The sequence below is a fragment of the Falco punctatus genome (genome assembly GCF_963210335.1).
Source record: "Falco punctatus genome assembly, chromosome: 17".
Taxonomy (NCBI): domain Eukaryota; kingdom Metazoa; phylum Chordata; class Aves; order Falconiformes; family Falconidae; genus Falco; species Falco punctatus.
This window is the reverse complement of record NC_137597.1, coordinates 2,852,572-2,921,630: the sequence shown is the minus strand read 5'-3', so window position 1 is coordinate 2,921,630 and position 69,059 is coordinate 2,852,572. Positions and strand designations below refer to the sequence as shown.

Genomic DNA, 69,059 nt, shown 5'->3' with positions numbered 1-69,059 from the left:
TGATGGCTGGAGAGGCCAAGGGAAAACGTGACAATTTGGGGTGAAACAGCATTGCAAAGGCTGTACCAGGGTGCTGGGACCATCCTCTGTTTTCTTATTTTCATAGGATGGGTTGGGTTGGAAGGGACCTTTCAAGGCCATCTAGTCCAACCCCCTCCATGGGCAGGGACACCTTCAACCAGCCCAGGTTGCTCCAAGCCCCGTCTAACCCAACCCTGAATGGTTCCAGGGATGGGGCATCCACAGCTGCTCTGGGCACCCTGTGCCAGCACCTCGCCACCCTCATTGTAAATATCTTCTTTATATCTAGTCTGAATCTCCCCTTTTTCAGTTTAAGACCGTTACCCCTTGTCCTACTCGTCCAGGCCCTGCTAAAAGTCTGTCCCCATCTTTCCTATAAGCCCCTCTAAGTCCTGGAAGGCAGCAGGATCCCCCTGGAACCTTCTCGCGCCCCGTCCTGGCCAGGCTGCTCCACCAACATGGAACGAGACCCCCAGTCTGCACCCCACTGTAACACACGCACCTGGGTGATGTGTATGTACACACCCTCGGAGGTAACGTACGTCACCTTCACTATATAGTGTGCACACTGTATGTATTTGGACAACATAAGCGGCAGAGTATTTAGTAATATTTAATAAATCCATCTGTTTGAAATGGCAATTTTTATTCTGTGTGTTGGCAGCAGAATTAGGTTATCGAGGCTAAAAAAGGCTCTAATCAATGGAATTTCTCCCTATTTTTAAACTATCATCCAGCCAATGCAGGCAGCCCAAAGGCAGTTTGATTTTGGCTCGGTAACTCCGGATTTGGGGAAGGCAGTGCCGCTGTGGGCATCCTTCTGGGGGCTTATAGAGCACCGTGCTGGGGGAAAAGAGGGAAGCACACCCAGCTCCTTGTTCCCTCCCCCAGCAAAGGATATCCAAGAGTCAGGCATGGACAAACCCCTTCCAATAGGAAGGAAATACAAACAGTATTCCCAAACCAAGCCCAATGTAACGCCCTGCATCCACCCCTTGTGTAACACCCTCTGGCTTTAAGTGTCTTTACAAGCCTTCACTCGCTCACTGCTGAGCTGTGCCTAAGCTGGGATTGACGGAGAATCCTATTTAGGAAAACACCCTTGATGAAGAAAGCACGAAGCAAAGAGGAAATTTTGCATGGATCTTTCCAAGTGTGACGGGCACTGTAACGCGGGGACCATCTCCGGGAGGGCTCCTGGGGCGCTTGGGATCACTTGGTACAAAAGGAGAGCCTTCATTCAGCCCCGAGCATCTGAGCTGGCTGTGGTTGAGGATTACAAGAGCTGTTTTGATCAGGGGAGAAATTCTGTTTTTAGCACAGGCAGCAATTAAAATAGCTCGTGAATCTAAACGCCTTGGGGAGCTGTCATAAAAGGAGGTAGAAAATCCATCTTCTGCACTCCTCTGCAGCCAGACATGTGCCTGGAGAAAGAAGAGGAGAAGAGAGCTTGAGGGTCACCTGGTGAAAAAGGACAAGCCGAGCCATCGAGCCAGACACGCCAATTTGATCTCCAGATGGCTGAGGAGGGTCTCCGGGGTTCAAGCACCCCCTTCTCGCTCTCCTTCTCGGGAAGTGGCTTCCTTGCCCTGTACCAGGTCGGGGTGGTGCAGTCCCTGCTGGAACTGGCTCCCGAACTCCTCAAGTCCGCCTGCAAGGTCTACGGGTCGTCCGCCGGCTCGCTCATCGCCGCCGCCGTCGTGTGCGGCATCGACATCGGTAAGACAAGTCATGGATTTCCTTACTGTAGGTTTTTGATTTCAAAATAGAAATGGAGGGGCTCATGCTTTACAGCACTGGTGCGGCCGCGATACTGGTGTCACCTCACAAGGCACAGACTTGCAGATGGTGCCACTGGTGGCAGCCACCCCGGAGCAATTTGGGGTGGTGTAAGTTGAAAAAGCCGGTTGTTGCTGCCCGAATGTTATCTCAGATCGTGGGGTAGATACCGCCTGGGTAAATCTGGATGTACCTGTATTTTGTTGGCTCATTTTCCTGCTCTTGCTGAAGGAGCAGATCTCCTTCTCTTCCTGCTATGAGCTCTAAGGGGAGCTGAGATGTGTTTTCACGTTGCTTTGGGTGATCCCACTCAACCTTCCCAGCACAAGGGGAGATGTGGCAGGATTCCTGTTTCCCCATAGCAGAGCATCTTTCCCTTCGGCAAAAGCCCGAGGGCTCATCAGTGGGATGTGCCCAGGGAACAGCAGCCCCCGCCCCAGCCCAGGGCTGGGGTTTCTCTTATTGCCACAAAAGAGGTTTTACTCTGAACATCTTTAGACAAGGCGCCCCCAGCAATAAGATCATCTATGTGTAGAATTAATTCAGAGCAGTTAATCCACTTTTAATAATCACATCCTCACATATTTCCAATTAGTGTCTGTGGGTAAACAAGTGTACACAAGACTTAAGTCTTCAAAGGCTGATCCAAGCCTCGCTTCGAGCGATGGGACATTGAGGGGGGCGGGGGTTTTAGGGTCCAAATAATGATGGAGGCAGTTCCTGAAACCTCTGGTGGTTGCTAGAACCATTCTCCTAGAGCTAAAAATAATTCAATACTTTGGCAAATATATTTAGACCAAAGAAAAAGGAACCTTTCTGCCCCAAAGGGGATGAATTCCCCTACAAATCAGCAAGGCCCCCTAAATTTTCCCCTCGGATTTCTCAGGCCGATGTAACTGGATGGAGCTGGGGCTGTCCAGCAGGTATAAATCCCTCTGGTAACTGGTCTTGCTGTGGGAAGCAGGGCTGAAATGGGGGTCTCCTTCACTGGGGGTGGTAGGCACCATCCACTTAGAGGTGCTGACATGAGCTTGTGCCCAAAAGCATCTTCTCCAGGGGAAGAAAAGACCTTTTGGGTAGTGATGACTCTGGTGGGTTTCTAATGAGGAAAACAAATGTGGCACAAACTGTCCAATTCACATCGGGGAGGACTGGGGCAAAAAGAGAGTTAAAGGTGCGCTTGGCTCCTGATGGGGGGGGTCCCATGGGGGGGCTGTGGTCGTGTACCCGGCCCCTGCCCTGACCCAGGCTGTGTGTGGAGCTCTGAGCTCCTCCACAAGTCACCCGGGCACACTGTGTGACCAGCAAGCTGGTGCAGCTGGGGACGGTCATGGCACTGCGTGCCAGGGTCACCCCTCCTCGTCCTGAGCCAAAGTCCCATCCAGAGCCAAAGCCCCAGAGCTGGGCTCGGCTCTCACCTCCTGCCTGGCAGGTTACCGGCAGTTTTTCCATGTTTTTCCCCCACTGCCAGGACACCGAGCAGCCAGGCAGGACCCAGCGGGTGCATCACCTCCCTGGGGCACCTCTGGCTTTTTCAGCATCCCTGAGGACTCTGTGTAAACCTGCTGAGCATTAATCATCACGCCACATGGCCTGAACATCAGCCTAAACTTTTATAACCCCTCTTAATACCTACGTTGCTGCAGTTGCCTTCGGGACACTCCATCTAATCCATGTCTGTCCCTGCTTTTAAAGCAACCTCACGAGACAGCCTGGAAACCTTTGCCCCTACGAATCTACGGTGCTAAGGCAAACCTGGGGCTTTGTGCCAGCACAGGGTCGCAGGGAGCCCACCTGGGTGCAAGGATGGCTCTTTGCAGCGCTGAGGAGCTGGACAAGCCTTCTGCTGTGAGAGTTTAACCCCCCAAGGTGCGGTTTTCCCCCAAGCGTGCTCCCCATTTCAGCAAAGGGACCAAGCTCGCTCCTCGGGATCAGGCTGACCGTGGGTTTGCTGCACCCCTATTCCCCCCATCCTGCACAGCCTGGCGTCTCCTGAGCCTCGGCTGGGGCTCAGCAGCTCTGCCCCTTTAATCCAGCTTTTGGGATGTGCAAGACACATGTAATGACTATTAACACCAGCTGGGAGGTCACTTGGGGAGCTTGGATGAGTGGGGAATCCCAGCACGATGGAGCCAGGGTGCCTGGCTTGCAGGAAAGCCCAAAGGAGAGGAGGTGGGGATCTGCTCCTTATCCTCACCTTTGAGCTGTTCCAGCTCCCCTGGGACGCTGGGGCTGCCCACGTGCAAAATCAGAGGTGGAAAGCAGGAACGTGTTGTGCAAGTCACATTGGCACCGATAACTCAGTGTCTGCACCTGCGTCCCCATTCCCGGGGCTCTTCGGAGCCTTTCCCTAATCCCCGGCCATGCATGTCTCGAGCACCCGTCTCCGGCGGCGCAGGCGAGGATTTCACCCGTGGAGCTGTGCTCAGCCATACGTTGTCCTTTAAGGATGTCACAGGGGTGATCTCCTGCTTTCGTCCTGCCACAATGTCCCCTGCCGTAGCAGCATCATCATCCTGGGGTCAGGCATGGGGGCAGCAAGAGGCTTTATTTGTAAAGGAGCATTAAAAACAGGATAAAAAATATAACTGTTAGGGCAGCGGCGATACTGACTTTCTGTCTTTCCCCTTCCCTCTCTGTCAGATGACCTAAAGGAATTCTTCTTTGCCATGGCAAAGGAAGCCAGGAGAACCATCCTGGGTCCTCTCTCTCCCAAGTGCAGCTTGATGGCAAATATCAAGACTGTTCTGGAGCGGATGCTGCCGGAGGACTCGTACCAGCTGGCTTCGGGGCGGCTGCACATCTCACTCACGCGGGTGGCAGATGGCCAAAACGTCATAGCCTCGGAGTTCAGCTCGAAAGAGGAGCTCATTCAGGTAGGATGCCGTAGGAAGAACCCTGCCTACCGCTTGGGATGGAGGTACCTAAGCGCTGACGACTTTAACTGCACGGTTTTCCTGCCCATGGTGGGGAGAGTGTCGGGAAGCTCTGCCAGAGCCATGGTCCCACACCAGGGAGCTCCATGAGGCTTGGCGGGAGGGAAGAAAACTTTGTTGGGTCCAGAATCAGGCAGGAATAAATCATGCTAAAAAAGCAAGAAGTTTTCCAGCCTCAAAAAGCTGATGCTGACAGGTTGGCCAGCTCTAATAAGTGCTAATGACCCTCTACAAAGAGCTGTGTTAATGCTAACATGACCTTTCAGCCTGGACAAGTCTCTCCTCGGCCAAGTCCCATTGGCAGTGACTCTCCTCATTGCCTCAGCACTTTCCTGGGGGGAAAGAGCTGGACAAAGCCCCTGTGCTGCCCAACAAGCAGCTGACGGACCAGTACATTAGAGAGAATCCCAGGGTAACTGGCCATGGGACCCTGTGGGCTTGCTTGTCCCGGGGAGGGAGCAGAGGATGGCAGCTCCACAAAGACATTGGTGTTCCCCCCGCGGTGCTGGCCAGGTCCCCCCAGGAGCCTGGGATGCTCCTTCCCAGCTGATGAGGTTGGTGGCAAATAGTTGCAAACGGCCCAGCAGTGGCTTTGTCATTGACAAATCCCAGCAGAATGAAAACGCCTTGTGAGGATGTCTTGGTTTTGTCCCAAAACCCACAAATAAAGAAAATAACCCCAAAGCTTCACCTTGTTACTGTCAAAGGGCAGCGTTCGGACAGTGATATACAGCTATACAACTGTAATACTGCTGGCAGCTATAAAAATGAGAAATGAGGTGCTGTGGCCTTCTCAAGAGAAGTGTTTCAACTGTATTGAAATGAGATGTTTTCCTCTTCTTGAAACCTTTCTTCCTGACACAGCCAAGTGCCAAGCACAGGTGGTGCTGCCAGCCTGGCTCCAGGTGATTTCTCCAGCTTGGATTTGCAGGCAACCAGTCAACGGCTTTTGTCCAGGAGAACTTGGACAGGAACATTGACTTCTGCAATCCCTCTCCTCCCCCAGGCTCTCCTCTGCAGCTGCTTTCTTCCTATCTACTGTGGATTCATCCCTCCATCCTACCGGGGTGTGGTGAGTGATATTTCCAATAAAACATACGTTCCCAGCAGCATGTTCTGGGGTTGGAACTTTACGTTCCCTTGAGCGGAGAGGGCTATACATGTCGAGGCTTCTTTAGTTCACGGAGGATGATGAAGTCTGTGAGTTTGTTCTTCCTCCCATCCTAACATGATAGTTGGGCGGAGCTGCCTACGGACAGAGCTTGGATGAGTGATTCTCGCCTCGCAGATCTCCAAAGCGAGAGGAGAGGACGCCCACACCGGACTTTGTCACCCAAGCCAGTTATCCCAGGCAGGATCTGTCTCGGTGCAGATGGCTCCATTAGCTCAGGTGCAGACTTGCATGGCTGAAATAGCCCGAGTCCGTGGGAGGATGGATCCTCCCCCAACCACGTGCATATTCCTACTCTGAGAAACACCCCAGCGAAGCCAATGGATTTGGGCTGGCTTCTTGCTAACCCTCAGTGAAGGAGGAGCGCAGCAGCGTGGCGGCGAGGCGTGGGGACCTGCCTGTGTGTCGCAGCCCACAAAGCCACGATTCCAAGTTTGCAGCTGGGATCGAGCTGGGATCTTTCATTGGATTGTCCGTCTGCACTGATTGAGCCTATTTAGTCCCGGGCTGTCAGGTCAGATCTCCAGCCTACCCGGGGCTGCAGGGTTTGCCCACCAAGTGCCTAAAATTTGCAGGACCCAGAGCTCAGTGGCGTTGCTGCTTGAGGCTCCTCTGCACTGTAATTTCAAGAGCATTTAATGGGACCAGCTGCAGTCCTTGCAACCTCAGATCCCACCGAGGTGGGTGGCAAATTCAGATTCCTTTTGGAATACAGCAAATGACATTTTCCTTGCCCAGTGAGTAATCCTCCAGGGCTTTGCAGGCAGTTATTAAATGCGGGAGCCCTACTGCTGGAGCTCAGGACTTGAAATTTATGCGACACTGTAAATTCAGCGATGTTTGAATTGGCTAATGACTGCCAAAACAACTTGACAAAGCTTTGCGAATTAAAATAATTACATTTCTAGTTTAATAACTGCGGTGGATTACAGCACCTTATCGAGGAGCCGGCTGGGTGCCGTAGGCAGGGCAGCAGGAGTTGGCAAAAGGCAGGAGAAAGAGCGAGGGGGGGGGAAGAGTGGCTGTCGCAAGTGGGAAGAGAGGACGTGCTGGGACTGGTTCACGGCAGGAGATGTCGCCTTTGCAGCTGCTTGCTTTCCTCTCGGTGACGCTGACCTTGCACACAGGCTGTAGCAATCCTCAGAGCCAACCCTCCCTCTGCTCTTCACCCGCAGCGATACGTTGATGGAGGATTCACCGGCCTGCAGCCCGTCTCCAGCTTGGAGGAAGCCGTGATCACCGTGTCCCCCTTCACGGGAGAGCTCGACATCTGTCCGCGGGATTGCCCCGCTATCTTCTTCTGTTTCCAGATCTTCAATGGCAGCATTCAGATCTCGATAGAAAACCTCTGCAGGATTAGCTACGCCCTCTTCCCACCTAGCACCATGGTAAGCCCACCAGATCTTCCCAGCTTTTGTTTTGGTTTAACCAAATTAATGCTGGTCCTGCCTTCCCAAGCTTTAAGGTTCAGCTCAACCTCCGTTATTAATTAATCAGATTTCAAAGGGAGGGAGCAGTACCCACTGTTTCTGCAGTGCATTTTTTTGGTGGACACTGCTGATGGGTACCTGTGACGGGGTCCGCCCTGGTTTGACAACCTGCAAAGGACCAGTGCTTTGGTGGCTGGAAACCAACCCATGCTAGCTGCCTTCCCAAATGGACCATCCCAACCCTCCACGGTCAAAAAGCCTTGGTTAGGTCCTGCCACTGCCTGGTTGGGGGGCTCTTTAGTGACCTCAGGTGTTTCTCCTTGCAGGTCTTGAACGACATTTTCTCGCAGGGGTACCAGGACACTGCCCTTTTCCTGTACAGGAACAGTAAGTGTCACCCTAAGACCTGAAGGGCAGCGAAGAAATGCGACGCACGCGCAAGCATCAGCCCTTTTTCTTTCCATGTCTCACAGATGCCTTTGGCTTTAACTACTTCAATAGCAATTTCTGCTTCGCCAGCATGTGTGGGAAGAACGACTTCGCGCAATCCAACAGGACACGCACTGGCCTCCGCAAAAGGGTACTGCAGTACCCGCTCCCTTGCTTCCTGCCAGGTAGAGGATTTGGGGTACTGACCTGGGGGTTTGGGGGTGGCTGGGGCCACTGAGGGCTGCTGCAGTCTTTGAGAGGAGCAGTATTAAATTTAAGATATCATTATCTGTTCTAGTAAATATTTCTAGATCTGCGGTAGCTGTTCACGGAGGGGCTTTGTAAGAGAGGCTCCAGATGGATTTCTGGCCTGGGCTTCAGGACCTGCAGGCTGAGCTGCAGCAAGAGTTGCTGGACAAGAGGAATTATTGCATTTAGGGGATTATTTCTAACTACTGATCTTGATTTATTTCTGTGTTGTCATTCACGAGCACAGGCTTGGCTCTGTGGAAGAAAGAGCAGATAACCGGACTGCAGGATCCACTGTCAAAAGTCCTGTTGCAGCCATACAGGCTGCCAGCTTTTTTCAGGAAGGGGTAAGAGCATCCTGGCAGAGCCGTTGAAGCTGAGAGGGATACAGAAATCAGTGGTTGTGCCTTCAGCAGTGGTGAGACAGCTGAAGGGACATGGTGCAAGCTTAGCATGAGGCGTGCAGGCATCCCTGCGAGCCCAGCAGTGGGGGCTGCAGTGTCCCTCAGATGGCAGCTCTGTGGGGAATGCACGGGACACTCTCCGGGGCGGTGGAGGCTGGTGGCAAGTCCCTCCTTTTCTATGGACCAGAGGAAGCTGATGCACATTGACTGCATAAGCAGGCTTAGCGGCATCCCTCCTCTGCAGGGGAGCTGGGTATTCTCTGAAGGCAAGCCCCAGAAGAGTGGGCATGGCTAGCAGGAAAACCATAGGATAGCTTGGTTATGAAAGAATATTACAGCATGCATTCTTCATTCACACCCTCTCCCTTTTGCTGCATTTACTGGTCACTTAATATGTGACATTAATATGTGACAATGACAATAAAGTCAGCCTGTTTATTTTGGTTTTGCAGGTTGCAGAAGATGTGGCGCCTGCTGGGAGGTATCAGCTCCATGGTAAACTGGTTCCAGAAGCTCCTCCAAACCGCGGTACCTGGTTTGCCTAAGAGAGCCATGGCCAGGACGTGAGGTGCTTGGAGAATGCAAACCCTCAGCGGAGGAAGAGCAGGGTACAGAGCAGGGAAACCCTGAAGGACCTCACCCATGGGCTGAGCATGGCTAAAACCTCCAAACCTGGGGTACCCCACATTAAAAGTAGCTGGTTTTTTTCCCTGTGATATTATTTATTTAGTGACATCTGAAAGGAGCTATGAACCAGCCTAGTGCTGCTTCCCCACAGCAACATGTTCCTGTTCCAGAGCATTATCTGCTGGGCTCTGTCCTAGCAGGACATCAGACGCATCCAACAAGATCCTGAGAGATGTTTTGGCACTAAAATCTCAAGGGTTCAAGGCATTTAACTTGTCACACAGACAGCTTTTAAGCCGTAACTCCCCAAAACCTACTGGCAAGTTACTTCACATGCAGCTGGTGAAGAGACCTGCACGGAACGGTTTCACACTGCAGGCAGCTACACAGCTCCTCAGCTGTGAACAAGCCCTTCAGTATCAAACCTCCCTGGGGCTTCTTGTCCCTGTTGATTCATCCACCCTGGCTCAACTAACTGCCAGCTTGTTCTCTCCTGTAACCACCCTGGATGGGCCCTGGGGGTCTCCGCCACCACATGGTTCTGCTGCCCTGGGAAGTGGTGGGCAACATCAGAGCTCATTTCACACACCAGCACGGCTGCTGGGTTTTGATGGAGTGTTTTGGGGGTGGTTTTGGTTTTTTTTTCCACTTGAGGAAACTAGCTGGTTTTGTTCCCGGTAGTGCTGCCGCAGTCTCCCTGCACAGGCCTGAGCTGCTTCCAGATGCCAGCCAAGGCGTTTAACTGCGGTGCTGCACCTGCGATCAAACAGCAGCCTGCACAGGGGAGACAGGGCAGCTGTACTTGCGTGCATGCACAGCCCAGCCACTCCACTTGCTGATCGCCAGCAGCATCCCTCCCCCTGCTTTAACGCAGATTACAGGGCATGCATTTGCCAGCAAATGTCACATTTCAGCTGTTTTCCTCCCACTCAGAAACTTTCAGAGAGATTCATCAAACAGAGAGAGAGGGAGAAGCCTTAGGGAGCATCACACTGGGCAGGAACTAATTATTGTTCAGTTCCCTGAAGTTATTTTACCAATTACATATTCTTGAGCTTCACACACTCTCGGAGGCCTGCTTCTCCTGCCAGCAGAGCTAGGTGCACATTTGGACCCCTCTGAATTTGCAGCTGTGGAGAAAGATGAAAGATGAAGAAACCTAAAGATTTACCTTCCCCTACTTCGAAATACCACTTCTTGCAGACTGCATCTCTTATTGCAGCAGGAGAGCTGACATGTCACAAATACATTCGTTTTTTTCATGCAGTTTTCTGTAACTCGCTGCTACAAACAGCTGTATGGTCCAGGCAAACATGCCTCACGTAGCTGGCCTGCATGCAGAATGAATTAGCAGCACACTTAATCATCCCAAACACATTTTAACATCAGAAGCTGACGGACTGGCTTTACCCTAACTGAGTCTCCCCTGTTTTTTGGTTCCCAACGGGCAACAGACTGATCACAACGTTAGCCCAAGCTATTTATTTGAATGAACAGCTCATTCAATCGCACAAAGGGAAATGGTAAAGAAGGAGGTTTCATCCAAAGTGCCCTGGAGACTGCAGACACAAACTGGGGGACAGTGGAAGGCTGCATCAATGTAAACAGATCCAAAATTAACTATGAATGCTCAGTGAAAGATGAATACGTTCTGCTGCTTCTGGTTGAAATCGATGACCTGGAGATATTTTCTCTGCAATGAGCTTGCTAAAAGCAACTTGGATACTTATTTGCTTTGGATCCATCAAAACCTACTCCTGTCTTCCTTCCATCCTGGACAGATTCACATCTCTCAACCCCTGCAGCCAAAGCTGGGCTGCTCAAAACCAGCTTGCAAACTGTGACTATGTTCCTGCCACAGATCAAAGTGGAGAGGGCACAGAGACACCCACTACTCCCCAGGCAGGAGCGGGGCCAGCCAGCCCATCATCTGCTTTTGCTCATATTACACTTCTGCTTTCTCCCCCCAGGCAGACAGCCCCACTTCTGCAACAGCCCTTGTGCCAGGCTCCTGGTCTTCCGAGCAAGCACCACCACCTCCAGGCAGGATATAACTATTTCAGTCAGCCTCAGGCAGTTCCACTAGCCCTATTCAAATGGGAATTAAAATCCCCAAAAGAAAATTCTCCTATAGGAATTGGACCTCCAAATCCACTACACTTGCCTGCAAATCTTAGCCACAAACAGGAGCACAGTTTGAACTACCCGGTGCATCCTACCTGTCCCTACACAACATAGTGCTTGATCATAAAAAGTTAGCAAAACTTTGAGAACTTCAACAAAAAACAGCCTACAAAGAACACCCAAAAAAAACCCAGTCATAGCACAGAGCCCCCCTGCTCCAAACCTGCAGCAATGTGCCAAGATATTAGTCTTTAATGACTTGCCATTTAAATCAGCTGCCTTTTGTTTTATTAATCCCCCATCTTTTCAAGCAAGCACACCTGGTGCTGTCTCCTCTGCATCAGCCTGGAGCTAACAGTAAAAGGAGGCTTTGCCAGAGGCAAGGGATAGAGGCAAAATTTGTCATCTCTGAATCACTGTCGTGGTTTAACCCCAGCTGGCAACCAAGTACCACGTAGCTGTGCACTCACCCCCCCTGCAGCAGGATGGGAAGGAGAATCAGGGGGAAAAAAGCTACAACTCAAAGGCTGAGATAAGAAAAATTTAATAATTGAAATAAAATATAATAATAATGAAGGGGAGAGGAATAAAATCCAAAGAGATGGGGAAAAAACCCCAAGTGATGCTCAATACAATTGCTCACCACCCACTGATGGACACCCAGCCAGTCCCTGAGCAGCAATCAGCTGGCCCCAGCCAACTCGCCCCAGTTTATGTACTGGACATGACATTCTATGGTATAGATTTCTCTTTGGCTAGTTCGGGGCAGCTGTCCTGGCCGCATCTCCTCCCAATTTCTTGTGCCCCTCCAGCCTTCCTGCTGGCAGGGTGTAAAAACCGAAAAGTCCTTGACAGTATAAACATCACTTAGCAACAAATCAAAGCATCACTGTGTTATCAACATTGTTCTCACACCAAATCCAAAACATAGCACTGCACCAGCTACTGAGAAAATTAATTCTATCCCAGCCCAAACTAAGACAATCATCTTGTGCAGGAGTTTGTTTCACCCCTAGGGAAGCAAGCTGGGAAACCCAGCTGAACCCAGTTCAAACCAGCTGCAACAGATCCTGTCTTCAGCCTAAAATGCCTCCTTTAAAGGTGGGTCACGGGAGGCACCTGGGGTGGGATGGAAGTGGGGTTGTGGCTTTTCAGTGCAGCTTGGTGTCTGTCTGCAGGCTGGGCTGCCAGATGCTCTTTTTCTCTTTAAAAAAGGAACTGGGGTCAAAGGGAGCAGCAGGGTCAGAAATGCTCTTCTGCAGCTGGCATGGCCCTGAAGGGAATAAAACCACGTTGGTCAATCTGATGGATGCTTCTGGCAGTTCTTATGAGACAAACTGGATCCAAATACCTGACCAGGGCTGCTGCTCTCCTTCCTGTGGTCTAGAGGGTAGTAGGTTTTAATGTCCTTAAAATATTGCTCTTGTACCACTATGCTGTTGCTTGCCCTGGTCTGCATTGAACTCAGCAGAGATGTGAAGCCTGAGGTAGGTGAGATGAGAGTTTGGAGACAACCCAAGTCAGGAGCACTCTCTAAAGCCGGATCGCTCTGCGGATCCAGAGGGGAGTCTGGGGGCCTGATCCATGCAACTGAGCAAATGGAAACAAACATGTGTCTAGTCCTGCTTGTGGCTCTGGCTGCAGGTGCTTTATGCCAAGCTCTACTTCTAGTCTAGATCCAAAAGAGGGTGCAGCTTGTGTCCTGGTGGGCACATGGTTACAGGGGCAAATCCTTGTGGCTAACCTGCTAATCCAGCCTGAGCCTGGCCCATGTGCAGGCTCTACCGCAGCAGTAGTCCTTTGGGGATATTCTCACTTATTCAGGAAAATGGGTGCGAGTTGTTCACAGGTTTATACCCTTGCTTGTTTGGTAACATCAATGATATTATAGTATGGTGCAGATAAACAGCAAAATAGCCTTTTCCTGGCTTAGGTCATCAGGGCTTTTCCTTCCCAGAACTGAAAAACCTGATGCACTTCTCTGGAGACCGAGTCCTGACTGCCTTCTTGGCTGCTTTCTGGCCTAACAAATGGGTCTTAACTCTTTCCACAGGTGACTATTGTTGCCTAGCTGCAAACCAGAGACTGAGACCCCCAATAGACCAGAGCCTGCCCAACCTCCAAAGGAACCTGGTTCCTACTGTGCTGTTTTCAAAAAACTCCATGTAGTTCAGACTGATGAAGCCTTTAGAAAAGCAAGCATGGAAGTAAACTGTACAGCCTAACTGTGTCCTGAATTTCTACAGTGAGTCTCTTTCCATAGGTAGAGTTGTCTTGTTCTCAATAGAAATGTCACCTTTGCTTTCATTTTATGTTTTTCAAGCTTTTATTTTTAGAGCCGGAATGGTTACAGCCCTGTTCTTTCCCCTTTATGTTCCTCATTTGGCATGGTCCTCCTAGATACAGCAGAAAAAGTGAAAAAAACCCGAAATATTGTTATTTATGTGGCAACGTTTTAAACCATCACCATGTTGGAAAAGCTGTGTAGTTTTCCCTAAGCTGACAATCTCTGAAATGTCAAAAGACCGGGAAAGAAAAAGAAAATAAATAATAAAAATGAAAGAAATGTTGCACTCCGGCATGTGGTTCTTCATATTCTGCTAGTAACAATAAGACAAACTGGAATCTGAAACACTGAGGGTTCTCCAGCTTCCCATGTCAAAAGTGAAATGGGAGAGGGCATTGTTTTGCATAGCATTGCAGAAAACTATAATTTTTAGATGTAAACCTGCCTTACGTTGCTTAGAAATGATACTGCTAGAGGTTTACCTGCAGCTCTAATAAGCTTTTCTCAGCTCAAGTATTTACACGTCTGCACACCAGAGTTACTTAGTAGAAATTTTGATTTGTCTGGCACAGCAAAGTTGAGACACAAACCATTGAGACACAGCTCCTTCCCCCACCTTTAATGAAATGATGTGTGAACAGAACCCGTTATTACCTGGCAAGGTGAGGAAATGGCTTGCTTCACAGAAAGAGCTCCTTCTCTAAAGAGTCCTTCTGACCTGGCCACAGCCTAAGTCCTCATCCCTCACCCACAAGTTCAGCATGAGGCCTCGCTAATAACCACTGACCCAAGAGGGGACTTTCTCCCAGTCCTGATGTTCTACTGGAGCCTGCAAAAAACCCACACAGCCTCTTTTGGCAGCGAGAGCCCTGAGCAAGCGTCACTTAGCTCATGAAAAGTGATGGGGTAAAGGAAGTGCTGGTCCTCTACCTTTCTGATGGTGGAGAAGGTGGTGTGGGACTTCCTCTTCCACTTCATCTGCTGCCCGGATGGTCCCTGGATTCTCTTCAGTGACATCCTCAAGGTCTGTGGCTCTGGAGCAAAGTAGTCTTGTTTCTGGCTTCCAGTGCAGGGTCCTTTCACCTTTCTGACATGATTCATTGCCCAACGAAAGCATAAAGTCCTCATCAAGGTAATTTACGCCAAAGTCACCTGGTGGGAAGAGAATCCAGTTCTCACTTCTTGTTGCTCAACTACCAGGTCTCCAGCAGTGTGAGGCGTGACCAGGGTTAACTGGAAAATAGGGATGCTGATAACCACAGTGCATGGCTAATCCGAGTTGGGTTTCTGGGTCGGCGATCACCAAACATCATTGCTTTGTGCATCAGTGGGTTATCAGTCTAACACCACACATGGCACCCAAGCCTACGCTTCTCCTGTCCAGGTCCTGGGGACCTGTGTTCCATGGGAAGCTCTACCATGCCCAGTGTGGCAGAGAAGAGGGGAGCTGACATCATTGGGGGGAAGGGGTGACCAGGGAGCTCTAGGAGAGGCCACAGAGAAGGTGGGACTCAAGTAATCCTGGCAATGCCAGGGATGCAGGGATCTCTCTGCCCTGGTCACTCTAGGTGCACTGGCAGCATCTCTTACCTTCTATCAGCAAATCAGCATTGTAAGAGAAGCACCTGACCTACCTGCTCCTCACTCCCAATCACTTACTCAGTCTTTTTAAGAAGGAGACTGTGTCCTGGTAGCCGTGGATATAAAACTGGTCCAGAACCTGCAGGGGGGAGGTGGTGGTCAGGGCAGATGGGCCAGCTATAGGGAGGGGTCTCATGGCTCTGGGTACCTGTAGAAGCAGCTCACCTGATATGTGGGAAGCTGAAAAATATACTGCAAGCGGCAGATGTTTCTTTTTGATATCTGTAAAATACAGTCAGAGAGTTGGAAATTGAAGAAGGCAGCTGGGCTATCTTTGGGACAGATGTCGTATTCGCCGGCAAAAGCAGACACAGTGATTGTGGTCCGGGACGTGAAGTTGGCTCGCCACATGCCGAGTTCCCCATCAACATAACGCTAGGAGGGAAAACAAGGAACGCTGAGCCTTCCTCTTTTCAGAGAGGAGAGTGCTGCACCACATATGCATGCATTAGGGGTTTCTTCCCCACCCAGGCCCAAACCAGACTGAGTTACTGCGGCTACACAGATCTCCTGCTGGGGAACAGCCCTGCCTGCTGTCCCATGTGCTCCAGGTCTACACCCACCGCCTCCTCCCTTCCAGCCAAAAAATTACTCTTGAATGAAACCGGAGGAAAATGCAACAGAAAGGAGTTGAACTAATCCCACGGCCAGGGTGAGGATGGACACTTTTGTAAGAAGGTCAGTTCTGTCTGCAGTGAGGTCAAATTGCGGGGCACTTGGCTTCAGTTCTTCATACTGCAGATGCTGTGTGATCACAGCACCAAGTGACTGTGGTGGCAAACACAGCTATAAACATGCTTAATGCCACCACTGGAGAAAGGGCTCAGGCTAGATGGGCCCTTGGCCTGAGCCGGGATAGGATCTCCAGACCACAAGGCTACTCACCACCCCATGGTACGTAGGAGGGAAAAATCCAAAATACAGAGGAATGAAGCAGCTGCACGTTATGGCCTGTGGGTGAGATGGGAAGCACGGAGGTGAGCAAAGAGCCAAGAAAACCTGTTGTCTTTGGGAATGGTGGCTCATCTGAATGCCAGAATAGGGACCCGCGGCTGGGCTATTGGGCACCACTGAGTATGGTGGACCAGACCATGCCTGACATCCACAGCCAGGGCTGGAGAAGTAAGAAAGCAACCTGTGAAATGCCTCATTTTTCTCCATGCGTACTCAGGCCCATTAGATAATTCAGCCAGCAATCAGAAGGGCTGATTTTCTTATTAGTTTCAGCTTGTGACCCTGTCTGCTTGCCACTCTGGCTTCAGAGGGTGACAAAGACAGAAATCATGGCATGGACAGGCAGTAAATCCCACACCGCTCTTCCCCTCGCGGGATGGCTGTGGCTGCTCTCACCTGAATGAGGTCCTCCTTCGAGGCAAACTCTGAAACGGCCACGCTTCTCCAGTCGTGCACACGGGTGAGGATAACATGCAGCTTTCCAGATACCAGCTCGTGGGCATTCGTAGGCAGGTATTTGTTTAAGCTATCCCTTAAGATTTTAAGGACTTTTCCTCCAGGAAAGTGCCCCAGTGAAGAGAATTGCACAGTGTTGAAGAAGGACAGCTTAATCTCCTCTAAAGCAAAGCAAAGTGATCATTCCACATCCCTTATATTCTTATTTACACACTTTCTGGGCTGCACTTCCACCTAGTAAAGGAGCATTTTACCATGCTGGTAAACGCTCATAAAGAGCCATTATTTTCATTAGGACTGAAGGTCTCATGAGAGGACCCAGATTTTCCAAGGACCTTCAATACTGCAGGAAGCAGAAGTATTTTGTTTTCTTTCCCCATGTCTCTCCATCTTCATCTTAAAAATTTTTGGAGATATGGGAGGAAATTGACAGGAAGCCTTTGCATAAAGTTTCCTCTTGTTGGTTCTGCATCTCTGCCCCCTTTCTCCTCTGTGTTTTGGGAATCAACAACCCCAAATGCCTTATTAGGAAGGGCACTTCTGTGTCTTATGTTAGATATACTTAGAATTAATTCAAATTAATAAGGTGCAATGACTTATTTAATAACTATATCTAGTCTATTTTCTCTGTGCTGGTTAATTTACCCATGTTTTCCACTCCTAAAGAGGTCAATAAAGTAAAATTCGGAGGAATTAACCACTGATGAATGACAAATAAAAAGAATTACCTTTTGCAACTCCAAAATTTCCAGACATTCAATCTCTTTAGACACAGAATAAATGAAAGTGCACAGCCCTTACCTAGATCGCAGTCACACAACACAAGTGTAGCTATAATCGATCCTGAAGATGCCCCATAGATCCTGGATGCAGATTTCAGTATGTCTGGTGACAAATTCTGCAAAGCAACTGACACTCCAAGCTCATATATTATCAAGAAACTGCAGCCTCTAAAAAGTACAGAGAAAGGTCTTCCCTCGTTCCCATTTATCTTCATCACCTCTGCTAACAAGAAGCACTCAGGCCACACGAAAGCAGCTGCTCAGAACAGGTTTGGAGGTTTTTTTTCTACAGCTGTGGCTGTTTCCAACCTGCTTCTGTTTCTGACCACGCTCTTGCTGTCTTATATCTGTTGGACATAGATCTCTAAGCCAAATGCACAATGAAACAATAGCAGTGGGCAGAAGCAGATGACGTGATGTCTTAATACCTAAGGCCACTCATTAAAATAAAATCATTACATTGCAGTATGTTTTTAAGGTGTGCACTAAGCTGCTGGGTAAAAGCCCCAGGCACCATGGAGGGCCATCAGTGTCACGAAGCAGCCCAGGGGAGGTCAGCAGGGCCTCAGCAGGGAGCCCTCCAGAGAGAAAAGCTGCTTCCCCCAAGCTGCTTTAATGGTACCCTGGGGTCCCAGCCTAATTTTCCACCATCTTGGGAGGTGGGAATCGGCAAATATTCCGTGGTACACAAGAGTGTTGAAAGGTGCTGCTCAAAACTGTCTTGCCCCATTTGTAACAGGTTACCAAAGCTCAAGCCAGGGAGTGGAGAAGTTGGAGAAGGTGACTGGATTATTAAAGAAATCATAAGCCACGTTGTTCTCCTAGTTTCACAATTTCAAGGTTTGAGTTTGCTTACAAAAGGCTAAAAACAGGGAGTCCAGGTAACAACTTGTGGCTTAATCTAACTCCTAAATGGCTGAGGTTTCAGTAGAGTAACAGGTCAATAAATTAGTAAAGAGGGGGAAAAAAAAGTCTGACAAACACAGTAATCTATTGATTATTCATCCAGAAATGCAAAGCCTTCTCAGCCTTGCAGCTAGGTGAGACACTGAAAAAGTGCTACGGGGGAAAGCAGTACCGAAAGCTGGGTCCTGTGATTCCATGAGCATTGCAGATCCCACCACAGAACTGCAAAGGAAAAAGAGAAAAGAAAAACTGAAGACTCAAGAAAAGAGGAATAAAAATATTCCATGCCTAGTCAAGAGAACAAATGCACTGGAAATGATTTTCCGTCTACTCTCTAGCCTAAGGAACCCTACAAATTAACTGCAACGAGAAGAGTTAATTCCAGAAGCTGCTCTGCGCTATTTATTGGGTGCAAGAGGGATGTGGCGTTTGAAACCCTCTGGTGAGCCACACAAAGGATGCTCTTTGAAGAAAACTTTGATGCTTAACTCTGGGAGAAGGGCAGAAAAATAGAACCAGCCTTGCAGAAGCAACAACATTGCCACTGCTTCAAGCCTTGGGTTCAAGCCCTCCTCCCCTAAGTCAGCAGCACAGGCAGGGAGCTAGAGTTGTGACACATCGTTGCACTGCTTTCCAAACACAGCTGGACAACTGAATTACTCAAACCACAAACCAAACCCACGGAACAGGCCATGTTTTACTCTTAATTGCATCTCTGTATTACTGAGATAGTTTGTAAATCCATTTGTTTTAACTTCTTACCCAGTCTTGCAGCACCAAGAAGTAAATAGTGTTTATAGGGGGAAAGTAGAGGGAAGCCAAGTCTCTACCTGCTTACTCCACCATTAGCAGGTACTGCCATCTCACCCTGTCTTTCAAACCCACGGATTGTCCTTGGTGTCCTTCAAAATGAGTAAGGAGTGAAAAAAAAAAAACCCAAACAGAAACAAAACTGCAAACCTGTTTATACAGCCCTTGGTGGGCTTTGCGTCGGAGAGAGGTACCCAGACCTCAACAGTGGGGCTTGTAATCTAGAAGAAATCCAGGCGATCTGAATTAGAGTGACCCAGGTGGCATAAACAGTAGTTGAGACACCCTGCTGTGGAAATGCAGAAGCTGCTTCTTGGCCCCTCTCTGCCCTGCACCAGGATGGGACACAGATAGTGTGCAACCCTGTGTGATCAGGGGGCTGAAGCCTCTCCCTTATGAGGAAAGGCTGAGACCCCTGGGCCTGTTCAGCCTGGAGAAGATGGAAAGGGGATCTTATCAAGGTCTACAAATACCCTAAGGGCAAGTGTCAAGAGGGTGAGGCCAGACTTTTTTCAGTAGTTCCCTGCAACACAAGAAGTTCCATCTGAATAGGAGGAAAAACTTCTTTGGCTTGAGGGTGATGATGTACTGGAACAGGCCACCCAGAGAGGTTGTAGAGTCTTCTCTGGAGACATTCCAAATCCACCTGGACAGGATTCTGTGCCACCTGCTCTAGGTGAACCTGTTCCAGCAGGGGGTTGGACTAGCTGATGTGCAGAGGTCCCTTCCAACCCTGATCAGGCTGTGATTCTGTGATGCCCTGAGTTTCAGGTCTGTTGTTTTACTAGGCCAAATGCCTTCATGATCTTTGGCGTGTGCTGTGTCTCCATCACCGGGTCAGAAACAGCTGCTAGCAGGGGGACCCTGCTGGTTTCTCTCTCGTTCTTCATGCCAGCTTTGGGGACAAAGCCAAATCTGGCTTTGAGCAAACTGACCATCCAGGGTGGGCCAGTCTGGAGCACCACTTCGGGTAGTTAAATGAAACAAAGGAATACACGTGCATTCACAAACAAACTGACAAGACAGGGCAACACCCAAAATAGGCTTTTCCTCCTGTGGTATTAAAATGAACCAGAAGCCGACCTAGCAGCCTAGTCAGGACACAGCAGGGAACAGGCTGACAGATGCCAAGAGGTTATCTTGACTCCCCAGTGTGGCATATTTTAGTGTTGAGCTGATGCCAAACCAAAACATTTTTCTTTCACAGATCTTCTGCAATGACAAAACTGTGACCTCAGGGCTGCACTGCTCTGGGAATCCAGTGGTGTTCCTAACCCACGTACGACTTCTGATGTGCAAGTCATTTCAAGAGAAATGGCTTTGAGGAATTCATTTCTGTGGGACAATGAATCACCTCACCACTCTGAATCAGATGTGAAGTTTGTCAGACTTCAAGCACTAACACATACCTCAACAAGTACATGAAACGTGCAGCGGATGAGCCGGTACTGTTGTGTTTTGTGGGATTTAACTGGCTGTGAGCTGCAGGTGCATTGCTTCCCATGCAGACCGCTGGATGTCCAGAAATATCATATCCTGTGACTGAGAAAAAAGGAAAAGCCATGTCCTCAATGTTTTTTCACTCAGCCACGTATAATACAAATTCATTCCCCTCAGACAGTAATGTCTGGCTACTCAAAATGCATCGCCCTGGATGAGGAACCTTTTAGCTAGGCAGGGTGTTCAGGGCAAGAGGCAGAGGTCAGGAGGTGTTGAACTCATCCAAGCTATGTGCTGAGTCACCTCCCAAAATTTTCTAACCCAACTATACTTGTGCAGTACCCAACACTGATCTAAAAGCCCCGTGACAGTTGGAAGGTCCCTGGCACGGACAAACTGTGCCGGACCAGGAAGAATTTTGAACTCTGAAGCTGCTGATGCAAAAGACACTTGAAAAAAAATTAGTGACTGCAAGATGTTGAGCTGGAGAGGGCTCATGGCTTGAACAGAAGAGCAAAGCACCTGTGAGATTTCCAGAATAGGAAATGTTAGGAGTCTGTTTCCTCTCTCTCAAGGTGAGCAGGGATTAGCCCAAACTGTATCCTCTGTCACACATCCTGGAACAAAAGGGTGCAAATTCTGGCTTCAGCTTCACATTTAAATTAGCAAGACCATCTCAACACCAACCAAAAGATTCATCAACCTTGCCTATAGCCTATGTACAGCACATATCAGCCTAGCCTCATTGCCTTGCTGCTTCTGTGAATAAGAGGAAGCAAGCTATTGTGCTGCAGGGTCCAAAACAGGGAAACTGGGCTTTCCCTACAGTGACAGCAGGAGAAAAAAAGTAAAGGACTGGGGCAGCGGAAGAAAGAAATTGCTGTAGAAATCCAAGATAACAGTTTTATTTTGGGCTGAAATCTTCTTGTGTAAGAGTCTAATCTCAGCAAAAATCAGTTTGTCTTTCACTTTCATGGAAGCTGAACATTTTTTTGTTTATCTGTGTCTGAAAGTGATTAATCAAGGAGTTTCCTTGGCACCTCCCCAGCTTAGTGCACTGAAACAGGAGCATGAGTAAAGGTGTGGCTGTTGACAGGGGTCTGAACTTGCCCATGCTGCGGGAAATGCTGCTTCTCTGAGCTTGGCAGTGCGTGCTGTGCTCAACCCGTGCACCTTGCCTACCTCTTAGCCAGCTCATGTGTTATATCACAAATCCCCCGCTGCCTCCTCACCAGGAAAGGCTGTCACTGGTCTCAGAGAGCATGCTCCTATCTGCCTGTCCTCCTTCCAAAACACTGATTTTAACAGAGCTGACATGATCAACACTTGGGCCGCTGATTTCACTGACAACCTTTATTGTAATTAGGAAAGAAAAAAAAAGGGGGGAGGGGATTAATGATCCATCCTAGACCTTGCATTATAAATCGGTATTTCTGACTTTGGCAGCTCCCAGAATGTGCCCCAATATACATTTTTTTCACTTTATAATGGGAATATGATGTGTAAGCTTCCAGACTTGTTTACCATTAAAGAAACCCTTCCCCTCCTCATATGACAAGTATCTCACCCAGGCACATGACATGATGTCACTGTCTACAGCAGCCAGATGAATTGTCCTAATGGTGATGAAAGCCACTGACTTCACAGGTGTCCTACGGCTGCAGGCAAGGAAGTAGGGTACAGTGCTTTACAGTGCTTGCAGACAAACAGACCCGCTGCAGCAAGACCGAGCCCCTCTCCTGTAGATGTTTTCCTGCTAATAGCTGCACACATGGGGCTTTGAGGACAAGGAAAAGTCTGAAGCAGATCCCCACCTCCAGTCTGAAGAAAGGCACTACTTCTTCATGCTAGTAGAGATTCTTTAGCCTTACCAGACCCTTAAGAGCACCCTGTTACACTAGTAAGATACCTTAGCAGTAGATACTACAGGATAGCGGAGCAAAGTTCCATCGTCCCCTCTTTTTAGGTAGGGGAGACCTGGGCAGAGCTGCTTCTACAACAAAAGGCAGCCAGAGCCACACTGGACCCTTCTGATCATTCATCATCAGCGCTTATGGCCACACTGCTCAGCTCTTCAGTGCTCTTGGCTGCTTTTGGGATTGCAATTGCCACCGAGGTCAGCAAGTCAGCAGCCACATAACCCATTCTACAAAAAGAAAAGCCCAGGGAAAAGGTAAATTTGGCCTCTTAAAAGTTTTAAGGCTTTAAGATCAGTATGACCATGTAGAAACCTGCAGGCCCTGAGGAAGAATTGGGATACCTCACACAGACAGTTTAACAAAAAGGGCTATCACATGCTGAAGAGAAAAACCACAACTTGCAGAACACCCTCCTAATCTTCACAGGGGCATTTAGCATTTCCTTGCAACAATAGCAGCCAAAAAAATCAGGACACCAGAACTCCATGTGGGACACAGCCCTCCCCCACCACAGGCCCAGCCCTTTGCTTTAGCACCTGCCTCAGACACAGCCTAGGAAGGGCCCAGCACCAGCAGGCACCCCAGAGCCACCAGCCCAGAACCAGGGGGTGAGCTGAGCCCCCAGAAGGGCCGAGAGGACCCCTGGGTGGGGTGGGGGAGGGGAGCCCAGGGGGCCCCACCTCAGCACCCCCAACGCAGTCTGGGGCAGGCAGCAGTGGGGCTGGGCCACCTGCACCCCCCCACCTCACCTCACCTCACCTCACCTCACCTCACCTCCCCTCCCCTCCCCTCCCCTCCCCTCCCCTCCCCTCCCTCCTTTTCCCCCTCACAGCTCCACTTCAGCCTACAGAAATAATGAAATATAACAGCAAAAGGAGCCATCCGGACTGAAGCAGGCCTGCCCCTCGCGTTTTTAAAGCCTGCCGGCGAGCGCATGCGCACGGCCGGCACGTGCCGGGTCCGCCATGTTGAAGAAGGGCACGAGTGAGGGCGGAGCCCCCCCCCCCCCCCCCCCCCCCCCGCGGGACTATAAAAGGCTGGGCGGGAAGGGGGGAGCTGTGCCTCACTGAGGTGAGGGGCCGTGGTGGGTGCCTATGTTGGTGAGCCTGTTCTTGTCCTTTTCTGTTGTGTGGGGTTTTTTTTATTTATTTATTTTTTAAATCTTATGTTGCACTTTTAGGCTGCTCTGTGTCTGTATATATTGTAGCTGTGGTGAAATTTTAAGTGTAAGTACCTTACAGCAGGTGCTGGCAGGGCAGGCTGCAGGCTAGGGCTCCTTAGCAGACCTTGGAGGGGCCTGGGGGAGTGTAGGGAGCCCCCTGAGCCCCCTCTGCCTGCAGCTGCTGCCTGTAGACAGCTGCTGCCCTGGAAGGCATATGAGAAAATGGATGAACTGATCTGAAACAGCTTTTTAGGGTTTTTCCTATTTAAAGCTAGAAATAACAGCTTGAAAACTTGGTTTGAGAGAGATTAAAAGGTTATGTAGTCCAGCTCTCCTTTTCAAAGTGGTGTGAGGTAGGAGTTCAAACCAGGGGACCCAAGACTGAGGTGTGTAGGAGAGCTAGGTTTCAAAAAAAGTCTCCTTCTTTGCAGGAGGAATTAATAAGCCTGAGTAGATGGGCCCATGTGTCTGAGGGCTCCTTCAGACACTTGGCAGTAGTTACAGCCTCATGAAATCCAGCTGCTTGCAATGACAAGGCACCAGCTGCTTTGTGCTGGGAAGGGATGGAAACTGTAAGGAGAACTCAAAATATTTTAGCAATAAGGGCTTCAGAGACTTCAATAGTAAAGAACAACTAAGTTTGTTTTTTTGGTTTTTTTCCCCTGTATGTTGGGCCTGGCTCTGTCTTGTGGCACAATGCTTCACTGAGGGAGCATCGGTTGAGAAGGACAACTGTCCTGCTGCTCCTTGTGGGTGTTGGGTGCTTTCCTATTTTTGTTCTGACTGTTCAGCTTTAGCACCCAAAGTGACTGCAAGCTCATGGAGACTAGGTAGAAGCAAGACTAAAGCAACTGTATAATGGAGAAGTCTAAGATCATCTTTGCAGTCTTTAAATGCTTTGCACTGAAATGTGGTGCTGAGCTCCCGGCAAACAGATGGCTTGACCTTCCTCCTGTCTTACTTGTCAGAGCAGGTTGGGCTGTGAGTCGCTGAGGGTTTGTCTGGGAGCGGAGCGAGGTGGCCGTGCCATCTGGTCTGTGGCTCTGGACGCACTGGATCGCACTGATTGTCAGCTTTTGGGATGGATCCGGCGTCAATACAAGCAGCTCCCTGGCAGCACCTGTGTGGTTCAGAGCCAAGTAATGAAAAGCAGCTCTTGGATGGAAAAAGGCTCGGTGTGGTGGTGGTGTGCTGTTGGATGCAATCATGCAATCTAGAAAAAAGCCCTACATTTTAAGGAACAGTCCTGCAATGGCCATGACAAATGACTGGAGGAGTTTGTTCTCCTTATGTCCATAGCATTTAAAAGGCAGTGGGCTGTGGAGCATGTATTTTGCATTGCGTCATCATGCCAAAGTCAAGTAATTGATGGGGCCAGTGACAAGCTATGTGAGAGCATTAAATGCCTTGGGAAGATGAAAGGGACCCCAGGGAGCCGTTGGCATCTGTCACTGGCACTTTCGAGAAGGAGGAGAAGACCGATTGCTGTGCAGAGTTTGACCTGGGGTGGCTTTTGTAGGCAGGGTGTGTGCGTGAATATTCTGGTCTCTAAAAGGGCTAGCTGTTTTCGACTCACAGCCTGTTTTGTGCCTCAATTTTACTGTTTTAAAGGAGAGGCACTACAGGTTGTAGGCACAGGGGGAGTTGCAGTGATGGATTTATAGAGGGACCCATCTGCCTGGGCTGGGTTGGTGCAAGATGTACCATTTTCTCTGAACAAGAAAATGACTTGTTGATCAGATGGTGGAGCGGTGGGGTTTCAGGTGGAGGGGGATGTGCTTGGAGGGCAGTGTGCACAGCAAGGCAGCAGACCTCCCCGTCTGTCTCTGTTTCTGGATGAGTCACATCCCGTCTGTCCCTACATGCGGCCAACAGGAGATAGGATTGAAGTGGAAATTTGGGCCATGCTGGTACAGTTCACGCTGGCACCAAGAGTCGATTAGAGCCAAAGGTTCCTGCTCCTTCTGGACAAATAACTTCGTCTTCGGCAGGGAGGAACATGCTGAGCCCCAGGCTGCTTACTGCATCCCTGCCCTTTCCTGGCCATATCCCCTGGGATAAACCACCAATTCCTGGTGTTCCATGGAGGCAATACCCAAAACAAGGTCATGAAAAGGGGAGGGAGGGAGGGATGAACCCTGTAACATGCTGGCTGGTGCACCTGGGGAGCTGTTGGTAGGAAGAGCATACAGACATGCTCAGGCTAATCGATAGACTGAACAGCCTTTACTCCCAGGGGATGCTGGGGAAGCCCTGGAGTAGGCTGGATGGAGAGAGTGAGAGCTTTGTCTCAGCCAAGGCCAGCAGTGCAAGGGAGAATTGGCTCAGGGCTTTAAAAAGTGATCAGTTGCAGGATGAAAAAGGTTTGAGCCCAGTGGGGGTTTTTGCAGAACTGGTAGTGATGTGTTTGTTGTTTTTTTTTTGGAGAGGTGATGGTTTTTAAAGCCCTTCATTTGTGCTCAGGCGGTCTTTAGTGATGCAAGTTGGGGACAGTCACCAGCTCTTGGTGTCTCTGCCTGGGAATCGAGGTAGCGTGGGAGCATGGGTTTGCAGAGCTCTAGTTGTGGATTTCTGCAGAGCTTCACAAGAGGGCAGAAAACAGCTGCGATAAAGTATGTGGCTCTGGGAGCCTGACAGTGACTTTCTGATGGAAAATTCTTAGGGACGCTCTGGTCTGCTCGGAGGCAGAAGCGTATTGTGGATTTGCCAGGAAAGCTGGCATAAACATGTAGCAGAAAGCAAAAACGAGAGAAGCATCCCTGCCGTGAGCACCCTGTGTGAACAGTTGTGCATTTCATATGAGCAGTCACATCTATCCTCATCCTTCTGTCTGCTGGGGAGGGCAAAGGGGATTTATTCCAGATATAAATATGGGCAAAGTGGGAAGGACAAATGTAGCTATGGGAGGAGATGGGGGGTGTGTGTGTGTGTGTTTACTCAGGGTTGTGGGAGGCTGGACAAGGAATGGTTGACATGGTTGTGTGGCTAGTTGTTTCCTTGCTCAGCTTCTCTTGTCCCAGACACGCTGCTTTTCCTTTTTCCAGCAGTTTCTAAACAGGAATTGTAGTTTACACCAGTGCACTGGCCTGGAAATTGCTGTGATAGAGGGAGAAGATGTATGTTCTCCCTGGTGTATGCTATCTGCCAACCATCACCAGAGGTGCATGGTGGAGTGTCCAGGGACACCCATAACCTCAAGCTGCATGCCGGCTCTTGGGGAGGCTGCTCTTTGGTTTCCTTAGATCTTGGCCTAGGGATAACCCTGTTGTGGCCAGGTTGGAGCAACCAGCCTTGGCCCTTGGGAGCTCTGTGTTTGCCAGCATCAAGGAAGCCGTAAGAGGAATTTGCATGTGCAAAACTAAAGTGATTGCCCATACGAACAGCCTAACCTCTGCTTTTCCAGCTCCTATCAGGGTATCCAGGGTATTTTGAAACATGCCATGTGTCTGGCACCAGAGGGAGAAGCAGCCAGCAGTCCCAGTTTGTCCTTTCCTACAGGCTTCAGCTGAACCCCAGGCAGCCCTTCTCCCAGTGCCAGGGGTCAAATGAGCATCTTTGAATCTCGACAAGAAGGAAGCTTGGAGTGCTGATTTTTCACTCCTGTTCTTTTCCTAACAAGCTCCTTGAACCCTGGGCTCTGACTACTCAGCAACAAGTTTCTCCAGGGCTGGGATGGGTGTTGCGTGTTATTTTCCTTCTCTCACTACTTCTGAAGCAGAGAGGGCAACCTTGGGTGCTGGATATTTATGCTCCCCTCTGTTGATTTGTCGATAGGAACAGAGCCTCGGAGTCCTGGCTCGCATCCTCCCCACCGCCTGTAACCCCTAGACAACACCCACCCACTCACCGTGGGAGCAGATGGTAAATGGCGCAAAGCAGACGGCTGCCTGAAATGAGCTTACAGTGTAACCCTGCATGGCAGCGCAGGGCAGCCCTTGGGTGGGGAATGTGCGGGGTTGCGAGCTAGCACAATGGGGAGCGCTGCAAGGATGGATCCAGCATGCCAAGAATTAATTCTACACTGCTGAAGTGCTGGGAAGAGGTTGGGGAAATGCAGTAGGGCTGTTTGGGCCTGGGCTTGAATTAAACATCCTGCAAAGCTAAGTCTTATCTCTTAAACCCTCATCTGTGAGGGAGGATTTGCCTGGGATGTCCTGGCAGTCAGGCTGACTCCCAGGGGAACCCAGAGCCAGATCCAGGGCTGGTGGCACCTGGGCCACCAGTTTTCCTTAGTGGTGACTCTGGCATGGAGTTGGGACTTGGTCACATAGATCTACTTTAGGGAATCAGTGCCAAAGTGTTTAAAATAATTTACAGGCCAGTTTCACTTTTCAGTTGTCCTTTTTTTTAAGGAACTAAAAATAAATCTTTAGTTGTAAAGCAAAATAAAAACACTGCCATCTTTCATTCCAGTCATTATACAGTAGCTGGCATTCTTTAGACAAAGCTTAAAATAACCATGAACATACCAGTGAAAATAAATGGGTGAGTCATGTTTGTTAATGCAGGATTAGAAGTATTGCTCTTGGCTCTCCTACTGTGTAATATCGCATGTTTCCTCAAGCAGATACAAGGTTTTGGCCAGTCTGGTGAAAGAAATATTGGGATCCATCAATTCCAGGTCCTCCTAAATGGGACCTGTGTAAGGAGGTTTTAAACCAGGGACTATTTTTTTATTTATTTGTACAACCTCTGGCACTGTGGTGGTGTAAGCACTGTGCAGTATGAACTGTCAGTAGGAATTAGATGTATGCCTCACTCTTGGCTGTGCAAGCCTGATTTTGAGGGGTTAAATGATGAGTCTCACTCAAAAAAACTCGTCTCCAAAGGTGCTGTGAGTGGGTCTGGCTCCTTCACTCCTGTCTGCTCCATCTTTGCAGCTTTCTTCCCTGGGTCTGGAGTTGAGAGAGCAGGAGGATATTACCAGCGCAGCAGTTTTGGAAGTTGCTCGTGGGTTTCAGGCTGCACAAGGTCTGTCATCTGCTCTTTGACTACAAAGACCCCAGATTTCCCCTCTGGAAGAACTGCTAGTGCTGGCATTTGGATCTCTGCCTCATGCCTGCCGTGGAACACAGAGGGTGGCCAGCAAGGTGTCATTAAAATCACATCTCAGCCATTTTGGGGGCTGCTGGAGAGTGTGGACAGAGCAGCTATGGATGTGGAGAGCAGTGATCCATGGTGATGTGCTGTTGGGCATGGCCTACCAGCTTGATGTCTGTCAAAGTCAACTCACTGCAGCCAAAGCAAAGGGAATTTGTGACCAGCAGGACAGTTGCTGCCTTTTTCCCTGCAAGTTGCACTCATGGAGGTTTCAGGGTGGTTTAAGGAGACATCAATGAACCTATGTGGAGCAGCTGTGATCTCCAGGGCATAAAGACTTTGACAGCCCAGCTTTGGTGAATCTTGATGGTGCTCTGGAAGGAGCTACCTTTCTGACTGCCTGGAGGTGACTGTCCCTGCAGGAGGGACAGCTTGGTGCTCACACGTGTCTGCATCCCGCTGCCATGGTTCACAGCCAGCCCTGTTAGCACAAGCTGCAAGTGACAGTGATTGAAGTCAGGCAGTGACATACGGCAGTTGGGGAGGTGAGAGACGGTGGTGGTGGCTGTGTTACGTGGTGGGGGCAGAATGCTGCTGGAGGTAGCGAGTGCAGCGTACCGGCCTTTTGTGAAAACACAGATCCAGGCAATCAGAAAGGACTCTGGGGGAGGCTACCTGATGTGGAAGATGCAGAGCAAGGATTCAAGCAAAGAAACTGGTCAAGGATCTTCCTGAAGGACCTGTAGTGAGGCATGCAGCAGTCTCCGCTGAACCATAATCCATCTGCATTCAGGTACAGGCCCACAGCTGCCCCAGACGTAGCCCAAGATCCCTCTGCAAGGGTCTTGAGTGGTGTAAGGTGGAGCTCAGCTCTGCCTTGCGGTGCTTTACACTGTGTCTGGGTATGGACTTCAGCATCATCATCATCTAATCATCTACCCGTGGGCTGGCAAAATGGGAAATAACGAGGTACATATTGCCTCTCCCCTTTAATCTTTTCTGATATCAGCCTCCCCCAGGGGGATTTCCCTGTGTTCCTATTTTCATGCCTTTAAATATCTTAGTCCAAATATAGGCCAGCAAGAGGGATTGCTTATACTTCTAGTTAAAGTAAAAAAACCCCACCCACCAGGGGTGGGTAGCATGCCTGGCACAGTGTGATTGCTCCTGTATTTCTAGCATGATGCTCTTTCTTAGGTATTGTGGCTCTGGGTCCTTAGCTTGTGCTGTTCAGGACAGACACAAGCTGAGAACTACCACCTTGGGAGGAAAATCAGGAAAAAAAAAAAGACCAAATTATAATCTCAGAGTGCTGCTGCATGTTGCTGACAGAAAGCATTAGTGTTCAGTTCCTGGGATAGAGCTTGGCTTCATTAGAGAAATTAGTAGTGATGCATATTAATTGAGGAGGAACACATTTTTGTTATTTATGAAGGAGAGTAATGCTTTTTCATATGAATATTTAACGAAGCACCCCCCTCCCCCCTGTTTAATTTTTCCTCGTTTCAGCCAAGTTCAAGTGTGTTCCTGGGAAGAAGGAGCCAAACATGTTGCTGTGGCATCTAAAAAGCCAGCCCTGGGTTGTGACCTCCCCTGTCTCAGGGGCTTAACATCTCTCTTTGGGCTCTGTAATTTTTTGATTTTTCTTATTGCCAATGTGCGGAGGGTCAGAGCACACAGTCTGATGTGAACATTCCCCCCATCCTGCTCCTGACATTGCCTGCGAGTGGTGCCCAGGCACTGCAAGGCTGTGCAAAATCTCTTTATTCCTGCAGAGATTGAAAATCACAGTTTGAAATCCCATTCCCAGCCTGAGTTTCCGTATCAGTTGGAGCAGGACCGTGGCATTAAGGTCAGCAACAAAGTGGGTTGAGATGCTTTCTACAAGAGGTTCAGTCAATGCGGGGTGTCTCCTAGGAGAACAGGTCTGCTGTCTGCTTTCCTCAATGCCAGAAACGATTTGAAGCCAGAACTCCCGAAGTAATTTTCAGTAGAAATGTCTCAAGAAATTGTTCCTCTCCTTCTACCTCTAGACCTTGTTTTTATCCCTTTGGAGTTCTGGTGGTGGGTGGAGGAAGCTGCAAGAAATGTCAGGGCAACCCCACTTGGCTGGAGGCATAGCTGAACAGTTTGGGATGACAAAGTGGCCTTTTCTGATGTCCCCTGGCAAAGCAGAGGCAGAGGAGAGCTCCTCATCTTGCCCCTAGCCCCTGGCTGCCTGGCCACGGCCACCTTACTTCCATTTCAGCTTGGTGCTGCGGTGTGTAGGGCTGCTTTGTGTTGATGCAATCAAGTTGAATTGGACCTTTGGCCAACAGGGCAAGCAACTCCTTCCTCTGTTTTCCTTTGGCTCCATAACAAAAGGGAAGAAGCCAGAGGCTGCTTTATAGTTGAAGTCATTAGGGCTGTGCTCCTGCTTCCTTGACAATGTGTTAATTGCTTGCCTGGCCAGCGGGTCTGCTGGGCTGCTTGCTGTGGGAGACTGCTGGGGCTTTTTTGTTTTTGTTCCTCTTAGGAAGGCAAAATAAATATCTGCAAGGAGCCTTGTGCTTTTCCTCATCCCCCCAGGGTTCAGTGGGAGATGGGGTGTATTTGAGTTGTGCTCCAGATGCCCTCTGAGCAGGACAACCACTAAGCACCCCTATGTGCAGAACTTTGGGGAGTAGAGGAGATAAATTCCCTCTTTGCCAGGACTGAGGATGGGTGCTGCTGCCTCCCCAGACTGGGGCAGTTTGGATCCATGTGCAGGATTCCCTTTTCTCCCTTGCTTAACTCCTGTGGAGTAGACAGAGGCTGGCACCTCACACTGAGCAACATCTTGCAGAAGAGGAATTTAAACTCTGCTGAGCAGCTCTCACTGCAATAAGCTCCTGATTGCATCCCCTCTGCTGATGCAATGGCCCAGAAGTCATCCGAGCTGTCTCGCCAGTCAGCCTTGCGTCCACCAGCCCTGCCTGAGCAGGGGCTGCACACTCGCTCCCGCCTTGGGTGACTGTCAGCACACAACAGGCGAGGTTATTACGGGTGACAGCCTTGTCACCCCTCTGATAAATCACACACCAGTGCAGTATTGATTGTGGTTAAATTCACTGAAGACAATAAATGACCCATCTCTCTATTTAGTTTTTTTAATAGAGAGAATGGTCTTGATGTTAAAAATCCTGCCTTGAGTCCATCGGCAGCCAGCTGTGTATATCACCTTGGCTGGCAGCTTATTTTCCTGCTGTGGTGGAGCTGGTGGGTGGCTGTGTGCAATGCTGCATGGAGGTGGCAGAGCTCTGCTTTGCCCACAGGCAGCTCTGATGAGGTTTGGCAGTCCAGAAGAGCAGCCTCTGACTCCTTGCCAAGCATTTTTCTTGCGTCTTCACATGGTTTGGCTGGATTGTAACCCCCAGAGGTGGAGGCAGACTGAGAAGACTTTCAGAGACAGGAGTCCGCAGGAAGGGGCAGTCTGGGTGTCTCTTCACTCCTGTTTCTTTTTCAGGGCTGTACTAGGGGTTAATTTGTCCCCCAGAGGGCAATTTTTCTCCTGTTCCCCTGCCCAGCTGGTGCAAATGCTTGCCGTTTTCTCCTGACATGGGTTTTGGGGACAGATTCCCATAAAACGTGGAAGCACCTGAAATCTAGAGGAAATGGTGAAGCTGTCTTGGCTGGTCTGAGCTCAGAGCTTCTCCATTGCATTGACCTCTTTGGGGTTTGCAAACCAGGGCACTGTATGACTAAGTCTCAGGAGGACCATGAGGTAAAAGGCTGAGATCACACCCAAATCCCACAAAAACCATCAGCACTTTTCCTGCAGACTCTGCAAGGCAGGCAATACCCTTTTGTCCCATTTATAGCTGAATCTAACAGTGAAAACACTCCGCCAGGAAGCAGAGGTTGGACCCCAGCCCAAGGGTGTTGAAATTCATCCCTGCCAAGGATGGAGAAACCTGGAAGGACCTCACTTAAACAGCACCCACCCCAAGCAGATGATATGATTTCCTGGGTAGTTCTTTCACGCAGAGACCTACTAGCCTTATAGACTTCTATAGGGGATGTTTGCATAGGTGCTACTAAAAGGTTGACATTTGTGAGTATATAGAAGAATGGAAGTCGCTGGCTCCTAGACTTGGATGAGTCTGGATGCTGGACTTCAAATTTGAAGGTGGATCCTATATACTCTTTGCACCAGGGCTTGCACCAGCCTTCCTGCCCCTGGAGCCAGCCATGGGTGGTGAGGGTGGCTGTGCAGAAGGTGACTCTGTTCCATGCCCCACTGGAGTGAGTGACATGGTCCTGTCGCTTTTGCTAAAGTGACAACAAAGTCCTCAGCAGGAGGAGATGCGTTATGGTGTCATAGCTTAAATGGCAGCCTGCTTGGTGCTCATTGACTAGTCTTGTTAGCACTAGCTGTGAGATATGGAGAACCCCCTCCTCCCTCCGCGCCCCTGTGAGCGTGCACCGTGAAGGGTTTCATGTAGGAAATAGAGCAGAAGGAATTGAGCATAGCATGTGTTACTTCTAAAGATAGCACGCTGTAGCTTGCATCAAGGATCCTGCCACACTCGGCATCCACAGCAACTCCATCGCCCTCCCTTCATGACGGGTCTCCCGGCATGCTGGAAGGATGCCAGACCTGGAGTTCCTGGGACTTTTCTACCCTGCTGCAGTGGACTAGAAAACGTATACATAGAGCAGGAAAACGCAGGCGGTGGTGGTGGCTCAGGTGCTGGCTGGCCGCTGGCACTGCAGGTGTAGTTTGGAGGGTCGGTGGCATGCTACCATAAAGCGGGGTGCAGAGCACAGGGCTGTTTCAGCCTTATCCGAGCCCAGCCCGTCACCTGTGTCACAGCACTGATATGCAGCCTCTGCCAGAGAACAGCAACACAGCCCTGTTTTATGGCCTTGATGCTGACTGGTGGCCCCAAGTGTCATTTAAATCTGCCCCAAGGCTACCATAATATGTTCCCGAGGTGTTGTTTTTACAGGAATAGCTTGATTTCCCCAGCTGAGCCCCGTTTGCTCCCACCACCCTTGGTATTGGTGTTGTGCTGGGATTCCCTACACGCAGGGAACCCCGCGGAGGCTGGCTGCAGGTGCCGTGGGGCTACCAGAGCAGATGTAGGATCTGGGCTCAGGATTTCTATGGGATTGTTCAGCACATTAAATCCAACCATGCTTGCTCGCCTGAAGGTCCTCCATCTGGCACGCTGAGTCTGAGCTCACTAGGCTGTTGCTGCTGAGAAGGGACGTGGCAAAGGGGATGGGAGCCGGGAGAGTTGTTTGTCTTCAAAGTAAATCTCAAGCCGTACAGGTCATAAATCTTGGGGTGCTGTGTGTAACCCTGCACCTCTGCAGCTGCAACAGCAGAGTATCACAGGGTCTCTCCAGCTGTTCAGCACCCTATTTTGCATCAAAATCTCTAGGGTCTGGAGTTTTTTGGGGACTTAGCTGTGATTTGCGGCACCCCTGTGCAAAGTGCTGTGGAAATACCTAGTCCCCATGAAGAGCTGGCCCTATGAGAAAGATGGGTGCAGAGGCTGACCCCCCTCTTGTAATGAAAGGGAAGAAAGGAGCATCTCGTAGCTCTCTCTCTTATGAAAGACACCCACATATTGCAGAGTTCTGCCCTCTCCAAAGAGCTGGGCCAGCCCCTGCCGCAGAGCGGGATGGGGCTGACAGCTTTGCAGTGATCAAAAACCAGAAAGAGAGAGGAAAAGACAGACAGTGTACCTGGGAAAAAAAAACAATCATGTCAAATCACGTTAAAGCAACAGAATCAGTTGCTGCAGGCCTGAAAGGAAAGCACTGTCTGGGGTGAGGTCTCATGGGGTTTGAAACACATCCAGCCATGCCTGCAGAATGGATTTGCATTCTTCATGTGGCTGCAGGCGCGCTGGATAGTGGCACAGTCTTTCCATTTTGAGAGCCTTGGGGTTGAGATGGGGAAGGAGCATCCCTTGCTGTGGGTTTCCTTACAGGGAAAGCACGGGTTGGGGTACGGCAGAGAGCAGGAGGTGTTGGAGCACATAGAAGGGGACTGGAGACATCCCTGGGGTGTCTGGTCCATCAGCCAAGTTATGAAATTCATTCTCAGTAGCAGCAGTGCTGCACTGAGGGTACTGAGCATTGCTGGGTTTTCACATTGAAGTTTGCCATGAAGAGGTGGGGAAGCATCTTGTTATGTGAAGCAGCCCCATCTGAATGTGTTTCTGGTAGGCTTTGGGTCCAATACAAGCTCAAATGAAGTCCTCAGTCCCATTTCTCTTGCTTTATGAGGCTGTCACAGAGCTGAGCATTAAATGCACAGCCAAGTGTAAAGGCAGCAACCCTGAAACCTTCCCTCAACTACTTTCATCTACCATAAATTATCCCCTAGGCTCAATTTTTAGTTGATTGCTGGATTTTAGTGTTTACCATCACCTGCCCTCACAGCCTCTCCCTGTCGGGATCAGAATATCCACACCTCTGCTTTTTGTCCTGGCTTTTATGCTTGGTTGCTTTCTGAATCCAAACATGGTGCAATAAAACTGCATTTACCAGGGATTAGCTGAGCTAATCCCATAAATGTAGTTTTACTTGGTTATCAGAGGCAGGTCAGCATATAGGGCTTTCTCCTTTGCTGTACCAGGTCTGCCAAAGGGTTTGTGGATCCCTCCCACAAATGAAAGGACAGGCTGCTGGGGAGACAAGCTTTTTCTTGTTTTTAGGATTATTTTGATGAGGGTAAGAAAAACAGTGGAGGTCCCTGCCTGGGCTCCCAGGTTCAATATCCCCTTTTTTAACTTTCCTGTCTCTGCAGCTTCCAATCACTGCAGATTTCATAGAAGAATTAGTATTAAAAATAAATACAACCCCGCTTAACTGGGCTGAAGTCCCTGTTGACAGGATTTTTAAGTTTCCTGAAACAACATGTGCTTCTGCTCTAGCACTGTGGGTTTATTGTCTGCTTAGTTTTGCTTCTGTGTTAATAACCCTCCCAAACGCCAGAAGACAAATAACTCCCAGCCAGGAGGGAGCTCAGCACAATGTGTCTTCTCATGGCAGGGCTGGTGGGGCCCATACCTTTCCCCTCCGTGAGTTCAGCTGCGCGCCTGGGTGTGCAGGTTGGTGAGGTGGGTAGAAAGACAAACAGAGCCGCTGGAATGGGGACGGGAGCAGCCACCTCTAAACTGGCTGCTAAGATTTGCACTTGCAAATCAATTGGTTTGGGGTGTGTGTGGTCTCTAGGTGGCCAGATAGAGGTGGTTGAAGGTGCTGTCATCTGGCACCGGTGACACTGAGAGGTGATGGAGGTTTGCATGTTACCGGGCACTCAATTCTTTCACACTTGAGAAATTGTCAGCACTCCCATCCCAAGCTCTCCTCCACATCCCAGGCAGGATGGGATGGGATGGGAAGGGATGGGATGGGATAGGATGGGAAGGCTGCTTTCTCCATGTATCTATGATGACTCAAGTTGAAAATGTGAGCATTGTTCCCATTGCACAACTAAACCCGTGACTGCACTCTGATGGGGTGGCTGTCTCCACCTTCTCCCTGACACTGTGTTCACACCGCTGAAGATTTGGAGAAACACCTCCAGCAGTTGCACAGCAGCACCTTAAAATAGAGGCGTGCTGGTTCATCACATCTCACCTGGTAAGATGGTGTTGTCCAGGCACTTGGGTTAGAACTAGATCCTGCCGCAGCATGAGCAATGAAAACAGGGAGAATTCAGCTGTCCTTGTGCAAAGGCAACTGAAATGAGCTGCTGTTCAGCTCCCCCAGCAGCTGTAAGCAGCCTTGCTGGGCTGAGAGGTGCCTGTGGTTCTGTGGCGGGGACGCTGAGGTCAAATGTGAGAGATCCTGAGATGTAGCTCCTGAGATGAGGCTGCTGGAGGAAACGTTATGCCTCAGTTTCCTATCTCTGAAGCGAGGCTGGCACTTTCAACTGTAGCTTTTTGAATCAAAAGTGGTCTCTCAGTAGGTGTGTAGGCAAGACTTGACACAGTGGGCAGCAAAGCCTGGTGGAGGGATTTGGGGTATTGCTTTAAACTGAAAGAGGGTAGCTTTAGATTGGATATTAGGAAGAAATTCTTTACTGTGAGGGTGACGAGACACCGACACAACTTGCCCAGAGAAGCTGTGGGTGCCCTATCCCCTGGAAGTGTTCAAGGACAGGTTGGATGGGGCTTGGAGCAACCTGGCCTAGTGGAAGGTGTCCCTGCCCATGGCAGCGGGGTGGGAACTGGATGGTCTCTAAGGTCCCTTCCAACCCAAATCATTTTATCGTTCTGGACTACAGGTGGATACACTGCTGTAAATGTGGCGGGGTTGCTGATGTTCCCAGCATCAGCCCACAGAAGAGATTGACCCATTGTACGCAGACTGATAAAAACACCCAGAGGTGTCTCCTTACCGTGCTAGGGATGCATGTTGGATGCTGGTGGGGATACAGTGCTTTCCAGGAAAGCTCTCCAGGAGTTATAGGCACAGCTTGTGGTCAGCCAGGACCTGTGGCAAGGAGGGACAACCTCTCTGTGGCATGGGGTCCATGGCAGGAGTTTGGGGCATTTGCTGAAGTCACTTTGTGCCGTTCAGTGCCCCATCTTCATCCCAGTGCCAGACTCACTACTGAAGACATGGGTGGTGGGTTTGCTTTTGCTACCCTTTATTTCTGGCTCTTGCTAGAGAGTTTGCAAGGTGTTTTGTTAATCTGGGGAGGGATTAATGGGTTTGGGTGGGGGCTTTGCCACAGCCAGGCTTCCCGATACTGCGTGACTATCATAGACGTATTGTAGATGCAGGGACCAAATCTCAGGCTTGGCCCTGGGTTTCTGTGTTGGGGCTGCTCAGCTATGTTGCTGAACTTTTCAGAAAGGGTTTTTCTCAAAGCCACTGCCTGGATCTCTCAGGCTTTTGTGCCTGTTGGTTCGAGGCAAGCAGGGCTGGCAATCAATGGTGCCAGCTTCGGTTCATCTCAGCTTGCTTAATGGAATTTATAATCAATTTTCTTAACAGTCTTGGGTCTGAATGGCCTCCTAAGGACTTGAATTCTGGAAGTACCAATTCTCTGAGCACCCTAGGAAGAACAAAGGCTTGTCATTCTCCTAGAAGCTTCCTTTGCAAAGCAAAAAAACAAACCTCCTTCTGCCAGCTGTAACTATAAAACAAACAAAAAACCAAGGTGCAAAACATTTTGTCCCAAATCTTGTCATTAATGATGTTGGTAGAAATGGCAGGCTTTAAATAGATATAAAAGTGGGCTGTTAGGACCTGGAAGGATGCAGCTGGTGCTTTGTACGATGGAAAATAAGCTGGCTGGCAGCAGGCTAGCCGTGGGGTTACTGATGAGAAATGAAAGATGGTATCAGCTTCCTTCAGTGTTTCCCTATCAGCTGCTGCAGATGGACATATGGAGTTTAACCACCTCTAGATAACATAGAGGTTAAATAGACATTTCTCTTAGATGAGAGCATTCTTCAAATTGCAATTATGCCTGGGAAGGAACAAAGGCTTGTATCAGTTGGGTATTTCTGCAGTGGAGAGATTTGCATCTGATTTTAATGCACGTGGCTCTGTAAGAGAGCCTGGTTGGGAGCTGAAGGCGTCTGGGGGAAGACTTGGGGAAGTCTGTGAGGTTTTCTGCTTTCTGGAAAACATCTCCATGCTTGTCACACACACACCCCGGGCGCATGAGCAGAAGCTGAGAGGCACTGGGGCTCTGTGTGCTGCCTCAGAGACAGGGGTAGTGCGTGTGTGTAGGGAGCCCTCTGAACGTGCAGGTGAAGGGACCAGGCTGGGTGTCTGGGTGTCTTCACAGCCTCCCCGAGGACAGACTTCCTGACTAGCCAGGCAGAGAGCCAAGTCATGTAGCCTTTGTATTAAAGCAGAGCTAATAACCACAGGCAGCAGGTTTTCTGGATGAACTTGTTACGCTCGGCTGAGCTCCAGTCCCTGGACCTACAAAGGTCCATCTTTGAGCCTTGGAAGTGAATGTTCCCATCCATCCAGTGATGGCTAAAAATAGTCTTTTTTCCTCTTATTTTCTCTGCATATATTTATGGTTGGGTCAGTCTGAGATGAGGAGTGAAAAGGCTGCCCAGGGGGGCTCTTTGTCCCCAGCATCGCTCCTGAGTGCTCACTTTGCTGATGGGGCTGGGAGCTGGTGTGGCAGTTTCCCCCAAACCCCATAGCTCACACTATTTTCAGTCTCCAAAACCAGAGGGGGGGTGGGGGGAAGGTAAAGAAGTGATTGTGAATCTGAAGCCAGGATTTTTAACACATCACCTGGGTATAGGCCTGCTTGACTGAAAAATTCACAAATGTAATCCCTGGCTTTCCTAGACTGGGGGTGCAGGAGAGCCTGTATAGTTGGAGGTCAGCAGAGCAGTATAAATAGTGCAACGCAGAGATTATTAGGTAAAATGGAGAGAGTGGGGATTAATGGAAGAACCAGAAAGGATTTGGTCGCTGCTGAGCTTTCTTGGATAATGCACAGAAGCTCTTCCCAAGAAGAGCTGTGCAGCGTCTTTGTGGGATGTATCAAAAGTAATAGGTTCGGCATCAAACAAAATTGAAGGAGACAAAGAAATTAAATCAACAGCTTTGGCCAACTGCATTTGTTTTGTCTTTCTGCCACCTGGACCCAGCCGGTGTTAAAATAGGATCAGAAACAAACTCCTTGACCTCAGATGGCCGAGATTGGTTGCTGTGTTTGCTCCAGGATGGTGCTGAGGGCAGTGGTGCAGTCTCTGCCTTGGCTGGCTCATGGAGATTAAGTTTTCTTCCTAAGCAAAATTGCATTTTCCATTCAAACTCTGCATCTCAAAAAGAATTAATAAGAAGCTGGGCTAAGCCATGTGTATGTAAACGGTAGGCTCAAGTGCTAAAATCCTTGGCAGGGAGTTGCTTCTTCTCTTGTCTCCTTCTTTTAAATGGTGGCTAAATTGCAATCGTGTTTGGAGCTGAGGCCCTAAGATTTGCAGTTCAAAGAGTATCTCCCGCAGCAGTTAAGGGGCTCTTTATGGGAGTGTCTGTAGGATGTAGCTAAACAAACTCAGCTGTGGAATAAAGAGGGAATGGAAAAAGTAGTGGAAATTTTGCACTGAGATGAGGTGTAACGTTAAAGATCTCCTCCAGCTCTGCTGCACACCAGGCTTGATGTGGGAATTACAGGGCAAGAAGTTGTTTTATATTAAACACAACGAAAAGCCTTCCTGCTTGCCTTTAAATCTGCATTTTGTACTAACATCGAACCAGATGTGGAAAAGCCCAGATCATTGTCTTAAACTGTTTGTCAAACAAGAATGGGTTTAGCCTGTTCTTTGGGGACACAGTTTGGGGAGCATTTCCCAAGAAATGGCTAAGCGGAGGCTCTTCGTGTTTCAGAGCAGTCTTTTCCCAGGGGCAAGAATTTTTGGTAGCATGAAGCTCTTTTTGGTTTCTTTACTAACAAGTCAGCTTTTTAGAAGAGCTCAGTGTGGAAGACAAGTGGGTGCCAGAAGCGTCACCCTTCCTAGTTCAGAGCACCTTTCAGGATGGTCTAATGAAGCCCAAGGCACCGGCTCGTACAGTGCATGCCACAGCTGGATCTCCAAACTGTGTCACCTTCCCTTGTTGCTCTGGAGGAGGGACAGCTGGAAATAAGGTCAACTCCTTTCCTCAGCAAGGGAGAGGACATCGATTTGTGTGAGTGGTGGGGGGATGGAAGGGCAGGTTCTTAGAAAGCAGTTTATAATCATTTGCACTTACAGGCTGAACACATGCAGCTGGGACTTGGCTTCTCTCAGGATCTGGGATTTGGGGAGGGTTCAGGTTGAATGTTCAGTGCAACAAGCAGGACCTGAAATCTGTCTTGACCTTTAACTTAAAAAAACCCCAAACCTGCATGCTGGGGAGCTAATGAACACCCCGCTGTCTATTCTTTTCCTTCTGCTGTTCCGAGTGCCTGGGGTGAGCCCACACTCTTTGTCATGCCAAGAGGGACATCCCCACTGTGGGTGGCTATGTTCCCCCCTGCCCTGCCATCCCCATGCCGTTCCCTGTGGCCGTGTGCCAGGACAGCTTGCTGGGGACGCATGGGACACATGGGAGTCTCTTCCAGTGGCTGCACACAGACTCCAGGGTCATGCTGCCTGTGTGGCTCAGCAAGATCAGGAGGCTTAATGAAGTCATCAAGAGGTGTGTTGGGTATCCCTGAGTGCAGGATTTGGCCCAGATAATCCATCTGCCAATGAACATGTTGCAGCCCAAACCTCAGTAAATCAAGAACGCTTTATCAGCGTTGGAGCCTCCCTGGAGGCTGCGTGTCCTACATAGCTGCAAAATGGCAGGAGGAGGTTACGTGACAACCTACAAACCTGCTGTCATTTTGGGTGACACGGGGCGACTTGCTGGAACCACAAAAGATGCACCAGTCCTGCACTGTCTGGGCTTGGTTTTCAACTGGGAAAAGCATCATGACCCTGAAACCAGCTGGGCATGCCTGTGGAGAACCCAGCTCCTTAGGTCCTAGGGAAAGCAGTCCCCTCTGCATGCTGTCTACAAAATATTAATGAAGAACCGCCACTGGAACACATTGATTTCTAATAAAATGTCCACACTTCACGTGTCCCAGTAATCCCCTGTGAACACGTGTGTGCATACACACACACACACTCCCTCGCTGCCTTAGGTAACCAAGTTCACCAATTTCTATCCAAACTCTGATCTCACCAGAGATGCTCTGTGTCCCATGTTTTCACTGGAGACAGTCTCTGTGTTTGCAGTACATCCCTTAGAACTGGATGTGAACCAAGTTTTCTGTTTCCCATGATTTCCCCCTTGGATTTTTTTCCTCTCCAGCTTTTCTGGGGATTTCCTAGGAATTGTGGTTTTCTAAATAAATTTATAAGGATGGGCAAACTTGGATGAAATCAGAATATTTCATTCTGGCTTTGACTCCTGTGAAGTATTTTAAGTAGCAATATTGTGAACAGATTTTGGGGAATTAACTTCTCTCATCTTCTATTGAGTTGTATCAGATTTTAGAAGCAGAAAAAAACTGCCTTTAGCAAAGAAACGTACCTAAGGGTTTTCAGCCAAAAAGAATCATTTTGGGAAAATGTGGAGGCAGGAAAGGCTTGCTTCTAGGCATTTGACGTAAAGTTCCTTATGGATTCAGCTGCCCTAAGGGAAGATATGAGCAAAAACCTGGGCAGCAGGAACCTTAATTTTGCTAAAACTTTGGAAAGTTGCTGTGACTTCGGGGGCAGCTTTTCGGAGATGATGAGGCCATTTCCCAGCAAAACTTTATATTCCTCATATAACATTTATTGTTCTGTCTTAACTGTAACATGCAGCATAGCACAGAGAAGGTTTGAGAAGAATATTGTACAAAACAAGACCGGTATAGGCTATTGCATTGTTGTTGTAGTACTAAGAAGAGAATGTTTAGGTGCTGTATGTTGAAAAATAGACTAAATAGCCTTATAAAGGACCATGTAACTTCATCCATGCAGTGCAGGATAAATCCTCAACCTCCAAGAACTTAAACATTAATTAAAAAAATATACATATCTGGGGAAACTTAATGCAGCAACTTGATTTGTCACAACATGCAAGTCTCCATGAATATTTTTTGTACAATGCTTGACTGCTTTAAGGGTTCCCATGCACTTGCACAGCATCCTTCCAGAGATGCCTTTCAGCCAAAATTATTCCACCGTGATACTGGATAGGATGCTGTTCTTTTAAATCTCTTTCATTAAATGTTCATGCACACACAGATCTCAGTTTTTTTCTGAGAGCTTAAAAAAACCCAAACACATTGGAGCTGCTTTTGCACATACCTGATAGCTATATTCGTAGCACTGGGTAGTAACTTCAGCAGCACTGGAAGTAGCAGAGGATCCCAAATATTTTTCATAGTATGATTTACATTATAATGCAAAGATTAAGGATTGTATCTGCCTTTCAGGAGCCTAGTATCTTCCTTTTGTCCCCCTGTAGCCGCAGCTCTATATAACTGGGAATTACTATATGGAGCAGCAAGGTTGGAAAGTAACTTTTAGCTGACCTATGCTGTTAAGCCAGAAGTTGGGATGAGATGTCAGGCTGAGCACAAGGAACAGAGAATTGGAATTACCTGAGAAAAATTCCCCTCCTAATCTTTCTAGGGGGAGAACAGAGGTTAGCTGGGGACCACCTGGAGCAAAGGGATTCTGCAGGAGCATCATCCTTCCGCTGCTGAGCGGCAGCCCCTGCACCAGAGAGTCCCAGGCTTCCGCTTGGATGTAAATTTACTTGGTTAGGCTTTTTTTCTTTTCCCCAAGTAACCCAAGTGCTCCAGCCAAGTTGGAGTTTCCAGCCCTCCCAGCTGTGCCTGTATCCCACAGAGCACCCGCTTGGGTCTGGTGTGGATTTGGGACCTCTCCAAAGGAACAGGAGGAAATGGGCGGTCCCAGCCCAGCAAACTCCTTGTAGACTCATCTCTTACCCCTGATGTTAGAGCAAAGCAGCCTGTTTGGAGACTCAGAAGAAAGAGAGGCTTTAAATTGAAACAATAGTATCCCAGAAACCCCAGATGACCTGTCCCGTGGATGTAGTAGGCTTTATCAGCCAGGGTCTGCATCCTGGCAAGAGTTTCTTCTGTGCTTTCCCACAGTATATCGTATTAGTCATCCCTAATTATTCAGCTCTGGTTGAGCAAAGCCTTGTCTCTGTCTTTTTTTTCCCCCGTTGTTTGTTTGTTTGTTAGGCTGAAAACCTATATTTAAATATGAAGGGGTGGGAGGCATTTTTAATCCCAGCTGGTTAATTCCTAAAATGCACAGAGGTAAAGCTGTAGCAGACAGCTGCCATGAGAACATGCTGTTATATTCTTCTGCTGCCTTGGGTGTGTAAAGCCTGACTTGAGCGCAGCTTATGCCAGGCTCTGCCTTGCCCTATACCTCTGGGGCAGCAACTGAGTCCTTTCTGCTATGTTTTACCATTCTGTGCTGGATTTGTGGCATACACCTGTGTAGGGATGTTTGTGAAGCCTTTCTGGATTTATATGCTTCTTTTCCACTTCAATCCTGCTGTGGATACCCCGTTTCACCCATGCGACTCATCTGATGCCTCTCCCCACATCTTACTGGTTTAAGCCCGTTAAACTGCATGATGTTTGGGAGGCAGGGAAGTTTTGTGGCTCAGCAGAGAGGGATGACAGAGCTGCAGTAAGCTCATATGCCATGGTGTCCAGGGGGCTTTTTATGGGGGTAAATTCAGGAGAAGAAACTAGTCAGATTTGGGGCTGTTCCTTGAGTAGCCAGAGCGACGAAGATCTGATACAGCCAGGGACACCCAGCAGCAACCGCAGACCAGACCTTGCCTCTTTCATTTGTGAGAGGAGCCAGACACGGAATACTCTCTGAAATAGAAATGCTACACGTGCAATTTTGGTATGAGGGTCCAGAGCTCCAGGAGACTTAAATGCCTGACCCAAGGCCATGTGGGAGGCGGTGACAGAGGCTTCGAGGATTCCTCCAACCTATTCCCTATCCTCAGCTCATCTTCATCACAGGCTGCCTCTCCATCCAGTTAATTTGAGCTGGGGAGGCTTAGTCTTGCCTTGTAATCTTGATTTGGAGTTTCATTATGAATTACTTGAGTCTCATGTGCCATTTTAAATTGATTCGTTATGCTAAGTACTTGCCAAATGCATAATGAGGGTCTAAATCGGTCTGTATGTAACAAGGCAGCGATTCAATTATTCCTAACACTCACGCTCTGACAAAAGCCTCGATTATTGTTGTCACTTGCGTTTTGGGACCTTCCCGCACATATACACACACACACAAAATCCGTTGGAGGCACTTCATGGTTTCTAGCACCCGCCCTGTTATTTATTATTATTATAAATGTTGCTATTTTTGGCTTCCTCAGACACGAGCATGGGGCTGGGAGTTCGCCCTACAGGGATTTGTATTAATGAGAATTGGAGCGGCTTTCAGGGGGGATAGCTGCTCCGTCTCTTCCAATCCATTCACAAAGTCTGTGTGGAAGCTCTTAAAGACCAACGGCAGAAATGAAAATTAATCAAATGAAGGAGCTATTAGCCACAGCACATCAAAGAAAGTCTTCAGACCGAACAGCGGAAAAAGCTTTTATCTCTTTCTAACAAATGTTAGAAATCCAGCCACAACCATGACAGGCTCTAAAATACCATTAGGGTGGTGTAAATAATTATAATCGCCGCCCTAATCACGTCCTCCCTAGATTTCAGGGCACTCCACGAAGGAAGGTCGATACCTGCAACCCACTTTACAGATGGGGAGACTGAGGCACCATTTCCTGAGGGCATTGCAGAGCCTCAGTGACAGGGATGAGGGGACAGTTTAGTCCTTTTCCCCAAAAATTTTGTGCGTCACCTAGGGAAATACTCCCGAAGTCATCTGTTCAATGGACTAATGAATAATGGGCTAAACCAGACCCAGATGTGGGCACTGGGCCAGGCCTCCTGGCTTTTCCCTGACCCTGATTTGCAGCTCAGGTATCTTTAAATGGCAAAGCAGCCTCCAAAATACAGGACCAGGGCCTCCTCCTGTCCCTGCTCTGTGGCTTTTTCCCTGTCCTCGAGTCAGGCTGGTGGAGGAGGTGGTTGCAGTATTGGTCACATCGAATTTTGGGGCATTTCTGCAAACTTCTTCAGAGCTCAAACAAATCCTTTCACCTCTTTAATTTGGAGATTCAGATGAGCAGAGATCAGCCTCAGGTCCAAACCTTAGTCTCTCCTCCACGCTGCAAAAAGCCAGGAGATTCTGGTAGCCATAAGCTTTTCTTCCAGGCTCCGTCGTGATGAAATGTCAGTGGAAGGCAGCACTCTGTCCGCAGAGCCGTGGCTGACACCGGGGTGGGGAGCTACCGTGAATCATCCTTATTAAAAAAGCATTTCCAGTTCAGCTTTGCAGAGATGCCTCTCATCATCTTTGCTGCCATAATGGAGCTATTAAAAGCTTCCATGTAAGGCAGGCAACAGACAATAGATACAGGCGGGTAGAGCCTGAAACCCCATTGCAGAGGGCACAGGATAAAAAGCACATTTTCTCACCCATTTTCCATGCCAGGATCACGAGGAGGAGGCTGGATCTGCCGGCAGCACCTCCGTGGCACAGCTGCTTGCTGGGGATGGAGGAACGTGGCCTTATGGCATAGGGGCTCCTAGGGAGGCTTATCTATAGGTGATGGTTGTCACCTGAATGTGGGTGAGTTGGGAAGAAAGATGTGTGCAGAGGGTATGTACAATCTATGCGGATAGCAGAGCTTCTTCAATATCCCATCATATCCCCAGAACCACATTATCCACATGCCCTGGGCTCTGGCATCGTTGGGTTCCTGCAGCACTGAACACAGTTGTATATGTTGCAGAAATTGGAGGATTTAGCAGGATTTCCCTGTTGAATTCTGGCTTATGATAACTGTTGAGCTAGGAGGAATCTTTTGGGTTGATTTTTCTCTAACAAGCTCTGCCACCCTCGTGCGTTTCCCAGCCGTGAGTCACATCTCATCCTCTGCCTTTCCCCCTCCTTGAAATCATCAGGCATCTCATGAGGGTTTGGGAAGATAATAACAATAATAATGCCTTGTGCAGCATTTTTGCTGGCTCTGCTCTGCGTGAGGGCTAAAAACTCACCCTTTGAGGGAAAGGCGAGGATCTTCCATCACTGCTGGGTGGCAGGAGCTGGAGTCAGCAGGAGAGGGAATCAGCACAGACATGATCACGTCTGGGCAGCTTTACAGTGTGTCAGGGGTACCTGGACAGACTTCTCATGATGGACCAAATGAATCAAAAGCAGAAACAAATCCTGGCAATTAAAAAACCATCGCCAAATTTGCTGTTTATTAGGAGGGGTGTCACACAGCTTTGCTCCCAAGGGGGCAGCTGCAGAAGCATGTCCTGCTGGGGACCCCTGTGACATCTCGGCTCCCTCCCTGCTCCCTCCCTCCCCGAGATGCTGGAAGCCACCCTTAGGTCCTGCTCCTGCCAGCATCTCCATGTCTGCCTGCACTGTGTTCCCATTGCTTTCCAGCCAAAATGACTTTACCAGGAGGAAAAGCTGTGAGAAAAAGCCAAAGTCAACTGATTTCCTCTCTCTCCTCTGTTGTGGATGTCATTTTGTGCTTCCCCAAGAGAAGAAGGGAACAAAGTAGTGGAGGAAGCACAAGATTTGAATTAAAAAAGAAAGCAAGCAGCAGACAAAGAAATAAGGTCAAAGGAAAGGAGAGAAAAGACTTTCAATCATTTTGGCGAGAATTCTTCTTTTTAGAAGGTCTTCTCAATTTTCCTCCCCTTTCTTGCTGTCTCCAGGCTGTTAATAATTCAGTGATTTATATTTGCAGCAAAACCTTCCATCTCTGGAGTCATTTCTGTTTGTAATGACTTCAGCGAATTAATGGTGGGCACTGCCTTTTGAACCAGAATGAATTCCTTTGTGGAATTAAACTTTTCCTTGATATTCACTGATACTTTTTTTCATGTGTTCATTTATAATTGAGGCTTCTTCGTGATTTTTTTTTTTAAGGGGAGGGTTAGAGGAAAGGAATAGCAAGACTCCTCCAGCAATGCTTTTTATGAAGGGTGAGCTGCAAAAGCGAAGCAGGCAGTGAGTCAGCATCCTCTCCTGCCTCTGCTGGCAGCCGAGCTGTTGCTGGGGTTACTGTTACAGGTGACAGAGCGGATCTGCCTTCCTGGTGTCCCCAGGCTGAGCAAGGACCTGTTTTGCCTAATATGTCAGAAAAAAGAAAAACAAAAAGAAAAAAAAAAGCCAGGCTACAGGAAGAAGGCTCCCACCCTCCAAAGAAAAATCCCCAAATCAGTTAAATTGTCATCGTGGCCTTACAGATATGGGAAAGAGGAACGTGGTGGCTTTTACTTTTCCTGTGGAGGTTGCATAAGAAAAGTCATTTGAGAGAATCTTGTGTTAATTCTTAGCAAGTCTCGTTTGTTATTACTAGCTCTTGCCAAAAAGGATGTCAGTCAGCAAAATGAACCTGGCGCCTGCGGCACCCACGAGTGATCTCCTGGCAGGACTGTGTCACCCATCACCCAGCATCACAGCCCCTCATCCTGACAAGATGGCTTAAGAAGACAAAAAAGCAACTCATCTGCTACCCCTCACCCTGTTTTTGGTGCATTCCTTCTTGCAAACACCCCGTGATACAAGGGGATTTCTGAGCAGGTTTTCAGGGTTTCTCAGAAATGAGCTGTGCAAGAAGGGGGATCCCAGAGAAGAAATGCTGAGGCTGCAAAACAGAAAATCTGCTTAAAAATAAATCACAGGATTGAGCTGCAGAGCTCAGGTCTTTGAGCTCTCCTGCAGACTCCCTGCGATGCTGCACAAATTCCTTTGCTCCAAATTTTTGCTCGTTTGGGTTTCCCAGTTAGAAACAAAGCCCTTTGCCTCCTGGCTGGGAAGCGTTAAAGAGCTCCAGTGTTACCTGCAGGCTTTGCAGATCTGCCAGCACCCAGATGTTACAGCTAAACCCAAACAAACTCACTGCCGGTGCTTGAAAACTGCATGATGTGCAAATGCATCTTCCCCACAGAAAACGACCCCCGTAACAAGATTGTTACTTCTGAGGGGGTGCTTTTTATAGCAAACCGGTCCCCAGCACTGGTGACTGAGGGTTAAACTCACCGAAGGTGAGGAGGACAGACAGAAGGGCCTTCAAGCAGAAGAGAATTTCCCCTGGACTACCAGCTAGAAAGTGAATGATGACAATGTTGGCGCTTAATGCAGGGTGGGTTGTTTTTTTTTGTTTGTTTCAAAGCATTGTACAAACATCAACTAATTAACTTAAGCCAGGAAGCCCGGGCTGCGGTAATGTGTTTTGCCTGGTGACCTGTGCAAGTTTTAATTTTCTATTTAGCCATTTCCTCTGAGACTGAAAGCCTGAGGACTGTGTCACTGGGGGATCCAGCCCTCTGGAGCGTCCTTGTCATTGTAACGCAGCTCTCTTGTTGCAGCTGGGCAGCAGTCACCCTGTTTCTTGCCATGACTTTATCAAACTCTAATGGAAGTTTGATGGCTTCAGAATAATTCTGCCACAGCGAATTTGCTCCTGTGTTTGTTACAAGGCATAAAGCAATGAAGTGCGAAAGGGTGTTTGTCCTCTCTTGGCTCTCCCCTACCCTGCGTATTCCCCATTTTAACCATCAGCAGTTTCACATTGGGCAAAACTGGTCGTGTGATTTCAGTGGAAGACAGAGAGCTTCCTCAGGTTGTTTTTGGGGTTAGCATAGTTACGTGGGGGCTGTGGGTACCCAGAACTGGGTGGGTCTCCCCAGATCCTGCTAGCGCTTAGGGGACTGGGATGCTCTGGGGGACAAGTCTGGCTCTCCCAGAGCTGGCTTGTCCCCAAGCTGAATGTATTGATGCTTGCATTAAGCGGCGTTCCTCCTGCTAGCTCCTTACTGACACCACATTTACTAAAGGATGGCTCTTCCCCAGGGATGCCAGAGATGTGTGGTTGATGGAAGTCATATCCCACTTGAATACAATGTGATGGCAGTGCCTTATTCCTTATTATTTGCTCCTGGGCTGTGTCGATCAGACTCCTGCAAGCTCAGATTTCATCTCTTTCCTCTCTAACATGATGTTCACTGAAGTAGCAAATGAAAAGTCACAGAAAAATTGGGAGGATTGGGGAAAGGCAGAGAAATCCAAGAGACAAAACGTGGTTTGAAAGTCCTTGCCTGCTTTCCAGGCAGTGCAGTGGCTGTCACAGGGATCCTGTGCTCGAGTGAGACAGCTCAGTGCCCTCGATACATCTCCTCCTTGCCCAGCGCCTACTGATCTAAATGCTGGCAGGGCCCCGTGCCTGGTGCCAGGGCAGAGAAGGGTTAAGGCAGGCTCCATCCCCACTACCCAACACAAGAAAAATAACTTGGTTTCTCTGATGTAATTTATTTTTCGGAATAGAACTGGCTAACGAGTGGGAAAAAGGTGGAGAGTGCTTGTTTTAAAAATAAACATTTGAGCCCATACAAGGGATGCTTTGTGGCACAACGGTGACTTATAGGCTCTCCAGTATTTCTATGCAAAGCAAAATCGTATTACTTAAAACCAGAGTTGTTTGTGCAGCCAAAGGGAGTTAGGTACCAATTCACCCTGAATATCTTGAGCATCCCCTGAAAATATTATTGTGAAGAGACTGATCCCATATTCTAGGGCACACTGCTCCGACCACATTCCTTTAGATGGAGAGCGGTTGCTGGGTTTGTTTGTAGGGGCTGAGAGTTTTTGCTGCCATGGGATTGCGTTGCAGCTTGCTCGGTTCAAGGAGGCTGCGAAGGCTGTGCCTCGTGCCACCTCGCTGGGTGACTTTCACCAAGTGACATCCGTGAAATAAATTATTCAGGGGGCGAGTAGTCACCCCTCACCCACACAATGCTTTTTGCTGCCAGAATTAGGGGCTTTCACATCTTTATCCGAGGCTGCATCTGACTCAGCACTGACGCTCTCCCAGCGTCACCTTGAGCTCTCGAGGAGTCCCTTGGCTTTCCTCCTCCGTGTTGCTGAAATGCAGGTCATCTTCCACTCCTGCAGACATTTTTACCTTTGTAATGAAAACACAGTAATGTTGCCCTGTTATCTCACTGGATTTGTGGTTAAATTGCTTTGTCAATGTAATTTTATATCGTAATGACCAAATAATGGCATGCAACAGGATCTGCATAAGAAGTCACTGGGTATCATTTTGCTGTCATTGTGAAGGCCTTGGAACATGATCCCCATTATAGTGGAATTTGCATTAACATTGCTTGGCCACCATAATCCCACCCAGTTAATCACATTTTTAGGATATTAAAATAGGTCTCACTACATCCTGAGTTGTAACCCCTAGATATCCAAAGGGTTGGATGGGATTTAACTCAGGCAGCTCTGTTAAAGCTGATGGAGTCACCAAGTGAAATAACCGAGAGATGCAGAGTAACTTGGGTGACCTTTTTTAGTCACCAAACCTTGTACTTTGCTGGCCAGGCAACACTCTTGCTAAATCCACAGCACCGTGGAAAAAAATATGAAAAATAGCTCCTGTCCATGCTCAGTTATTTTGGGTTAGCAGTTCAATTTTCACTTCCCCTTTCTATTAACAGTAATGACTGTTCTCTAAAAACGTGCTGCCTTTGGTAGCTGGACTGCAGCAGTTGGAGAGGATCCCAGGGCGTTTGGGTCCTGTTGTGCTTGGTGCTAAATGCCCTGTTAAAGAGAGGAATCGGTTATCTCTGCGGAGCTCACAGCGATGCTCTTCACCTGCGCTGAGGGCTAAGCAAGCCACAGTATTTTGACAGCACTGAATTTTCCTCTCCCTTCCAAATTTCAGTATCTTCTCATTTTCTGCAACCATGAGCACAGCAAAAGGCTTCTGGCATAGGATTTAAATAGACTCTAGGTGGGAGGCGAGAAATATTCTCTTAATGTACAGATGAGAAACTGAGGCACAGAGAGACTGGAGGATTCACTCCATGACTGAGTTACACGCGGAGTCTGACTAAGAGGGGGACAGGAATAGGGACTGTGTGCTCCAGAGTTAGAGCATTAGATTCACCCTGGGAATTCAAGATTTGGTTCCCATCCCTCCTGGTACCTCCCTGCGTGGCGCTGTCGGAGAATTTGTCTGACCCCAGGTGTTACCCCAGAGGAGCAGCCCTCATCGGATGCTTCTGTGGCTTGAGGAGATGAGACAGGATGCCTGATTTCTGGGAATGGGGTCGGTGACCCCATCTTAGTGTATGTTGAGATAACATCATGGCTCTCCTGGAAGGGTGTGTGCTTCGGGGCCTGGGGGGATGCTCCCACCTCACCTGTCTGCAAGGGAGAAGGTGAGGGTGGCAGGACTGGTCGGTCGGTCTGGAGCCAGAGGTCCCATTGTTCAACTCATTCCCCAATTACTGAGCAAATAATAATAATTAAATCAGGGATAATCTGATGGGGAAGAGCCAGACGAAGGCGACAGGGAGGGCAAGCAGCCAAACCTGGCTGAAGCAAGCTAAGCAGAGCAGGGTTAGAGCATCCATTCATCTCTTTTAGCTGTGTGATGTATGGATTGCTCCAAGTTACTCTTGAAAAGTTGGGTTGATGCTGAACTGCCTGTCTGACGCCAACAGTCCTCTGCAGTCCTGTCTGCAAAGGTTTCAGGCAGTGATGAGTGACCCTGGTGACACCCCTGAGCCTTTCACCGTAACGTTTGTCCACGTTATGAGCAGCAGAGGTAGAGCTCATGTTTCCGAGATGACATGAGAAACCTTGCCAGTGAGTTAATGCCGTGCTGCCTTGATATAGCAGTTGGGGCTTCGTGCGTTCCCCGCTGTGGGAGGAGAGACAATACATTTACAGTGCATTAAGGTATTACTGTAACAACGTTTGCACTGAAAGGTTTCTGATCCTCAGAAATAAAGAATAGCAGATTTGCCCCAGATTTATCAATGGAGGCAGGGTTCCCATTCAAACACAAGGGAGGGGAGAGCGAGTGAGATCCTGCTCGCTGCAGCAGCCAGGCTGGATGCCAGACTGCTCTGCCCAGCTGCCTGGTGCTAACATGGGAGAAGCGGGGATTGGTGGAAGAACAACCCCAGAAGGCTGCTTGAGAGGTGATGGGGTTCAGCGAGAAGGAGGCAAGATTTCAAAGTGGAAGCGTGGTGCTAAGGCAGCTCCATGCCTGGGAGTAGCTGACGGTCAGGGTGAAGGTCCTGAGATGTTTTGTGCAGCCCATGTCCCTCTGGGGGGATGCTAGGGGGGTTCCCCTCATGGTCCGGGTCTGGCTGCGGGAAGAGGAAAGTTGTGTGTCCCCTTTGCTTGGAAATCCACCCTAAGAAGGCCATTAAAGGAGGGAAAGTGTGATGCTTGCTCTGCTTCTTTGTAGAAACTGCATCTGATCTTATAGGTCAGCCTGTAGATCATTGCACAGGGGGATTTCTTAAATAGCCATCAGGAATAAAATTAAATTTGTTGAGACCAGATGCAGCAGAAGAGCTGGATGAGAAAGCAGAGGGAAAGTTGCAGAGGGAGGACTGGGACATCTCGCATTAGACAGAAAAGCCACAGGCTTGAGGAACAGGTTTGATGCTGCACCTCGTACAGCAAGTTCCCAGCTTGCAAGGAAGCACTGGCTGGGCTGGACATTGCAGAGATGTCCCTTCCCCTGGGCTTTTGTTCCCTTGCCTCTGCCCTTGTGCTCAGACCTCCTGGGTTTGGGACGTGACCTGGGCCACCTCTGTTGCTGCTTGACAAATGTGGGGCTTGATGCAGTGCCTGTATGCAAACCAGTGTGGGGAACACATGTGGGGGAGGCAGCAGCTGATGCAAAGCAGGAGGTGATGCTATTGCTGCATCCCCGATGCTGAACCAAACTTTGGCTGGGGACCTCCCAAAGAGGAAGGAGCTGAGGATGCTTTGCAGTGGAGGAGGTGATCTGCCCCTCTGGCTGCTCTTTGCCTGCAGCGATGGCTGCTCGCCTGGCACAGCTTAATTGGCTTTGATAGGATTACGGGGAAGCAGTGGAGGAGTAAACAGGGCCAGGAGGCTACACAGTGCCTGGGGCTGCCCGGCTGTAGCCCCTGGAGGAATCCTTTGAGCCAGTTTGATGCTGGACCACAGCTGCCTGGAGCTCAGGGGTTAATGTCTGCTGCTGTGTTGCAGCTGATGGGGTGTAAGGACTTAATCCTCCTCCTGGGTTTAAGGGAAGGGCTTTTCCTAGCAGCATCTCAAAGGTCTGTGGCTCTCAATAATTTCTGAAGAGTTTGCCCCTGACTGAGATCTGGAGTAAACTGTTGCAATTATGGAAGTTACGCCTTGTTGCCATCAATACCTTTTGTCATCAATAAATGTTTATAGTTTAAAGCAGCCTTGTTTGTTTGCCTTAGACCAGATGACAGTGATTTATTGGCAGAAATCCTAGCAAAGAGATGAGCCAGACAAGTTTTTAACTGATATATATATGTATGTACAGAGGAGATGATGGTTATTTAATAATCATGAAACCTATGGAAAATAGAGCCTCAAACCTGGATATGAACTGTTGTTTCCAGGAATTTTTTTCAATCTACAAGCAACATGAGCAGCTCAAAGGTTAATGAAGCTCCAGGGCTTTGCTTCCTGCTTTATCTGGGCTTTGGGATGGCTGGGAGATGCTGTGTGTTGGAAAGAAGGAGTGGACACTCTTGCCAGGAGCATGTTGCTGATGAGCACTATTAATTGCTGTAGGAATGATGGGGGAGCAAGACTGGAGACCTGTTGCCCCAACTCCCTCCTCCCAGGAGATCTGGAGCCTCAAGCAAATTGGGACTCAAAAGTGTGGCTTCAAGCCAAGGAGGGAGGTGGCAACAAGCGGCATGTGTCCAAGTCTGGGGCAAGGTGACATGGCGTGGAGACAAGTGTCCCTGCATGTGATTGTGGGTGAATCTCTTCCAACAGCCATGCTGAACTGATGCTGATGTGGAAAAACCCAGCGCTGGCCATGGCAGCGCCAGGAGGTTGGTGGAGATGAAGACAGAGCAGGCAGCTCACTGAAAGGTGAGTTGGGTTAGGTCCCACACCCCGGTCCACATTTTCATCTGCAGGACCTTGCTGAGGCTCATTCCTGAGGAAACCTCCCTCATTTCTAGTGGCAGAGGGTTTTTTCCCCTCTGTCAGCAAAGGGGAAGGTGGGCTCGGCTCGCTCAGACCTCGTCCATGCTGTTAATCTGCCAGTTAGAGTCTGGAGTCAGCTCTTACACCACTATTTATTGTTGTTCTCCTCCCTTAGGTTTGCATATTTTGTACATCTTGTTTCTAATTTAAAGTATAAATAAGTTTGATCCTTTCATCTGTTTTTCTCCCTACCTTCTGGAGGCTGTGCTGGTTAAAAATAACTGCGGCGATGAGCTAAAGCGGGGCTGGTGGAGGGGTTTTAACCTCCGTCATGGCAGGACCATCCGGCTGGCATTGGAATGGCAGCGTGGTTGCCCTCCGAGCCTCTCCCCAACCCTCATGGTCAGGCTCTTTCCCAAGCTGGGAACTCCCTGAATTGCCTAAACCCCGCTTGGCACGTGGCTGGGGATTGAAGTGCTTCTGCTGTCTGGGGAGGTAGGGGGTGTTGGGAAAATGGGGACCCACTGTGGGGGCTGGGGGGCACAGCGGGTGCAGGGATCAGAGGTTGTCCCTGATGCACATCTCCTGGGAACGGAGCATTTTCCAACGCTGGGCTCCTGCAGAGAAGGCTTTTGCCTTAAAAAAAAAAAAAAATAAAAATCCCTTTTGACCAAATACGAACTATCTGCATAAGAAGATGAATTGAATGGAGAAGGGGGGGAAAAAAAAAAAGCCTTTTGGCTTTCTTGCAGGAAAGTCTGAAATGCAATTTGGGGTCAGACTGAAGCTGGCTGAGGGCTGGATCAGCTTCGCTTCTCCATTTATTTTGCTGGGGGGATGCACATGCACACGTGTGTGCAAACACACATGCACACACAGACACAGGCGTGCACACACACAGGCACATGCTCTCTTCTCTAGACAGCAAAAAAAAAAAAAAAAAAAAATCCCCAGCACTAGCCCAGACGCTGATTCAAAACAACTGTTGGTGGCTCCGGCCGCTGCTGTCTGCTTTCCATTACCCACAGCCCCGCCGCGGCTCGAAATGGTGAAACCAACAGGCAACCCCCCAAATTAATAATCAAAATTACATTTCACCTTCCCGGGGGAGGGACAGAAAAACTCTTTCTAGGCAGCGGTTCTGCCAGGAAAAAAAACCCTCTCCCTGCTTGCAACCCGCTGAGCATCAAAGGATGCTCCCCCGGAGGGGACCAAAGCCCCTCGGTGCGTGGCGGGGTGGGGGTCCGGCTCGGCAGCCCCCGGGCAGGGGAGGGGGTGCCTGCAGCTCGCCGGGGGCCGCGGGGCAGGGCCGGGGTGCTGTGGGTGTCTCCGGGAGCAGTGACTGAGCGAGGCGGTGCCAGGGCTGGGGGCGGATTTTTTGAGAAGAGCCTCAGCGCCTCAGAGCAGCGGCAGCCGCTGGAGGAGTTGCGCGGCTGTTTCTCCCTCTCCGCCCGGAGGAGGAGGAAGAGGAGGAAGAAGAGGCTTCGGCTGCCGCCTCTCCGATCCTCCCTCCCCCCTTCCCCTTCCGCCCCACACCTTTATGGACGAGCGCCGGAGCTTGCTCTACTCTCCGGCTGCCTCCTCCGCCAGCCGGCATCCGCGGGGCGGCTCGACCAGCCACCACAACCTGGGCTACACCGAGCAGCTGCCCCCCGCCGCCCCCCAGCCGCCCCCCGACCAAGAGGAGGAAGAGGGGGAAGAAGGGGAAGAAGGCAGCATGACCGTGGTGGGAGGCGGCGGCGGAGACCCTTTGCTGGAAGAACCACAGCATCCTCATCCTTTGCTGGGGGGGGACCGCTACGATCACCCCCCGACTCCGGCCATGGTCCCCGCCGGCCAGCCCGCGGGCGGTGGGGAGCACGAGTGCTGCGAGCGGGTGGTGATCAACATCTCGGGGTTGCGGTTTGAGACCCAGCTGAAGACGCTGGCACAGTTCCCCGAGACGCTGCTGGGGGACCCACGTAAGAGGATGCGCTACTTCGACCCCCTCCGCAATGAGTATTTTTTTGACCGTAACCGTCCCAGCTTTGACGCTATCCTCTACTACTACCAGTCGGGTGGACGCATCCGGCGACCCGTCAACGTCCCCATCGATATCTTCTCTGAGGAGATCCGCTTCTACCAGCTAGGGGAGGAGGCCATGGAGAAGTTTCGGGAGGACGAGGGTTTCATTAGGGAGGAGCAGCGGCCGCTTCCCGACAAGGAGTTTCAGCGCCAAGTGTGGCTCCTCTTTGAGTACCCTGAGAGCTCTGGGCCAGCCCGAGGCATTGCCATCGTCTCTGTCCTGGTCATTCTTATCTCTATTGTCATCTTCTGTCTGGAGACCCTGCCTGAATTCAGGGATGACCACGACTATGAGGGAACTGGAGGGACCTTCGGGACAGGCGGCGGCCCTCTCCCACCTGATGTCTTCACCAACTCCTCATCCTCAGCTACTTCCATGGTGTCGTCCTTCACCGACCCTTTCTTTGTGGTAGAGACTTTGTGCATCATCTGGTTCTCCTTCGAGCTGCTGGTCCGCTTCTTTGCCTGCCCCAGCAAGGCCACCTTCTCCAAGAACATCATGAACATCATTGACATTGTGGCCATCATTCCCTACTTCATCACGCTGGGCACCGAGCTGGCTGAGAGGCAAGGCAACGGCCAGCAAGCCATGTCCTTAGCCATCCTCAGAGTCATCCGGCTGGTCAGGGTCTTCCGTATCTTCAAGCTCTCCCGGCACTCCAAGGGGCTGCAGATCCTGGGGCAGACCCTCAAGGCCAGCATGCGGGAGCTGGGCTTGCTCATCTTCTTCCTCTTCATCGGTGTCATCCTCTTCTCGAGCGCCGTCTACTTCGCAGAAGCCGATGACCCCAGTTCAGGTTTCAGTAGCATCCCCGATGCCTTCTGGTGGGCGGTGGTGACCATGACCACAGTGGGCTATGGGGACATGCACCCCATCACCATTGGGGGCAAGATCGTGGGGTCTCTCTGTGCCATCGCAGGGGTGCTAACTATCGCTCTCCCCGTGCCTGTGATAGTCTCCAATTTCAACTATTTCTACCACCGGGAAACAGAAGGTGAGGAGCAAGCCCAGTACATGCACGTCGGGAGCTGCCAGCATCTCTCGTCCAGCGAGGAGATGCGGAAGGCTCGCAGCAATTCCACCCTCAGCAAATCTGAGTACATGGTGATCGAGGAAGGGGGAATCAACCACAGTGCATTCAAACAGGCTGCCTTTAAGACAGGCAACTGCACAACCACAAACAATCCCAACTGTGTGAATATCAAAAAGATCTTTACGGATGTTTAAAAAACCCACACCAAAAAAACAGCAACAAAATCTAAGGATGCGATAAAAAAATAATAACAATAATAATGCAAAGTGACTGTGTACTCGGTATTGTGTGGAACATGCACCATCGTCGGTCTGTGTGTGCCCTCGTTTTTATACGTTTATTTTTTTAGATCCTTCCTTTCTAAAGATAAAAAAAAAAAAAAAAGGATTAAAAATTCTCCGAAGAAGAGGACAGCTAAAGGGTAAAGAGAAGGAAGATGAAGACAAAACACACTCACTGTCGAAACAGGTGTTTGTTCTGCAACGTGTTGCAGGGCTGCTTTGTTTTCTCGGTTTTGGGGACCTCTCGTTTTGCTCCTGAATTTTCTCCCTCCCCTTCCCTAAAGGCAGCGTGTAGCCGATTTCCCTTCCATCACATAAGCTCACTTGTTGGATTAACAACCCTGGATTGAGTGGGGAGAGGAGGAAAACATGTTGCAGAGCCTACTGCAAGGGGGTTGGGAGGTAATAACCATTTAATTTTGCAGAGAGTCTCTGTTACCACATTGTTAAATGACGCTTAAATTGAAACGTGTGGTGTGCCATCACAGGCACATCACAGATTCCCTTCTCTCCCCTGTTAGATGATTTCTGAAATTCTAATCTGGTCAGAGACCCGAGTGCAATCAATGCTGATTTAAATAGAAAAAAGAAAAAAAGAAAGAAAAAGCCCTTGTTTTGTGTTCTTAATTCCCTTCCCCTGTAACCCTATGGTATTATTTCATCCAACGCCAAATTTGTGGCCGTGCAGCAGGTCTGTGTGCGGGGAGGAGGGAGGCAAAAGGCAAAATGGAATGGTTTCAGGAGCCGACAGGGTGCAGGGAGCGATGCCAGCACGGACCGGGGGATGCAGGATCCGCGACGGGCTCCTCGCTGTGGCTGTGCAGCTTCAAACCCACCCAGCTGGAGACAAAGGGATATTTCCTCCCTTTTTTTGCAATGCGTTTGGGAGAGATGCAGCTGCTTATCGCAAGAAGATTAAAGTGGCGAACACGCCTTCCAGCGGAAGTCACTAATTCGGACCGGAGTGATGCAGTTGCCATGGTGACCATGGTTTCCTGGGAAACCCCTAAAGGTTGTCATGGCATCCCTTCTCCCATCCCCCTTGGTCCTCGCTCTTCCCACAAAAACCTTTCCAGATGGTTCCAGCCCTGTCATTCCACAGGACACCGTGGCTCTGCCCCGCAATGTGACCCCATCCTGGCACCCCCTTCCTGGGCCACGTCCTGGCTGCAGCTTCCCCTGTGCCGAATAAAGCACCCGTAGGCAATAAGCACACCACGAACTCACCTCTCCCTCGCAAAGGAGCTCACACCTTGCTGGTGAAATTGGGGGATGGAGTCTCCTGCAAACACGAGTTCCCACTGCGCCGACAGTGACCCTGCACTCCCCCTGCGCCACAGGAAACCCGGTGGTTTCCCCAATCCCAGTGTGAAATGGCACTGGGCAGCCAGCGGGAGAGCTCGGCTGAGAAACCTCGGCAGATTTTTGAAACAAGGGGGACAGATCTATAAAGAGCAGGATTGAAAAGTAACCAAAATTCTGCCGGGGAAAATAGACCCGCTTCTTCTTCACATGTGCACCAGAGGCCACGGGACATCTGATGGGATCAGGTGAGCTTTGCACGGGGTAGAGTTTAATAGCATCATAAAGTAACGTTGCTTTTTTGGGGGACAAACCTCATGTTTTCCACTGATTAGTTGTTTTTTTCAGCTTACCCTGCTGCTCTCGGGTCTTTTTATGCACGTTAGGTAAAGTGGGATAACATCCTATAACTCCTCTGATTATATTTGCTTTTCACTTTGCTTTTTAGTGCTATGCGTAGAAGGTAAACCCTGCTGCTTTTCTGCAGCTGGATTTCTTCAGTTCTTTGCTAGGAAGGTCATTTGCAGCAGTTTAATGCTTTGGTCCGGCCCCTGCCACCAAAGGAGGCTGAAGGCAGGGCCTGGCTGCTCAGCTTCGAGTGCCTTGGCTTCAGCTCTGCTCTGTTTCACTAGGTTTTGGGTTAAATAAAACCAGATTCATTCAAGGTAGGGTACTGCACAGGGCTGCTCTTAAAAGCCTCCTACAGCAAAGAGAGATTTGACCCCAACCTGTGCAAGTCACATCACGCTCCAGCATGTGGAAAGGGGGATTTTTCCTGAGAGATGCCAGCCATGCCGAAATTGGAGTTTGGCTAGGATTTTACCCAGACTTAAAAGGATTGGGACAATTTGTAACACTCTCCCTTAGACTTGCCTTAGCCCCAGTTAATAAACCCTTACAACCAAAATACCCATCAGAGCAGCTTCTTGGCTAATGGTATGCAACAGCTCTATTGGAGCTACTGTAGTTTTCACCAGCTGAGGATCTAACAAATGATCTTTATTAGGAAGATGATCTGGAGCATTGCAGAAGGTAACTGGGATCCCTTGTCCAGGATAACTGGGATCCCTTAGCTGGGGTAACTGGGAATACCCCAATGTGTCTTTTCCCCAGGCTGCCAGCAGGCTGTAAAGTAATTTCTGCCTACAAGCTCTCACTTTTTATTGTTGTTAAAGCTTTTCCACACACCTGTTCCTAAAAGGAGGATTTGAGTTTAACAGCAGTGGAACAGTCCCACTCTGGAGAGTTTGCAGATGAGTTTTGTGTCTGCATTTTCCCCGTGGCAGCTGCACAGGGTACGGAAACCACGTGTTCTCCTGTAAATGGCACAGTACCATTTTCAGTTTCTCTGTCATCTAAAATAAGCAGAAACCGTACAGGTTGTTAGTTTGCTTTCCTGACTACTCCCTGCCTTATTTAGTAGGGGCAGAATAATTTCAAATGGATTTTGTTGATGGTAGAAGATGCTGTATGGGAGAGGTGTCAAGAAAACCACTTCGTCCTCTGGAGTAAAAGGCAGTTTTGCTCCAGTACCCAGTGGTATCGCTGAAAAATATAAAAGCACCACTGCTCTGTCTGTCAGATACACCCAAACAACTGGATGCAGAAAAACAGGGATATCTTTTTGATGGTCTGCCCCATTTCTGTCTGCTGCTTCCCTCTGCGCTGTCTGGTTAGGTGCTGTTCAGCGAGAGAACTGCTCTGTTCCAGCACGGGCTGACGGCTGCTCTTAAAAGTGGTTGCTGTGTGTGTTGTACCAGGAATTGGAGAGATCGCGGGAAGATTGCCCTCTTTGCAGCCAGCTGCTAGTTTAACTTCCTTTGCTCTCCTGCAATGTGCCTCCTATTAGGACTTCAGACTGTTTTGACAGTCACTGGGGAGTTAAAGATGAGCCTCAGCCTGTGCAGCGTGTTGGACTTGACTGGTTCTAATGTGCTTAGAGGGGGCAGCATTAGGAGATTAGTATTAGCGGAGCTGCCTGCCTGCTGTCTGCAAGGCGAAGGGCTTGCCTAGACTCGGTTTATTACATTAGAAGGAGGAAAGTGCATTACTGAAAGCTGCTGGCTGACATTTAAGATCGCACAGAAAATAAGCAGGGGTGAGGCGGGGTCCCTGAAACGCGTGGTAGTCCCCGGCATAGACTCCAGACCTTGTTGTCTGCATGCACGGCGTGGCAGGGATGCTCTCTGAAATATTCTCCTCCTCCCCTGTCCTTTGTACCTGTCATCTGAGTGGCAAAGTGACACTGCTGGCACCGGAGGATGGGAGCAAGGATGGGAGCCGGCTGCCTCTGCCCCAGGGGTGCAGCCCTGGGAGGCTGTAGCTGCCTCCCTGGCTGCTTTCTGTGTTCAGTTTATATAGGGGCACTGGGTGGTATAGAGCCTTTCCTACCTCTTTTTGCAGGCTCCTTTCCCTTTCCTTTTGCTTATATTTTAGGACCTGTTCCCTTCCCCTGTTTTCAGCCCTGGATGCCACCGTGAAACACATCCTTGGTACAGCGAGACAGGGGACATGCAGCAACCCTAACCCTGGCCTCTTCACTTGGTACTTTGACACTATCACCTTTTACTCTTGCTTATTTGCCCTTTTTCGTGTGTGTTTTCAGGCCTGAACTCTTCTAAAAAGACTGTTGTTCTCCAGCACAATAGGTGACCTTCAGGTGCTTGGGGCGGCCAGAGGAGCAGAACAGTATCCATCCCACCCCACGTGTGGACACACACAAGGGCTAGAGATATCTCTTTCCTCCAGGAGGGTTAGATTTCTTCCCAGGCAATTGTTCCTGCTCCATCACTTGACAAAAGGAGTTGGGTTTTGTTTTTAATCCCCAGTTTATGGACAGTTAAGCGGAGACAAAGGGCAGACAAGCAGCTTCCCCAGCAGGAGGGAAGGAGGCATCCAGAGGCATCATGGAAGGGGTCTCTCCTGGCAGAGCTCTAGGGCAGGGAAAGGGTCTCTGGCAGCGGTTGCTGTGTTCGGAGAGTTTTCTTCTTGAAATCTGTTTAATTGTGTAGTTTGGAGCCCTCTTCCTGCCAAGCTTTTAAAGTATGCGTATCTTGGTGAGAGCACATGGCAGCTCCCATCACAGCCTGGCAGGGCCTTTTTTTGTTTTCCCTTTTAAAATGCTTTAACAAGTGATGTCTGGGTAGGCTGCAAGCAGCCAAATAGGATTTAAATGCAACTTATTTTGCCCTTCAGTCTTAATTGCTCTATGTACCGGGAAGAAGAGCTCAGTGCACCAGCATCATTGTGCAAAGGCAGTTGTGTGGGCAATGGATGTGGGGAAATAGGGACTTTCTAAACATCAGAGGGTGCTGTGGGCAGGGCAATATCCTATAAAATGTTGCCTTCACTGCTACAGAGCTGGTACTGCTCTTCGGCACCCTTCCCTGCTATGGCTCTGCACCCCCAGTCTGAACGGGGTGCTTGGCTCAGCTTTGGGGGGGGTGTTGCATAGCTGGAGGATGTGTTGAGGACGGGATGCTGCTGCTTTTTCCCGTTTCTCCCAGTGCTGTTTACCCGGCAGAGGCTGCAGGAACAGAGCACCCACTGGGGCTGGGCGAGCCCGATGGTTGCCGTGCTGTGGGTGCAGGGTGGTGGGAGCCCTCTCCCGGTGCCGGTGGTGGGAGTCGGGAGTGAGCGGGAGGGCTGGAGCCGTGTGATGCTCTGGCAGGAGGGTTTCCTTGGAAACAGTCATGGGACTCTGGCTGTCGATGCTCTGACAGGGACATTTTGGGGGTGTTTCAGGGTGGGTGCCCCGAGCTGCCTCGTCCTGGCTGGGAATCGCTTCTCCAGCAGTGGGGAGGGGTTGTGCTTCATTTTGGGGGGTGGTGATAGAGGGTTTTCTTCGGGCAGAAGTAGGACTGGCATGAGGAGGGGAGTACAGCCCTGCTGGAGGGCAGAGCCATCCCATGGTGGGGGGCACGTTCGCTGCCAGAGGAGCCCTGCAGAGCAGCCCCAGCCCCATCTCCGCAGCATCTGGCTCTCCCAGCTCAGCTGTGGTTGAGCCTGGGATACAATCAAGACTTTTTACTCCTGTGCTTGGCTTCCCAAATGGAAAATGAGTAATGGTGTCTCTGTCAAAGCGATATTCATCCCACCTGACAGGACGCGTGTTTGCTGCTTTGCTGGGAAGGCGTCAGGGCTCCTGCTCTTTGTCACCCGGTGAATCCCATGTTTTGCTCATGAAAACTGTCCTCTGTGTGGAAGAGGGATGCATGTGGGGTCCCACACCACCCTTGTAGCTGGAGCCCTTCTACCCCTCTTGCTAGCAAAACTCAGCCACAAATGTTCTGAGACACCACCACCCCCCCCCACCCCCCCCCCGAGCCCCCATGTGCTTTTTTTATCCACAAAAAAAGCGCTGCTTTATGAGACTCACAAATTCTGGGGTTTGTCTGTGGCTCATCACCACTCAGAGCCTGAATTTTTGGTGCTGAGGATGCTCTGCAGCAGGGCAGGGAAACCTTCACGCATGAACCTCCCCGCAGGCCACTGTCAGTTTTCTCCTTCTTATGAACCAAGACATGCTCAAGTAAATTAAAACCTGTCTCCTGTCTCGTTCAGCTTGTCACTCGAGTTAGGAGCAGCTAAAATACTTCCCGATCGCTGCTCTTCCCCTCCTCGTAACAGGAACAGTCCTTACCTAACCGCGCTGCACACTAATACAAGACCCCCGCTCAGCGTTGCAGACAGCAGCACACGCTGCTGGGTTTGTTTAAGAATGATTCATTTCCTTAAGACTTGTTATTCAGATGCTTTTCTGAGCATGTTTAAGCTCTGTCATGTCTGTTGCTTTTCTACAGTTGTTGCACTTCATTTTTAGCATCTTTAACGCATACTGGGTGAAGACTTGGTTTGGATGCGTGGCTCGCACGCCTAGATTAGCGAGTGGCTCTCTGCTCTTGCTGGCAAGGGATGCAGAGTGCAATCAGGTTTATTTTCACGTTGACCAGCACCAGCTGCTTTGCTTTGCTTCCTCTGAAGCACTGTCATGAATAGATACGGAAAATCCTTTGGGGTTGTGTCATGGTTCAATCGGCAGCGGAAGCACCGAGGGCTCAGCCCCCACGGGGGTAGTGGGGCTGCTGGCAGCAGGGTCTGTGCTGGGGGTCTTGCTCTCACGGGAAGCTGGAGATCGCAGCGGGGTGTGGAGAAGATGAGCACACACTTTGCAAAGTGGTTTTTTTTGCGTTTGCAGAGAGATGTGTTCGCTGTGCGCCTCGGTTGCAGTCGAGGAGCTGAGTGCAGTGCAGGGTGGTGGGCGATGCTGTGCTGCTCGGAGAGATTGCGGTTGTTAGTCCATGAAAATGTGTGTCCCTGCACCCCTGACCTGCAGGGTGGGATCACTGTGGTGTTTGCTGTTGGCCTGCTGGGTGGCTTTGGGCAGGCCAGCTCCTCCGGACCTCGGTTTCCTCATCTGTAAATGACACGGAGCAGCTTCATTAAGTGCTTGCAGTGAGACACGCTGTGGAAGGAAGAGGCAGTTTTGAAACACAGGACAAGAAGTGAAGAAGGCTTTGTGGAGTTCAGCTTCCTTGAAGCTTGCAAAGCCTGCAGACCCTCCCCCTGATACCCCACTAACTGCAGTTATTTCTCCCACCTGGGGGAAAGCCCCGGGTTTCACCCAGCCTCCTGGGGATGCCGGCTCGGCTCTGCTCAGCTCCCTTCCCCAAACCATCCTCCCTCCTCTCCTGTGATTTCTTCACTCTGCATCTTGGCACTTGCTTTTCCATCCTTATGGCTCATTTCTCCTGGAATCTCTGTGCATGTATAGTTTAAATCCTTCTTCTCCTTCCTTGCTGGTCTCTGCTTGGAGCTGCCACAGCAGCTCCATAATGATTTGAACCTCAAGCTGTTGCAGCAGGTGAGAAATGAGATGTAAGAAGTTTGGGCTTAAAAGGAACCTGCCTGCTGCAAATTTGAGCTTGGAGGAGGGATGCAAAAGGAGTTTGCTCTGAGCAGGGTGTAGCATTGCAGGCTAGAGGGGTTTTCTGCCTCTCTGTGTGCATCCCCGAATTAAAGGAGGAAATCTTTCTGCAGCATCTGAAACAAGCCTGGGCTGTTTTCTCCTGGGGCACGAAACCTTTCAGCAATGTCTCTCCCATCCTGGTTGAAAAATGCCCTGAGAAAGCAAAGCATGCACAAGGAGAAGTGAACCAATGAAAGCAACCTGGGTTCAGCTGCTTTTCCGACCGTTGACTCTGGGAGTTTGGCTTTATTGCTCCGTTCTCTTAACCAAGCTGCCAGGCAGCCCCCTTAGAGGAGAGCATTGCACAAGCGCTTACCTCTATCAGCCAGACATAGAACTCAGTAAGAAGAGATATCAAATTAATATGATAAGATCCATTTTCCCTAACCCTGCGTTGATTGGCATCGATTATAGCTTCCTCTTTAATTCTGTATTAAGACTCCCAGCCATTCCAGCATAGTGTTTGGGATCAGCGACAGATGGCCAGACCCATGATTTTTGCAGGTTGCTTTGTTTATCCCTTAAAAAATTGGCCTAACAGGAGCCATGTCCCAGTCCTCGGGATTTTCACTAGGTCCAGGGCTCAAGAGATACTCAGTACTTGCAGTCTCATGAACTGCTTCACCACCTCTGAATGCTTGGATACAAGTCGTTTGGCTCGGCTGGTTTAAAAACATTTAATTTTTGTGACTGCTCTTTAATATCCTCTGTGTCTCTTGGAGAGGAGAGGATTTCGTCACCCGCATATGATGGGAAGACATCTGGATCCCTTCAGAGGAGCTGGAGCAGCACTATCTCCTGAATGCTCCTGACTTCTCACTCCCACTGCTGTTCTTGCGGAATTCAGTGAGATAACGTCACCGTTAGGCTGAGGATGTGGGGTTTCTTTCTACAAGGGCAAGGACACAGCCTGAGAAGGCACCAGGGTACCCCAAAGCACAAGGATTATTTGCCAGGTTTGAGAACATCGTTATTTACCGCTTAATCTGCAGAGCCCCAGCTCTGCCGTCTCCTCAGACAAAGCAATGGTGTCCCCCGGGCCGGGCTGGGTGGAAGGTGCTATTTGGGTTTTATTTGTGTAATACTCCAGCAATGCTGGAGGATCCTGGCAGTTTGACCATTGCTTTGCAAAAAAGCAGGAGCCCTTCCTTGCTGGCAGGTGGGAGGGGGGCTTAATCCCCCCCAGCAAGCCCAGTCCAATAAAGCATAAACCCCAGTTAGCTTTAAGCCCATGAGTAGTCCTTCTGGCACTCCCAGATAAGCTGGTGCTTGAATAACTGGCTGGTCTGAGACCCTTGCAAGGAGCACTAAGCCCCTCTGGTAGCTTATTTCCCCCCCGAGTGCTGCGCTGCCTTGCAAGGGGCTCTTTGCTCCTTGTGGGAAATCCCACCTCTCTCCTTTCCCTGCCTGCCTTTAGCATCCCTGCAACGCCCAGAGCGTGGGGCTCACCCTCCTCAGTGCAGGGATGCTATCCCGTCTCGCATAGCTTCATCCTGACTCTCCCTTTGGGGAAAATAGGCTCATTTTGGGGGGTGAGCTGGGACCAGGCAGCTCAGGACCAAGAACCTTCCTACGCTTGGCTCATCACCGGCTGCTAATGAAGCATCCGGCTCACGTGATGTGATGTGGTGGTAGCGCTCATCTTATTAGTGTGCACCACACACAGGTTTTATTATAGTTAATGAACCTTGCTATAGGAAGCTTTACTAATTCCCACTTGAAAAATCACCATGAAAGGGCCAGAATTTGGGGGGGGGGGGGGGGGGTGTGGTGACTCCTGCTGACTTACACAGGGCTGAAATCCTCAGGAAATTTGGCCGTGCCTGTCCCCATGCGGGTGCAGAGCCGGGACACAGTACAGCAGGAGGTGGGATGCTCCGATTGCTGCGGTGTGAACTAAAGGCAGAGCATACATTTTTGGGAAAATGAGAGGAATATAAGTAGTTGCGTGAAGTTTCTAAGAATTTCAGCGTCTTCAAGACAGAGCAGAGCATCTCACTGTATTCAAATAGGAGTCAGGATGCGTTCCTTTGCGCTGTAGAGTTATTAGGCTTCAAAGCCGACCTGTTGCAATGCCAGCTGGGTTCACGCATTCCCAAGGCTCGGCAGCTCTGGCACCGCAGAGATTGGGGGATTTTTTTTTTTGTCCTTTGCTAGACATCTCCATCCTGACATCAAAATGGAGTCTCAGGTTTGAGCTCTGCGGGAGCGACTCTGCGGTCCGAGGGCTGGGTGCGGGATCCACCCCGGCTCCTGCCGTCCCTTGCATCAGATTTATTAGATCCACCAGTTGCTTAATATCATGTGAATCATACCGGGTCAGAACAAACCCAGCTTGATTAAGATAAAAATATGATGAGAAAACCCCACTTTGTGCTAATCATTCTGGATTTGGAACTTGTCATTAACGTGAGATAATAGTTAATAACTAGAATATATTTAATGAATCTTTTTTCTATCTTTAGCTCGCTTTAGGCTGCATTGCATTTAGCCTGTTAAAGAATTTTAATCAGCAAATTTTCACTTTACATTTGTGGGGAACGGGGATGTGAGGTCGGAGGGGACCAATGTGCAACATCTCTTCCACTTTACCTTGAAAAAAAATAATAACCTGTTGCTTGTTTTCCAAACCAGGCTGTGCATAAAAGTGGTTCTTTGCTCTGCCCAACAGATAACAGAAGAAGTTTCAAAATTAAGACCTTCAGGACTGTGTTGAGAAATAAAACGTCTCCAAGAAAATGGCAAACATCACGGACACGGTGACTGATGCTGCTGTGGACCCGACTGACAGAGGGTCTGTCCTCCCCAGTTAAATCCATTTCATATTTCATATATATATATATATATGAAATATTTGCCACGTTATCTGTGTTTTCTAACAAGTGCATTATGTAGAAGGGAACATCTTTGCAGCCAGAAGATTATCTTCCAATCATGTGCAATATAACGAGACTGAACACAGCCAGAAAAATGGAGGAGGGGATGTGGATATCAGTTGGACGTTATTTCAGTCTTTTTTTTTTTTTTTTTAAATTTAAAAAAAATCTCTTGAAAGATTAAGCAACCGGAAAGGAAACGTTAACCGGAGCTGCTCATAAGCAGTCCAAGTGTTTTCCTCGAGGTGGGAGGGAGATGGGGGAAATTCAGTTGCTTTCACTGTTCCCTGTCAAAGGCCACGGGCTGTTTTCAGTGCTGGGATGTGAAATTTCTGTTCCCTCTTTCTGACTTTCCTGCAAATGCTCTTTATAAGTAGGTATGTACTGTACCAAAGGCTGTGATTTATTTTAAGTCCTTATTAAGAAAGTAACATCTCCACTGATGGTGAGGAAAATTGTGTCACACAGTCGACAAATTGTGCCTTCTTTTCAGGATCGCTCCATGAAAAACTACGGAAAAATCGAATTTCTAGAGGTGGAAAAGGTACAAACCCCCAGTCCTGGCTGGTTGTGCCCCTGCTTCATTTCACAAAAGCCTGTGCGCCCTTCTCTGCTGTTCCACTGTCAGTCCTGAGGGAATATTATAGTATTGTTTTGCTAATACTATAATAAATGGGAAGTCCATCACTCCTCTGCCCATCGCTGTTTCATTTTGCACGCTGAGTTATTTTTTGTGGCAGGTTAAGAGCTGTGGGTTGCCTGCACTCAGCTGCAAAGCTGTTAAAACTGGGATTTCCCTGACCTCACTGCATTTCCTAGGACCCTATGGCTAAATATTCTCCCAATGCAAAGGGATAAATGGTCTGCAAAGGTGTAAATGCCAAACGGCAAAGGGGTCCATGGTCTCTCCTGCTTCAGGCTCCCCGCTCTCGCCCCAGCCTCATCCACCTCTGCACGCTGCCTCTGTCCCAGTTTTGAGACTAACCCCCCCCCCCCCCCCCCAGCACATACTGGGTTGGAGGAGCAAGGCAATACTCGCAACAGCATTGGAGTTCTGGGCAAAAATAATGTCGGTGGGACTGAGCAAGAATGGGAACTTCTGTGTCTGCATTGCAATAATTCACCGGGGATGGTTCAGGGAACGTTAATTCGGACTGGACCAAACAAAGCAAGCTGGAGCTTGCTCTAAAGCAGAGGGTGCTCACAGGGAAGTGACAGGAGGCAAAATCTTTAGGCATGTGAAACAAACTCTTGAATTCATGCCACTGACTGCTTTGGGTCCGTGTTCAAAGACAAGCCTTGGGGTCCCCACTGGGTACCTGGAAAGTAGAGCAAGGACCACCCTGCCACCAAAACCTGGATCCTTCCCTGAGCAAAGCTATTTACCTGCATTTCAAACCAGATCCTG

General features: G+C 49.4%; 3 protein-coding genes across 15 annotated transcripts; 2 read left to right on the top strand and 1 right to left on the bottom strand.

Annotated features, from left to right (window-relative positions):
- Positions 1 to 1,530: 1,530 nt before the first annotated feature.
- On the top strand, positions 1,531 to 11,596 carry PNPLA1 (patatin like domain 1, omega-hydroxyceramide transacylase). Of its 2 annotated transcripts, none has more exons than XM_080367289.1 (8): positions 1,531 to 1,740; positions 4,444 to 4,676; positions 5,743 to 5,808; positions 7,083 to 7,295; positions 7,664 to 7,724; positions 7,811 to 7,951; positions 8,263 to 8,362; positions 8,872 to 11,596. In XM_080367289.1, the coding sequence occupies exons 1-8, from the start codon at positions 1,539 to 1,541 to the stop codon at positions 8,984 to 8,986; spliced, it is 1,131 nt and encodes a 376-aa protein (XP_080223415.1). In that variant the 5' UTR covers positions 1,531 to 1,538; the 3' UTR covers positions 8,987 to 11,596. The 2 variants fall into 2 exon arrangements, with proteins under 2 accessions (XP_080223415.1, XP_080223416.1); XM_080367290.1 differs by having other exon boundaries at positions 8,850 to 11,596.
- Positions 11,597 to 11,698: 102 nt separating this feature from the next.
- Positions 11,699 to 23,378, bottom strand: LOC308054430 (omega-hydroxyceramide transacylase-like). Of its 12 annotated transcripts, none has more exons than XM_080367276.1 (11): positions 23,275 to 23,378; positions 20,969 to 22,592; positions 20,416 to 20,548; positions 18,369 to 18,418; positions 17,310 to 17,417; positions 16,449 to 16,669; positions 15,984 to 16,049; positions 15,264 to 15,473; positions 15,117 to 15,177; positions 14,388 to 14,609; positions 11,699 to 12,443 (listed from the first exon to the last, which is right to left on the bottom strand). In XM_080367276.1, exons 3-11 carry the CDS (start codon positions 20,508 to 20,510, stop codon positions 12,322 to 12,324), a joined length of 1,155 nt encoding a protein of 384 aa, XP_080223402.1. In that variant the 5' UTR covers positions 20,511 to 20,548; positions 20,969 to 22,592; positions 23,275 to 23,378; the 3' UTR covers positions 11,699 to 12,321. The 12 variants fall into 12 exon arrangements, with proteins under 12 accessions (XP_080223402.1, XP_080223400.1, XP_080223403.1 ...); XM_080367274.1 differs by having other exon boundaries at positions 22,014 to 22,592; XM_080367277.1 differs by having other exon boundaries at positions 22,356 to 22,592.
- A 17,312-nt stretch (positions 23,379 to 40,690) lies between these two features.
- On the top strand, positions 40,691 to 68,338 carry LOC308054423 (potassium voltage-gated channel subfamily A member 3-like). The gene is made up of 4 exons (XM_080367248.1): positions 40,691 to 48,171; positions 48,203 to 53,206; positions 53,971 to 59,055; positions 67,447 to 68,338. The coding sequence occupies exon 3, from the start codon at positions 55,667 to 55,669 to the stop codon at positions 57,416 to 57,418; it is 1,752 nt and encodes a 583-aa protein (XP_080223374.1). The 5' UTR covers positions 40,691 to 48,171; positions 48,203 to 53,206; positions 53,971 to 55,666; the 3' UTR covers positions 57,419 to 59,055; positions 67,447 to 68,338.
- The last annotated feature ends 721 nt before the right edge of the window (positions 68,339 to 69,059 follow it).

What these genes read in the sequence shown, in the direction of transcription:
- LOC308054430 (XM_080367269.1), bottom strand. Translation starts at nt 20,570, where the DNA reads ATGGCTTTTCCTTTTTTCTCAGTCACAGGATATGATATTTCTGGACAT. An exon ending in CGAAGGAGGACCTCATTCAG is followed by an intron (nt 16,050 to 16,448) that starts GTGAGAGCAGCC and finishes TCTCACCCACAG; the next exon opens with GCCATAACGTGCAGCTGCTT. An exon ending in TTCAGCTTCCCACATATCAG is followed by an intron (nt 15,178 to 15,263) that starts GTGAGCTGCTTC and finishes TCCCCCCTGCAG; the next exon opens with GTTCTGGACCAGTTTTATAT.
- PNPLA1 (XM_080367289.1), top strand. Translation starts at nt 1,539, where the DNA reads ATGGCTGAGGAGGGTCTCCGGGGTTCAAGCACCCCCTTCTCGCTCTCC. An exon ending in CTCCATCCTACCGGGGTGTG is followed by an intron (nt 5,809 to 7,082) that starts GTGAGTGATATT and finishes CTTCACCCGCAG; the next exon opens with CGATACGTTGATGGAGGATT. An exon ending in GCTCCCTTGCTTCCTGCCAG is followed by an intron (nt 7,952 to 8,262) that starts GTAGAGGATTTG and finishes TCACGAGCACAG; the next exon opens with GCTTGGCTCTGTGGAAGAAA.
- LOC308054423 (XM_080367248.1), top strand. Translation starts at nt 55,667, where the DNA reads ATGGACGAGCGCCGGAGCTTGCTCTACTCTCCGGCTGCCTCCTCCGCC.